Source organism: Lactuca serriola, chromosome 9 (genome assembly GCF_051521515.1).
Source record: "Lactuca serriola cultivar US96UC23 chromosome 9, Lser_US96UC23_V15, whole genome shotgun sequence".
In the NCBI taxonomy this organism is placed as follows: Eukaryota; Viridiplantae; Streptophyta; class Magnoliopsida; order Asterales; family Asteraceae; genus Lactuca; species Lactuca serriola.
The window spans coordinates 94,189,617-94,261,705 of NC_136416.1; the positions used below are offsets into that span (position 1 = coordinate 94,189,617).

At 33.9% G+C, this 72,089-nt stretch overlaps 4 protein-coding genes and 2 pseudogenes across 5 annotated transcripts; 4 read left to right on the forward strand and 2 right to left on the reverse strand.

The window, feature by feature from the left end:
* Positions 1-15,059: 15,059 nt before the first annotated feature.
* On the forward strand, positions 15,060-18,857 carry LOC145072886 (uncharacterized). Its single transcript, XM_079019384.1, has 2 exons — positions 15,060-15,222; positions 15,332-18,857. Exon 2 carries the CDS (start codon positions 15,566-15,568, stop codon positions 17,486-17,488), a length of 1,923 nt encoding a protein of 640 aa, XP_078875510.1. The 5' UTR covers positions 15,060-15,222; positions 15,332-15,565; the 3' UTR covers positions 17,489-18,857.
* A 6,679-nt stretch (positions 18,858-25,536) lies between these two features.
* On the forward strand, positions 25,537-26,481 carry LOC145075940 (protein FAR1-RELATED SEQUENCE 5-like). Its single transcript, XM_079021999.1, has one exon. It carries the CDS (start codon positions 25,537-25,539, stop codon positions 26,479-26,481), a length of 945 nt encoding a protein of 314 aa, XP_078878125.1.
* Positions 26,482-29,169: 2,688 nt separating this feature from the next.
* Positions 29,170-31,335, reverse strand: LOC145073359 (formin-like protein 1; annotated as a pseudogene). The gene is made up of 4 exons (XR_013691328.1): positions 30,798-31,335; positions 30,508-30,716; positions 30,181-30,425; positions 29,170-30,080 (listed from the first exon to the last, which is right to left on the reverse strand). The product of XR_013691328.1 is annotated as a formin-like protein 1 (transcript).
* Positions 31,336-32,262: 927 nt separating this feature from the next.
* LOC145075941 (protein FAR1-RELATED SEQUENCE 5-like) lies at positions 32,263-34,940 on the forward strand (annotated as a pseudogene).
* A 10,079-nt stretch (positions 34,941-45,019) lies between these two features.
* On the forward strand, positions 45,020-48,520 carry FZR3 (FIZZY-related 3). The gene is made up of 7 exons (XM_079019910.1): positions 45,020-45,778; positions 45,963-46,085; positions 46,176-46,280; positions 46,390-46,569; positions 47,118-47,477; positions 48,029-48,160; positions 48,241-48,520. The coding sequence occupies exons 1-7, from the start codon at positions 45,221-45,223 to the stop codon at positions 48,292-48,294; spliced, it is 1,512 nt and encodes a 503-aa protein (XP_078876036.1). The 5' UTR covers positions 45,020-45,220; the 3' UTR covers positions 48,295-48,520.
* Positions 48,521-53,408: 4,888 nt separating this feature from the next.
* Positions 53,409-54,145, reverse strand: LOC145074851 (agamous-like MADS-box protein AP3). Its single transcript, XM_079021176.1, has one exon. The coding sequence runs from the start codon at positions 54,143-54,145 to the stop codon at positions 53,516-53,518; it is 630 nt and encodes a 209-aa protein (XP_078877302.1). The 3' UTR covers positions 53,409-53,515.
* Positions 54,146-72,089: the final 17,944 nt, after the last annotated feature.

Below are 72,089 nucleotides of genomic sequence, written 5' to 3' on the forward strand. Positions count from 1 at the left end.
CACATATTGAACTCAAATCCATCGATTTCTTCTTTCAATTCCATGAATCAACCCATAGAAAACATGGTTGACTTTTTCTGTGATTGACTTTTCAAAATCAACTATAAGCAAACATGAAATTGAGGTTTCTAATGCCAAATTTCAGATCAAATAACGTTTCTTCAACTTGTTCTTCATAAAATTCAAGTGTTCTTGATCAACAATTTCATCAATATCAAAGTACCAATTTCCGATCTCAAAGATATAAAAAAAATCGATTTCATCATATATGAATCATATGAAATCGTAAATTGTTTTCTAATCATTGATCGACATCGACATCGACAGAAAGAGATTTATCGAGAATTTGAGAAGAACCTTCAAACACAGTCGATTAAGAGAAAGAAAAAATATGCGTATGAGTTCTAAGGTACAACTAGTTGAAGCGGATGGCTGTATCAATTGGATCCATACATATGTGAATGGGCTTGAAGGTGGATGAACAGTATCGAATATTACAATTGGGCTCAATGAAATGGATTGATGAACAGTAACACACTCGAGTAATAGATTGGAAAAAATTTGGGCTTGAAAACCAATTCGCATGAACAGTAACACGAATTTAAGATTTTTATTTTAGATTGAATTTGATCTTAAAAAATATTGGATCAACAATGGGGTTTAAACGGATTAGATCCAATGAGGCAAATCGATCAAAAATGAAAAACGCAAAGTACGAATCGAAATCATGGATGTTTTGGAATCCATTTGAGAATTTGAGATACCTTTTTGACGAATCGAGTTCCGTTTTCAACGAACGAATCAAATTTGGAAGATCTTGGTTCTTTTGTCGGAATGAGAAAATCTCCAAATCGAACATTGTACCACCCACCATGCGAGATGTACAACTCGTTCTTCGTGTTCTTCGTGTTCTTCAACAATCCAAGAACATATTCAAAAGAACCACCAACACTTTTGGGTTTTGACTTCAAATTCAATGCAACCTTTGGAGATTGTTGCTTTGGAACCCAAATTTGCTTCACGGATTTTGGCTTCACAACATATGACGATTTTTGTGAGTAAACCCGCTTGTTCTTCCGATTCATCTTCTTCTTCTTTTTCTTTCTCATCTTTTTGCATCTTGAAGAATTGACTTCATGAACAAACCCACTTTCAACAACATGAACATTTTGAGTTTGAATCAAATCTTTTGGAGTTTGATACTTGTGATTTTCTTGGATCACCGGCTTCCGATAAGGAATCATTCCTTCAAACGAATCACAAGAACACAAAACATCATCGGTTTGAACTCCAATTGAGCAAAAAACTTTTTCATCATGAAAATCAACTTGAACTCCTTTTTCTTGAACATCAAGAACATGATGATCATCAAGAACATCTTCAACAAACATAAGAGCATGAAGATCACTTGGGTTTTCAACAAGAGAAATGAAATACTCATCAAACAATTCTTTTTCCTTTCTTTCCTTTTTATCTCTCTCATTCTTCAGGTTATGGCAAACTTTAGTCAAGCATTCAATCTTTGAAAGTGGTTGAAAAATCAATCCTCCATGATCATCCTTCAAACCTCCATAAGAAATCAAAGTATCCCATGAAATCATTAAGCCTTTCAATATTAATCCAATGAATTGTTCTAAACCGATTTTGTATTTGACATCTTTAATGATCACAATCCAAGAAGCATGCTCCAAGTAAACCGTCATTTTTGATCACTAGAACTTGAAGATTTCTAGAGAGAGAAAGTGATTATGAATGGGTTTTCTAGAAAGAGAAAGTGATACAAACAAGTATTCTAGAGAGAGAAAGTCGAATTATGGATCAAATCAAGGAAAAATTCGACTTCTAGAACACAAAAACACACTAATCACGAAGATCAATGAACAAAAAGAATCACCAAATCAAAATTGCCATCAAGGATCAATTCTTGATGAAAATCAAGAACACCCGCTCTGATACCAATTGTAGTGGTGTTGATTATGATGGCATGTGCGGAATTAGAAAAGATCTAGTGATTCATCATACAAATTCAAGAACACAAGGAGTAAATAAATCTTTGTAAGCTCTTATTAGATCTAGAAAGATTATACAAATGGGTCTTGTATACAATTTCTCTCTCTAGTCTAACACTCCATATGGACTCTTACATAATGGGAGTCACTCACTTCCTATTTATAGGAAAAGACTCAACCCATTTACACATACAAAGAGGAAAGCCTAAAACAATACATCCAAGAATGACTTTGCACCCTAACATCTTGTTTATAAGTTCATAATAATGATAATGAACTTAAACATAAGTTATACTTAAAGTAGGGTAAGCATAACTCACTACTTACAAGGGGGTTTAGCAAGGAACCGGGCTCTACGTAGGCAGAACTGCTAAGCCGAAAGCTCTTCTTCTCGGGGCCTTCTGGCGCTTCGGGACACACCTTTAACACTTAGGAAGTGCTAGGTAATAGAAGAGAGGGTTTGTGGGTATTGGGAGAGAGTGGGATAAGAATGGTGTGAAGAAATGAGGAAGAAATGGGTTCTATTTATAGGTTGGCAGAGGGTCGAATATGGGGCGTATATGATTGGTATGTTGGGCGTATTGCAGTACGCTGGGCATACTATGTGTTATGTTGGGCATACACAGACACGTGTTAGCATCGTATGCGAAGCCTTGGGGAAGAAGGTGGGGCTGAGATCTCGCCACATGTCAGCTTCGGAACTTAACCCATAAATTGATTATCTTCTAAATTGTGTAACTTTTGCATAAAAGCTCAGTTTTTGACACACTTTATATCCACTTGTAGGTAGTGACGTGATTTACAACTTTCGTTTAGACTATGTTGGCTAATTTTGACTTTATTTTAAAATGTATACTTTAACAGGCTTAGACAGTTAAAGTCCATTAAAAATTCATAACTTTACCATCCGACGTACAATTTCGACTGTCTTTATATCGTTTAGCCCCGATTAACGAGATCTTCAATTCTCATATAGGTTGTGTCAGCTAAAAATCGATCAATCTAAAATTCAATTTCCGGGTTGCATATTGCTATGTCAAATCTTAGAAAAATCACAACTTCTTCTAACAAAGTTAGATTTGGACGTTCTCTAGATGCACGCTCTTGGTTTGACGTATACTATGAATTTCGTTTACATCGCTAAGACTAAAAAGTATTTTATCACAAACTCACTTTTTATGATACACCGTGTCGTGCCGGTTTTGGTCGCAAAACTTCGACGGGTCATAACTTCTTCGTTATAAATCGGATTTCAGCATTTTTTATATCTCCGGAATCTTTGTCACGACCACTTCAACTTTTTCACAGATATTTGGTCTATCTCTTATTTTATTTTTGACGCGTATTTTTATTATTATTTTATTACATCGTTATAAGCACATATGTAGCACATAAATCACAAATTACTCAAAAAAAAATCTTCTTCATTACTTCATAATAGGTTACAATTGTCGAACCTAACTATTACGTCATAATATTAATGCTCTGCCAGAAATGCTGGCGATACAACTCTTTCCTCCTTAGGATGATTCCGTCCTGGAATCATGCATCAACAAACAGATGTGAATAGCGACTCATCATGTCACTCTCTATTTCCCAGGTGAGGTTCGGCCCATTCGTATGTTTCCATCGGACAAGCACTAATTCGACCATCTTACGTCGCAACTTCTTTGTCTTACGGTCAACAATTACTTCAGGCTCTTCGATTAACCTTTTATTTCATCCATCCTTAACTCCGAAAGTGGAATTATATTGGGAAATTCTCTCGTGAACTTCCTCAAATAACACACATAGAAAGTATTATAAATACCATCTAGTTCTTCTGGCAATTCCAGCTTGTAAGATCCCAATCCTCTGAAGAACCTTGAATGGCCCAATAAATCTTGGACTCAGCTTTCCTCTCTTTCCAAATCATATAAGTCCCTTCCACGGTGAGACTTTGAGCAATACCGAATCTCCAACTTTGAATGTCATTGTTCGTCGCTTTTTGTCGACATAGCTCTTTTGGTGATCCTGAGCTGCTAACATCCTTTCTCTAATCAATTTTAGCTTTTCAGCAGTTTGATGGACTATTTCGGGGCCCATAAACTGCTTTTCTCCGACCTCAAGCCAACAAGACGATGTATGACACTTCTATCCGTACAATGCTTAATAAGGTGTCATCTTAATGCTTGAATGGTAATTATTGTTGTAGGAAAACTCTACCATGGGTAAATGCTCATCCCAGTTACCTTGAAATTCTAGGGTACATGCTCTTAAGATATCTTCCAGTGTTTGAATTGTTCCTTCGCTATGACCATCAGTTTGCGGATGGTAGGTTGTACTTAAACACAACTTTGTACCCATTTCCTCTTGTATACTTTTCCAAAATCTTGATGTGAAAAGACTATCACGATCTGATACAATCGTTAATGGGACACCGTGAAGTCTTACTATCTCCTTCACGTAAGCATTTGCAAGCTTATCCATAGACCACCTCTCATTGGCTGCTATGAAGTGTGCACTCCTTGTGAAACGATCCACGACTATCCAAATCATGTTATGACCATTCTTCGTCTTGGGTAGTTTAGTCTCAAAATCAATGGTGATGTCTTCCTATTTACCCATGGGTACAAGTAAAGGTTCTAAACTCCCATACTGTTTCTGATGTTGTGCTTTAAATCTCGCACATGTTACACACTCTGCCACATACTTTGCAACATCAAGCTTCATCTTCGGCTACCAGTAGTAAGGTTTCAGATCCCTATACATCTTAGTGCTGTCGGGAATCCTATCTTGGAATACCTTCAATCTTTGAGTAATTATACTGAATACCAACATTTTGCCTAAACATTCTTCTTTTCGGTCATTTTTCTCCAAAGCTTCTTCCTAAGCTTTTTTAATGCTTTCCACATTTGTTGAGATAACTTCTATTCTTAACGCTCTTGGCCTTTTTCTTTCTAGGTATACTTTTCGACTTAGAGCATCATCTATGAAATTTTCTTTACCGGGGTGGTAAAATATCTTGCAGTTGTAATCCTTGAGTAACTCTAGCCAGCGCCGTTGTCTAATATTCAATTCCTTTTGATCCAAGAGATACTGGAGACTTTTATGATTAATGAAGAGTTTGCACTTTGTTTCTCGTAATCTTCGACTCCTTCACGTAAAGAAAGACTCGGTGCTTCACACAACTTCTTCTTTAGTTTCTCGAATGCTTCTTCATGTTTCTCACTCCATGTATATGTAGCTCCCTTATGGCTCAAAGCTGTCAATGGAGCAACTATCGAAGAAAAGCCTTGGATAAACCTTCGGTAATATCCAGCTAATCCCAAAAAGCTTTGAATCTCAATGGGACTTTTTGTTCGTTCCCATTTCATCACAACTTGAATCTTTGTTGGGTCAACCATTATTCATTCATGGTTAACCACATGACCCAATAATTGGACTTCTCAAATAAAAAAAATCACATTTGGAGAACTTTGCATACAACTTCTCATTCTTCAAAATTTCTAATATTTCTCGTAGGTGCTTGCCATGCTCCTGGTGGCTCTTTGAGTAAATCAGAATGTCGTCTATGAACACTATTACTGATTTATCGAGGAATGGTTTACAAACCATGTTCATCAAATCCATAAATGACTCTTTTCCAGGTGGGTTTACTCTCACCGTCTTCTTCCTGTATAGTATTCCGGTATCGTGTGCACTAAGCCAATCCATTCCTAGTACGATGTCAAAACCATTCAACTCAATGGGTAACAGCTCCTCGTGGAATTCATTTTTGTTTAATTTAATGATGACGTTTTTAATGCAATCTCTAATAGGTATGAATTTTCCACTGACAAATTCTACAACTAGAGCACTATCAAGTTTATTTACAGACAATGCTAGTTTTCCACCAAATTTATGCGATATAAAGGAGTAATTAGCTCCAGAATCAAACAATATATTGATGGGCAATCCATTTACAAGAAAGGTACCTGAAGCGACATATGATGCATCCTTTGCTGCTTCCAGGGTCATCTGGAATGCTCTTGCCTTTGGCCTCGGTGAAACATTAGGCCTTGCAACATCATTCTTCTTCAGGCAGTCCTTAGAAATGTGCCCTTCTTCGTTACATTCATAACACACCCTCTTGCTGGATGTATACTCATTGGCGTAATGCCTAATTTTTCCACACTTGAAACAAGTCACCTCCTCGCCACATTTCCCAAAGTGCTTCTTTTTGCACTTCTCACACCATTTTGCTTCTCCTCCTCCTCAAAACTTCTTAGAACCAGACTTCGAGAATTTGCTTTTCTTGTTGGACCTTGAAGACCCTTCAAATTTCTCCTTCTCGCCAACTTCAACCTTGTTGGCGGCTCTACCCTTGATCATCTCTTCGACAGACTTAGCAGCCTGGATGGTCGCCTCAAGAGTAGGTGCTTGGCGTACTGGCATAGTGTACTTCCAGGGTAGTCCCTTCGCATACTTATCGATTTTTGTTAGCTCGTCAGGGACGATGCACAAAGCAAACTACATCCGTTCCTTTCAATCTCTTCATCCTGGTTAATTTTTCTAGCCACTCAGGGTTCAATTCGACTTACAGTACGACTGTAATTTCCCTCCTCTGACTGCTCAATATTCAGTTCAGGCTGCTCAACAGGCATAGAAGGTTCATCCCTATTAAGTTGAAATAGATGCCTTGTTTCTTCCATCTGACAATCCAACATCATTTGGATCATTGCTTGTACCCCTGCCATCGTGATTGGCTCGGGTGCAGCTGCTACTTCCGGTGCACGCTCAATCACTTGTGGCTAAGGCTACAGATTTCCATTATCATTTCCATTAGAATTTCCAGATCTGTTTCGGGTTCTTGCCATGTTGATCTATACACCAAAGTAGGCGAATTTAGATCTTTATTTTCGATAGACGTTTAAATCCTCCTTGTTACTCACATACGTTACATGCCAGTTCTAATATCATAGTCGAACGTTTAGAAATCTGAACACATATAGTTTCCAGACCCGGTCGGCAACAGACCATAGATCTGATCAAGTAAATACACATAATGCATAACATAAATCATTTAGCACATAAAAGCAATTTAGGCATTGTTCCTAAAATAAGCTAGTGCTCGTGTCTATATATTTTTTAAATATAACAGACACTCATCTCACAATCATCTCTTAGCATTCTAAGTTTAAGTCTGGAAATCCTACAAATTCCTAGTTCGCTTAAACTAATGCTTTGATACCAACTGTGACATCCCCAATTTCACGGTCAGAAAAGACTGCTTTGTTTATGCTTTATTTAAAATCAGAGTATTCTTTTAAAGAATAATATTGCGGAATTTGTTTCCAAAATATGATAAAAGTATTATCAAAGCATTTCTGAAGAAATGTGTTTTAATTTTATTAAAAACATTGGGATGTCATTGTCAATACAATACATAAGCATAAAAAAAATAGTACGGGCCTTACGACATCTATCATTCTAATGGCCTATAATCCATTGATCTCTCATCATATCATCACTCTTATACTTTATTGCCACTACCTGTAATACAAGAAATTGAGTGGGTCGGACTTGGAACCCTGGTGAGCACATAGGGTTTTTAACCCACAATAAATAAGTTCATTAATTTCATCAAATCATTCAACCCGATTACCCGTTCCCGTTATCCTCGCTTTCTATCCCTAAATCATATAATTTAAGGTACCTAACCTAAGTATTATTATTAGGATGGACAACACTGCTTAGGGGTTTCCTCAGCAATGTATGTCAATCAGGCAACCATGAGGGGGATGGAGTACACCTAATGAACATGTAGTTCAAAAACACCTACATGTTGTGAGTCTGCTAGCATTCCACTAGACCGTCTAGAATAGTCTGTGGTCGTCATCTATACTCTGCTAGATGAATATATTAGCTTAAACATCGAGACCTCTCATCATTTATTTCATCATCTATATCATCTACCCCTCTTTACCCATCATAATTATAGGTATAAAATACATATACAATTTAAATCAAATAAAACATGTATATTTTGTTCATCCAACATAGATATAAAGAACATAGATAATATGCACACATAACACGTAATTAAATTAAATACTTCATATCATATGTGTAAGATGAAATTAACTATGCACTCACTTGTTAAAGTGATGACTCGAAATTCGGGCAGCGCTTCGCTTCCAACAATTTTCTTTTACTCCGACGAAACCTAGTATTATCATTACTAGATTTTAGTCTAATACTTATTGAAACTAATTATTAGTCTAGATTTATCATTAACTCAAAGTCTACTTACATGATCTATCAAGTAAGGAACAACCAAGTAGGATCATATCAGAGGTAGGGTCTGTTTGGTATACGTAGTATAATGTTTGGAAAGTCCACTTTAAACACCTCACTAAATCACAACTTAGACATCATCCCCGTAAGTAGATCAATCAATATAATGGCTTTTAATCACTGATAAATCTTATTTATAGGTTCATAATAACGATAATGAAATTAACCATAAGTTATACTTAAATTAGGGTAAGCATAACTCACTTACAAGGGGGTTTAACGAGGAACCGGGCTCTGCGTGGGCAGAACTGCTGAGCCGAAAGCTCTTCTTCTCGGGGCCTTTTGGCCCTTTGGGACTCGCCTCTAACATTTAGGAATTGCTAGGGAATGGAAGATAGGGTTTAGGGGTATTGGGAGAGAGTGGGATAAGAATGGTGTGAAGAAATGAGGAAGAAATGGGTTCTATTTATAGGTTGGCGGAGGGTCGAACGCCGGGCATGGAGGATTGGTACGTTGGCGTACTGTGTGTTACGTTGTGCGTACATGGACATGTGTCAACATCGTATGTGAATCCGTGGGGAAGAAGATGGGGCTGAGATCTCGCCACGTGTCTGCTTCGGAACTTAACCCATAAATTAACTATTAACTTCCGCATACAAGCTCCATTTTTGATGTTCTTTATATCCACACGTAGGTAGCGACGTGATCTAAAACTATTTTTAGACTCCGTCAGCTAATTTTGACTTTATTTTTAAAGTTATATTTTAAAAGACTTAGATAGTTAAAGTCCGTTAAAAATTCATAACTTTGTCATCCGTCGTTCGATTTTGAATGTCTCTATATCATTGAGCCCCTATTAACGAGATCTTCAATTCCCGTTTAGGTTGTGTCGGCTAAAAATCGATTGATCTAAAATTTGATTTTCGGGCTGCATACTGCTATGCTAAATCTGTTGGGTCAAAAATATGGTTTATACTTTACTTTTCTAGGAAATTGGGTTTTCAGTTATGTAATATGTATTTGCGGTTGTGTTTATGGCCCAGGTGAGTGTTTAGGGCCGTGAATAGGTTCATGGCCATGAACCTGTTCACGGACCATTTTAATATAAATATAGTGTGAGTGGTGAGGAGTGTAAGAGAGGACGTGCGGATATAGTGGTACACGGCTAGAGGAGCTTAAGTGTGTGAAACTCAAGGTGTGTTCTAGAGAGAGAAAGTGAATCTTGTGTAAGGAACTTCATTCTAATCAAATCATTCAAGATTCATCTTATTCTTCTTCTCCTTCTCCTCTATTTTGATCTTGCATCATCCAAATGATTGGGATTCCGCACCATCAATTGGATCTGATTGATACGTATTAGAAAAATCATAACTTCTTCTAATGAAGTTAGATTTAGACGTTCTCTATATGCATGCTATCGGTTTGACGTATACTGTGACTTTCATTTTGATCACTAAGGCTAAAAAGTATTTTATCGCAAACTCACTTATTATGATACATCGCATCGTGTCGGTTTTGGTTCCAAAACTTCGACGGGTCATAACTTTTTCGTTATAAGTCGGATTTCAGCGTTCTTTATATCTCCGGAATTGTTGCCACGACCACTTCAACTTTCTTCATAGATGTTGTGGTTCCTCCTAACCATTGGTCGTTCAGTTTGATATATAGTCCTAATATAGCTTCCCTCTTTGGACTGACCTTCATTCAATACCGGTTCAACAATCAGTGCAATGACTTCTCTCCTATTCCCTTGGATCAGTTGTATAGTCTCCTCCATCTGCTCAGCTAGCATTGCCCGAATCATGGCTTCAACTCCTGCCATCATGATCGGTTTAGCTATTAGCACGAATTCTGGTGCATGCTCAATTGCATTTCGAGGTCCAGGCTGCTGGTTTCCATTACCATTTCCTAGTCTGCTACATGTTCTCACCATGTTGTTCTGTACACTAAATCAGGCACTTAGTGTATCGTGACACGATTATATTATGATAGGGAAGGTCTTAGTTATGTTTAGAAGCATAATCCACCTTATCACTCCGAAAAGTTATATGTCAATTCTAATACATTAATTATACATTTTGAATCTTGAACACATAAAGTTTCCAAATCAAGGTTGACAATAAACCTTAGGTCTAGTCAAGTAATAGCAATATAGGTAGGCAAACTAAGGCATGCTATAATATAAATCATTTAACACATAACAACAAATTAGGCATCTTATCCTAAAGTAAGCTAGTATTTGTGTCAATTCAGGTATACTACTTAAAATATAATAGACACACATCTCACAATTAAGTCTAGAAATCCTCAAAATTCCTAGTTCACTTAAACTAATGCTTTGATACCAACTGTGACATCCCCATTTTTCGACCCGAAAAGACCTTTTCTTTATGCTTATTTTAACAGAGTATTCTTTACAAATACGAAATTTGTCCCATAATAAATATATGAGATAAAAGCATTTCCGAAGAAACATTTTTCATTAATTATTAAAAGCTTGGGATGTCATAAATGATACAAGAAACATAAGAATAAACATAGTCATTACATGCCATACAACATCTTTTTATACTAATGGCATATATTTACTTGAATCTCTCATCAGATCCTAACATCACTATCCATGTACCTTTATACCGCTACCAATGATACAAAGAAACTGATTGGGTCAGGTTGGAAAGTCTGATGAGTACTTAGGGTTTTCAACCCACAATAATATAATTAGTTTGTTTAATTATATATATTTCACATCAAACAATTAACTCGATTATCCATCCCTATTTTCTTTATATATATATATATATATATATATATATATATATATATTATTCATCCTAAGGATCATCACAAACGTCTAGTAGACAGTAATGCTTCGGGGATTCCTCCGCGATACATGTCAGTAAGGAATAGAGTACATCGCATGAACATGTAGCTCATCACCTACATGTTGCGAACCTTCCCACTAGACTGTCTTGAATAGTTCGTGGTTGTCATCTATACTCTATTAGATGAATACATCACACATCGGTAGTAAAGTCATGGCCTTTCCTCATTATTTTTCATCTCTCATCATCCATCGCTACCTAATATAGTATCCATATGAAAATACATATACTGTTATATAAAAATCATCTAATATTAAATCATCACAAAATATATTAATGACAAATAGTAAGCACATATAAAATTTAATTATCTAAATACTTCAGATCTATGTGTAATATGAAAATAACCATGTACTCACTTGTTAAAGTGGATGACTTGTGATTTGGGCAGCGCTTCGCCTAATACCTTAGCTTTTCCTTTTAAAAGACAGAGGTGTGTGTCTATATATATATATATATATATATATATATATATATATATATATATATATATCACTAAACCTTAGTATTTGTTTCATAATTATTATGACTATAATGAAGATAATCTAGATTCCACAATAATCCCAATTAATATTGATCCGTAGTTGATAAGGAGCAACCATGTAAGATCATATCGGAGGTAGGGTCCGTTTGGTATACAGAGTATACTGTTTGGAAATCCCACTTTAAATACCTCAATAAATCTAGCCTAGACATGCCACGTGTTACATTCTGCCTTGTCCATGCCGCCCCTTCTAGAAGCGTGCACCACGCCTACCTATCATACATGATGCTGTCTTCGAAAAACTTCTAAAAATCGTATATTGCTTGTTCGAGCTCCGTTTTTGATGTTTTTTATATCCACGTGTATCTATCGACTATTACTACAACTTTCATTTTGACTCTGTAGGCTAATTCTCACTTTATTTTTAATTTTTTATTTTAAAAGGCTTAGACTGCTAAAACTTGTATAAAAATCATAATGTATAAAAATCATAACTCTTTTATGTGAACTCCATTCTTGACTGTCATTATATCGATGGAATTGTATTTACGAGATATTAAACTCTTGTTTAGATTGTTTTGCCTAACAATCAACTCATTTTAATTTCGGTTTATGTGTTGACGTAGCTACGCTGAAACTTCAAAAAATCATAACTTCCTCATATGAAGTCAGATTTGGGCGTTATCTATATGCATGGTCTCATTTTTACGATTACTGCGACTTCCATTTAGATTACGTAGGCTAATAAGCAACCTATATCCAATTCACTTTTTATGGCACGCATAGTAGTGTCGATTTGATCACGAAACTTCGAAGAAGCATAATTTCTTAATACGAAGTTGAATTTAAGTGCTCCTTATATCCACGAGATTGTCATTATGACTACTACATCTTTATCTAAGATTATCTAATATATCTTAAATGTCTAGCCCAAATCTGCGGGTTTTACAACAATCATATTTAATAGATCGTTTCTTATGTTTTTTTTGTTTTAGTTTATCGATTATAGTGTAATAACATAATGTTTTCACTATATTAGATGTAGCCTAAGGATTTGGTTTGATTTAATTGTACAAATATTGTTTTTGTTTAATATATTATGATTGTTTTATAAAAAATCCCTATATGTTGAAGTTTTGGTTTTTATTACTTATTGCTAAAGTTAGTAGAACTTTAGACTATCAATCGAGTTTGATTATCTTGTTTCATAGTCGTTTTATGACCATTAAATTATTATGAATAGTGTTTGACGTTACCTATGTTTAGATGATAAAATCATAAACTTTAATGTGTAAGCGAAGCGCTTTGGTTACTAACTTATGCTTATTATTAACTTTAATAACTATTGAAGTTGATTCCTGGATCAAATCTCTGATAATATGAATTTAATTATAATTGTTTAGATATTTGTCTTAATTGTATAATTTATTTTTCTGACCAAGATAACTAATACTTTAGAAATCGGGAAATAACTAAATATTCATTTCACTAAATTTGAATCCACCATACTTAAAAGAGAAAATTGAAATCTATGTGAAAACATTTTTATCTCTTTTGTCTTTAAATCCATTCTTTATTTTTGTTAGTTTAGTTGAATTGAATCAAACCCTCCTTTTTCTTTTATTGTTTATAGTTTAATTAACATTTGAATATATCTAAACTAAATTCTCATTATCACTGTGCTCGACACCCGAGCTTACCAAAATTATATTGTTACTGTGTAACACGATCATGTCGACTGCCTGTAACGTGTATTAGTTTAGCCACAATAAATTAGATTTATAAATTTAAATATATATATATATATATATATATATATATATATATATATATACACACACACATCAAGTTTTGGGAGTCGTTTTCAGAGAATTGTTTTAAAGTATTTAAAGTTTATAAACTAAATTAAACACATCAATGTACTATTTTTTGATGGGCTAAGGGAAATCAAGTTATTAATCAAATAAGTGTTTCACAAAAACTTATTTACCTAATATGTATACTTTTAAATGTATTTACCAAAATAAATTATTTAGCAATTTAATAGAAAGTTAAGGAAAAAAATGTCTACTCATTTCCTATTCTTTTCTCCACAGGTCTATTAACTTTTTTTTTTCCTTTTAGATTCATTATAGGTACTATTTATTTTTATTTTTTAAATTTAATTATTTTGATTTTTTTTGAATTTTTGCTATAATCTCTATCAAAAGTTTTTACAAACACCGTTATAATTAATAAGCTTTTGAATCTAAACCAATAAAGGCTTCTTACAAAAACCAACAAACAATTTTTTGAATCTAAACCAACAAATACCATCTTAAATTAAAAAAAAAATCATAGGTTCAATATTTTAAATACAAAACCAACAATCGTTTCTTTCAAAATACAAAAGAAAATAAGAACATTTGGAATAACTAGATTCCATTACCAATATCTCCAAAAAATGATAAAAAAAATAAGATATAAAATCATAACAATGAACCCAAAAAAATATATTGAATATTTCCTTATTTACCTTGGCTTTATATATATATATATATATATATATATATATATATATATATATATATATATATATATATATATATATATACTAGCCGTTTACCCGCGCAAAGCGGCGGGCGATAAATAATTTGTTTCGATAATTAATTTATTTTCGATGAAGAATGATTATTTTCAATTCAATCATTAGTTTGTTTTAGGAAACATGTCATATTAAATTTTAATATTAATTTATTAGTGATTAATTGTATAATTAGCTTAATGATTTGGACGTCTTAAAATAATATTATTATTTTATTCAATCTATTTTTAGAAATAATGAGATTTGTTTTATAAAATAGTATATATATATATATATATATATATATATATATATATATATATATATATATATATATATATATATATATTCTGATTATGATCATTTTGCTTACAAATTTAAAAAATGTTCACTTTTCTTCCTTCTTTAATATCCATTCCATTCCATTGAAGATATATTATTCTTTTGAGTTCATTTGCATGATTTTATATCTTATTAATTTATTTATTTTGCAGATAGTGGTTATCGAATATTTTGAATGTTTTTTATTTTCTTTTGTATTTTTTTAAAAACGATTATCGGTTTTGTACTTAAAATGCTAACATAAAATTAAAATGCTAACATAAAGACGGTGTCCCAAATTCCCGCTCCTAGCTGCTTAGAACCGATTTTTAAAACAAAACATTATGGTTTTGTATACTACTAAAAATTGAGATAATAAATATTTTAATATAATGATCCCTTATTGGCTTATTCTTTGATATTTGGATCTATTGGGCCCAATTACTAAAAAAAACCGGTCTCACAGTGGCTAAAAAAACTCACCAAACCGCCCGGTCCACTGTTATTTTCTTTGTGAAAGATGACCAGGTGATGTTCAGTTTGGACTTTGGTCGCTTGAAAGTTCCAGTGTAGAAGTTAGGGCACGCTTTCTCCCTCTGCATTGTCGGTCTAAGTTGTTTTTTTTGATCAAAATCATATTACAATTTCATAGCTGCCCCATCATCATCATCTCGACAATGGCACATCTTATTTCAGAATTGGGTAAATTTGAAATATTCTGATAAAAGTTTAATATTGTTCTTGAAGCTATTTTGAACCATCAGTTGTACTGTATATGCCTTATGTTCGTGTGATTGTTGTGGATGGGCAGAGAGAGTGCGCCTCGGATAATCTTTCACAACATTGTTCATAGGCCTCGCCACAGTATAATCGGTATACTAACTCCTAATTTACAAGTTTGTCTGTCTGAGGAAGACAAATGCTGTTCTTTTCCTGTTGAACTTATGTGGACTTTTTGGAAATATTAGATCATTTTTACTTTTCCCCAACTCTCTCAAGCAATTCAATAACCCTAGTTCAAAATTTAATCTGCTACTTCCAAACAATGACTGCAGCTTCTAATCATGTTTATTTTGAAGAAGAGTCTTCAATGCCGACCCTTACTTCTCAATCAAGCAATTGTCAAGCCATTTTGAATCCATCCAAGTATCCTGAACCTCTTCAGATTTTGGTGGAATGTATGAAATGTTCTTTTTTAAGTAGAGCTTTGTCAACAGCTAAAGAGGTTCCAATGAGAATCGTTACTCTAGCATTCACTACAGCAATTGTCAACAAAGTGAACGATACAGTTTCTTTTGTAATTCATGGTGGAAAGCGAACAACCATTTCTAAGACAAATTTTGCAAAACTTTTATGTCTTCCAACTCAAGGGCCGTATGTTACTCCAACAAGTGAAGAGCTCATTGATATGTTCAATTCTATGGGTCATGAACCTTATATGAAGAAGGTGTCTGATTTCAAAAAGAGCAAACTTCCTGCTGTTTGGAGTCTGCTATTTGGATTCATTCTTCGTGGCTTAACAAGTCGTGCTTGTGGATTGGATGCTGCACGCAGAGAGGTATTGTCTCTTATGTATGGGTTGTATAAAGGTGTGAATGTTGATTTTGCTACAGTGCTTTGGGGTGACTTTGTTGATAGCATCAAACATTCAAAAAGGGCAACTGAACTTTCTGCACATAGATTTTGGGGTTTAATAGTTTCTCAAGCTTATGAATTTCACAAAATTTCAATTGAAGAGTCTGAAATTCCGAAGATGGTGATTCATCAAATTAGTGTTCCGACCAAAGTTGATCAGTCTCATTTCTCTTTTGTTGGTCAGATTCCTGAAGAAATGTTGAGTTTGATTAAAACTCCAAGTAAGATTTTGGATCAATACAGGGCTACTCTTATCATTCCTTATCCTGTTCGACCAAAACCTCAAGAAGAAGATGTTCAGATTGCAAGAGGTACAAGAATGACTGTGCAGAAAAGAAAAACTCCATTTGTTAAAGTTGAAGCTATAAGAAAGTCAAAGCGAGTGAAGAAACCAAAGATTGTAGAAGAATCTGTTGACGAAGAAGAGGATGAGCAACAACATCATAGTGATTCGAATTTTGAAGAAGATATTCCTATAACCACAACCCAGACAATTGTCAAAACTTCTTTAGTGGAGACAATTCCGATATCCGCTTCTACAATTCCAGTCGAAACTACATTGGTTGAGACAGTTCCCATTTCAGAACCTGTTTTTGAAACACATATTTCCAAATCAATGTCTATCTCTGAACCTCTAACCATTTCTGAAGAAGAAGAAGAGGTTGATGGATTTGTGTTTAAGGCTGGGGAAGATCCTTCTTTTGATGATGCTGTCAATGATTTTGAAATGGCTGCTCTTGGTGAAGGTTTAGCTGATTCTGATGAAGAGGATGACGAAGATGATAATCAGTTGATGTCTAAAAGAGATTTTAAGAAGTTAAATCGTAAGCTTAATGTTGTATTACAATCTCTTGATTCCAATACTCAACCTGCCCAGCATTTGAATCAAGAAAAAATGCTTGCTGATTGGTCAGTCATGCTTTCTGATCAAAACAAAAAGATTGATTCATTAACGATTGGTTTTGATCTTTTCAAAGCTCACATAAATATTGAAACCAAGTCCTATATGACGAAGGTACAAGAAGTTATGTTTAATGAGCGTAAAAAGCTTCTTGATGAAATCATGAAGATGAACGAAGAGAATGAGAAGTCTTTAAATAAGGCATTTAGTGATCTCAAAAGTGAACATGAAAATTCTCTCAAAAGTCTAAATGAATCTCTTACGGAAGCGAAACAGAAAGAAATTACTTTACAAAGTGAGTTGACGAAAGCGTTAGCCCATATTGAGTTTCTTCGTTCTTACACGAATGTTGTTAATCCAAAGGTATCTTTGTCACCTTCGAAACAAGGGAGAGAAGGAGAAAGTCAGGAATTCAATCTCAAGATTCCATAGATCATTCTTATATCATCGGGAGGTACTTCTTGTGTTCAACCTTCAACATCTGTTCCTCTTCCATATTCTGAATATACCTTACCATCTACCATACCAAACACTGTTGTATCTCCTATTTCTACCCAATTCATAAAGAGTATTCCTTTCCTATTATCAAAACCTCTTTTAATTGGTTCAACTGCTGTTACTACGATGCCTTTATCAAGTTCTGAACCTAGTTCTTCAAAAGGAAAACAAAAAGATGGAAGTGCTAGCTGAGGAAAGAAGTAGTTCTCAAGTGAATTTTGATGCACAGAGTACATGAAGAAATTTGCTGAAGAAGAAAAAGGGGAAGCTGAGAATAGGGTAAAGCTGATAAGAAGTCCGGGATTTTCTAAAAATATTGTGTTTCATCTTGTTCCCAAAGAAAGCTGCTTAATTATCAATTCTTTGGAAAAGCAAATTGATTTTCCTGTATCTCCTAGGGCATATAGCTATCCTATAATGGGTCCAAAGATTAATGAAAATTGATGATTTTACTTGCTGGGAAACCTTCAAAATGTTTTTGGAGTCCAAAGATGATCAGAAGCGTTGAGTCTGTCATGAAGACGGATAGTTTTGAAAATGTGTTTCAGAATTTCAAGTTTGTTGTTCGGAGAGACATTATGGATGATATTACTTTCAAGATTGCTGATTTCCCAAATCTGAATCCACATGATTTAGTTGTTTTGCTGAAGCTTTCAAAAGAATGGGGTTTGAAGCCAAATTCTGTTGTGATGCAGTCTATCAAGGCTTTTCTCTGTTACTATTACAGAGATATAGCTCGAACTGATATAGTCTTGGCTTGAGCTATAAATCAGAAAGTAAAGTTATCAAATAAAGAGGCTGAAGGAATTGATAATATTGGTGGTGGAGAAATTGTTACAAAACTAACATGGGGTTCGACTTTTTTGGTCAGGGGACAGGGAATCAAATGATAGATCAAGGAAAGTATTCTTCAGGATGAATGAGAAAGAGGGATTCCCTTAATAATGTGTTGTAGGGAATGATTCAAAGGATTTTGTTGAATTCTAAGAATTCCGAATCTGTGAGAAAGAAAGCTGTGGATATACTAAGGTGGTGGTTGAAGATCGGAGAAGTTTTTTTTGGAATTGATTCCTGTTTTATTCCCTGATTTGATGAAAGATTAATATTCTAAGCTACTGTCCACAAAGGGCTCCAATTGTCATCGACAATGGCGCATCTTGTTTGGGTAAAAGTGAAAATTTCTGATAAAAGTTTGATATTGTTCTTAAAGCTACTTGAACCATCTGTTGTACTGTATATGCTTTGACTTTGAAAATTCAAATGTGTTTCTTTGCCTGTTGAATTTATGTGGAATTTTTGGAAATATTACGCACTCACACATTGAAAAAAGAGAATGTGTATTAAATTAGATTTCATAAGCGGTTTGTTAAGCGGTTCTGTGATGTTCATTAAGGTTGACAAAGTCTTTACTACTAAGTGTTAACTGCCTTCAAATTTGGATCTAGAGCTCTTCTCTTTGTTTTTCTTTTTCTAGGTTTGAAGAGGATACATGATTGATAGTACATTTAATTCATAGTAGGTTAAAATACTTCAAATGATAGCAATTCTTATTAAGATATCAACGAAAAAGTGTAAAGTGACAGTTGCCAAATCTTTACCCATAGCATTAACCAAAATGTAGTTGACCGTTTTACCCTTAATGGCTGGCATAGAAGCCTAGAGCCCAGCTAACATATGCAAATTGACTGTCATACCCTTATTAGATGAAAAGCCAAATCTTTTTCTTTTTAATAAAAGTAACATTACTCAATTCCGTCCTCATAACCGGTGGGAGTTGTGTTTACCCTGGAATGAGTGAACGTCTAGAAGCTGGAATTAGAATGATGAGGCCATGTGGGACCCCCATAAGAATCTTTAAAGCATATAAGATGTACTTGACACGTGGCGTGGTAAGCATCCACCATGCATTTCTCACAATAAGTTTTTAATAAAATGAATTTCTACGAGAAAGGTGAAGACTGGCTTCGTCAAGGTTATATTAATTTGTGTAATAATCAAACTTTCTTTAACTATTTCTCCAATTTGCTATCGTACCAGTTTCTTTTTTTTTCCCATTAAGTTATGTGTGGGTAAAATGGATAAATAGGTAATGATGTTTGTTTGGATATAATGCAGTGTATATAAAAGGTCTATATAGATCTATTTTTTTCATAACTTTTTATAGACCGAATATACTAAGGGAATAGGGATGAAAGTGGGTCCAAACCCGGTTCAGTTTACCCGGACCCAGAAAACCCGGAAACCGAGATTGACGATTAATATATATAACTGATCTGTTTAAGTATGTATTTTATTAGATTACACTTGTACATATGAATTAGGATATTTGAACTTGTGATTTCAATTGTTTTATTCTAGATTCTTAGATCAAACTAAAAGCTTTGTATAATAAATTGATTTATATATTATTGATAATATATATCTGATCTATTTAAATGGCCAGAAGAAGAAACTAAGCTATGATGTTGTCATAAGTGACTCCATGTGTATTTCTTTATTGTTTTCTTGTAAATTTTAGAAAAATTTGATGTAAAAGAATTAGAGTAATTGGAAAAAAATGAATCAAAGAATCGGAATTTGGTGAGAATCCCACATAAATCAAGGCCCACTAAACAGGTTCCGATACATTAAATTTTAAACCTGGTTTTGGTTTTTTTAATAAATCTGATTCTAAAACCTGAAATACCCGGACCCATTTGACTTGGACCCGGAATACCCGGAACCCGGATAAAGCTAATTTATAGACCCAATACCCGGACCGTTTAAACATTTTTCAGTTATACCAGTTCCGGTTTTCGATTTTATAACTCATCCCTAGAATATACTATTTGAACGAGACTAAATTAGGATCTTATCTTACATTCCAAAGAAAAAAATCACAATATTTATCAAGGTTGTAAAAACCGTTCGACGTTAGCTAGTCGGTGGACTGGGGTTAAGAGATTAATCGGCTAGGCGGAGATTAATCGGGGACCATTAATTGCTAATTTGTTAGATTTTAAAAAATTTAATATGACTAATATCATATAAAAGTTCCTAAATACCACTAGTATCATAACAAAATAGGTTAATATGATATATACAACACTAATCATACCTCAAATAGTTTTTATTGAAGTATAACTTTTTCAAAGTGTTAAAATTTCATTGGTCTCTACTATTTCAGTCATTATGTATGCAAAGATTAATCGCTAAGCCCTCTCTAATGGGTCGAGTAGCGTCTAGGGATTAATCGGAGATTAATCAAGACCTAATCGGGTTTTTTTACAACACTGATATTTATTAATTTCATCAAGATGGGTTGAAAAAGGAAAACCAAATAGATAAAGGGTTAGTGCGTTAATATAGAGTCTTTTTTTTTTACTTCATATTTTTAACTATTAATATTCAAATTACGTTTATATTTTTAACCATTAATATTTAAAGTAATCTGAAACAACCATGTCTGTCTAGTTTAACAAGCCTATTAGCGGTAAACCAAACAGCCCACTATATGTATACACATAATTTTTGTAAACGAAACAAGCCAATTATATGTATGCACATACAAAATACTATAGAAAGTATCATTGCATATATATATATATATATATATATATATATATATATATATATATATATAGGGGTAGGTTATTTTGTTTTTTATATTTATTGTGTGCTAAAATGCACCAATAGAAATTTAGTAAATTAAATAATTATAGATATTAAATGATTTCCATAATTATATGTATATTAAATGATATCCATAATTATAATTCTCTTTTTATGGAAACTAATTAAATCCGTCGTTAATACCAGCAATAACATTCTTTCAGAATGAATTTGCATCTACGTTTTTATATATGAGTTCGTACTTTGTTTCAAGACTCAATCACTTAAAATACAATAAAGTTGTATGGAATATGAAGAACGAGAGTGTATTCTACTATAATACACTCTCATTCTGCTGCAATACACTCTCATTCTTCTAGATATGAATTTATTCTGAAAAAATATTATTGTTGACATTAATGACTGATTTAATTAGTTTCCATAAAAATGAGTTATAAGTATAGATAACATTTAATATACATATAATTAATACTAAATTCCTATTGGTGCATTCTAGCACACAATAGATGTGAAAAACCTTTGAACCTACCTATATATATATATATATATATATATATATATATATATATATATATATATATAAATGCTATTTATACTTATAAAAGAATAGTTTTATTCTCTTTTAGTATCCCTATTCTAATAAATGAATAGTTTTATTCTCCTTTTGACATGTGTCATCCTATTAGGCCTCCTAATTAATGCATATTTTATTCTCCTTTTGCCATGTGTCACCTTATTATGTCTCCTAATTAATGTATGATACTTGTCAACTCCATTTCAAAATTCAAAATTTAAAATTTCCACTTTAATTACATTAAATTAATAACATTAGAATAAAAATAAAAATAAAAATAATAAAAATGATATAAGTTCACATATTTATTTAAATCAATGATTAAAATTTATATAACTAAAAAAACTCTTAATTAATAATTTATTTAAAATAATTAATTAATAATTTTGAGTTTTTACTATAAAAATTTAATTAATTTTGTAACCGTGGTTCCCATGGGTTATAAACTAGTATATATATATATATATATATATATATATATATATATATATATATATATATATATAGAGAGAGAGAGAGAGAGAGCTAGGTTCAAATGTTTCTAACAACTATTGTGTGCATCTATGGACCAATGAGAATTGAGGAAATAATTAAATTAATAATAATTAATAGAGGGTATAAGAGTAATCTACACTACAATTAATTATGGCAAAGAAAACAAAATCAATTAATATCCCATTAATTTAGGTTATCAGTTTCTCAACATAACACCACCACCACCGATTCTCCTCATTTCTCTAAAAATCATCGTGTAGAACCATCATCATCTTGTACATATAAATATAAAAAACGATTTTTATGCATTTTGAAGGTATACATCAAATATCTTAGTGCAGTTGTTGACCCCCTTCAGCCATCCATACTTAGGTAAGTTTTATATTACAGATTGTTTGCACTCGATTTCTTAATTCAAGTTCAATATAGTTGCATTTTATTTTTAAATGGGCATACAACTTAGATGATAAAAAATCTATAGGAAATGTTTGGATGTGCATCTTACAGGTAATTTGGAAAACCAACTTAGATGATCAATAATCCACAAGGGGTGTTCGTTGTTAACTGGTCATATTAAGATGTGAATAATGAACTAGGAAATTATAATGTGAAGACTTCATATTTTTTTATTATGTTGTTGTTCCCGTAGTTTTGATTATTAGGGCCTAATTAGGAAAGCTTACCATGTGGCTGGAAATCTGTTTGAATTTATCTGATCAAGTCAGATATGGGTTGAAGAAGTTCCTGCAAAACAGGGTACATATGTACCTTACAACATTCTGCTAGAATGGAATATTGAATTCTAATTTTGTGAAAATGAAAAAAAAAACACGGAGAACAATAATGCATTCTAGCATAATGTATTTTGTCAGAATTTATAAATTATTTCTTAACAATACTATTTTTTCAGAATGGATTAGTGTTTTTGTTATATTTTGATGTTTTTTTTTTCTTTTTTTTTTTTACCATTTTTAGTTTTAATCTTTAAGAATAAATGTAATCCTTAAACCATTATTTGTCATGATTTTTTTAGAATGCATGTAATAATTGTTTATAGTCTTATTCTTTACGGATGAATGTAAATAGTGATTCTTAGAGAATAAAATCAGTATTCCTTAGAAAATTTTATTCTTGATAACATGTTGTATAATTCTTTAAGCATGTTTAATAGAAAGTATCTTGAATGAAACCATATTCTACAAGAATAAAACCACAAATATATTTACTAGTTTATTGTTGACTTTTTGTCATTAATGACAGAATAAAATCAGTTATTATTAAAAATAAGATTAAAATTTAATTAGAATTAATTTAAAAAATTCAAAATTTGAAAAATAAGGGAATTAATGACCCCTTAAAATCCGAAAATTTCCTTTTTTAAAATAGGTTAATTGACCAAAATATCATTTTGCTAAAATTTATGTGATTATATGATATATGCTATCCTATTGTAATATTATAGACCCTCAGATCATGACTGTTGATTATATTCATCCGATTGTCCAGATTTGTGCATTCTAGCACACAATAGTTAGTAAAAACAAAATAACCTAAACTTATATATATATATATATATATATATATATATATATATATAGGTGGGAAAAGTGAATATACCCTTAAGGGTATATAAGCTTAGGTACCCAAACTCACCATAATATGTCATTTTGTATCATATATGCATTATAATCTTCTTAAACTTCAACTCCTAACTTCATTTACATTCAAGATTTTCATAATTTCACTTTTATCTTCCTCTTACATCACATCTTTCTACCGAATACTTACTAGGCTATATATATTATAGTTGAAAATGAAAATATGTAAGAGGAAGATAATGGTGAAATTTAGACAAATCTTTGAAGTAAATCATGTTAAGAGTTGAATATTAAGAACTTAGGGCGATTACAATGCATATATGATACAAAACGACGTAGTATAGTGAGTTTGGGTGCCTAAACTTATATACCTTTAAGGGTATATTCACTTTATATATATGAGAAAAGTGAATATACCCTTAAGGGTACCTAAGGTTGTGTACCCTGATTATTAAAACTACGTAGTTTTGATTATTGGGTTAATTTTCTAAATAAAACAAATCCTTAAAAAAAGTACGTAGGTTTCCTTACGTGATTACATTCCTGATTTGTTCCATATTCAAGAAATCGGATTCAACTAAAATCGAATGATACAATCTGGAATCGCAATTCAGGGAGTTGAAAACAAATTACAACGAATTGAAATAAAAAAAAGCAATTGACAAGGAATCGACTACGTGATCACGTTCCTGATTCGTTCCATATTCAAGACATCGGATTTAAAGTATGTGACTTTCCTTGATTCTAATCGTTTGTTTTTTATATCAACTAATTATGATGTTTCAAGGTTTGTATTTTTTTTATTAATTGGAATCGTTTGCAATTCATACACATATATTAAGATTACAAATAGTCCTTAATTTCAATTTTTTGGTCCTGTGTGCGAGCGGTCAGCAATGTTGCGTTTTTTTTTTTTTGATAAACACAGTTTCATTGTTTATAGCTAGTTTAGGCAATTCATTATTCTAAAGAGCTAACTTCATGGTGCCATCTAAAGTCTATATTTTGGGGTTACTTGGATGAACTTGATCCAACTTATTGCAAACAATGAAATATTGATAATAAAAAGCAATAAATGAATTGAATATGAAGTCATCGGTTGTAATGTATTTTAACGAATAATTTTTTATGTTCCGAGTTGTAATGTATTTTAATGAATGGTTTTTTTCTACTCCGATTCCATGGAAGCCAATTAAGGTAAATCATACAAATTGTAGTTCACATGAATTCATACAAATTGAAATTGACAAGAATTCATACAAATTGCGATTGTTTGTTATTTTGTTTTTTATGTATAATGTTTCCATTATATTCAATATAAAACAATTTGGTGTTAATCTTTTATTTGGAAATATGCATTGTTGTCTATTGCATACCACAATGAGTGAAGCCGAAGCAACTAATCAAGCTATAGAACCATATATATAACCGAAGATAGTGACACAAATGATTACTTGGAAGCAACATATGAATGTGAAAAAACAAATAGTATCGGTGAGAACATTGAATTTGACGAAGATGAAGTTAACAAAGAAAATATACTTGGAAAGGTTTTTTATACAACCGATGATGCATATACATTTTATAATGATTATTCATTTTTACATGGCTTTGGTATACGTAGAGATGACACAATTAAAAATCCTAAAACAAATGAGCCTTTTCGGAAGATATATGTATGCAACAAAGAAGGTTTCAAAAGGATGGACAAAAATGCTTCAAGTGAAAATGAGAAAAACCGTCGTAGAGATGTTAGAACTGGATGTCAAGCAAAGCTTCGAATAACAAGACAGGAGGATGAGAAATGGTTGGTGGACTCGTTTAATGACACACACAATCACGACTTGACCATGACACCTACAAAGGTGATGAAGCATCGATCTCATTGCAGTTTCCACCGTTCAGTAGAAGGTAAATCTCTTATGGTGCAATTTGGTCAAGCAGGGTTGAAACCTTCTCAGATTAAAAAGGCTGTTAATATAATGAAAACCTCAAATATAGCTGATGTTACTTCAAAGCAATGTGCTGATGTCTTATCTGAGCAACGAAAACAACATAAAGGAAAGGAGTTCTATGGACTTATAAAACATTTTCAAGATAAAACATTAGTTGATAGTGACCAGTATTTTGTCGTGGACTTGTCTAATGATGGGTATCCTAGAAATATCTTTTGGGCTGATGGTAGATCAAGAGATGCTTATACAAAATTCAGAGATGTTGTTGTGTTTGATGTCACTTATATGACTAACAAGTTCAAGATGCCTTTTGCTCCCTTTACTGGGGTGAATCATCATGGGCAGTCTATACTTTTTGGTGGATCATTGCTTGAAAATGAAAAGGAAGAGACATTTGAATGGTTATTTAAACATTTTCTCAAATGTATGTTTAACAAGTATCCGAAGGCAATTATAACAGATCAAGACAAAGCAATGGGAAATGCAATAAAAAAAGTGTTTCCGAAGACCCGACATCGTTTCTGTTCATGGCATATCATGAAGCATGAAACCGAGCACCTTCGATCGTATGTTTCCCGTTACAGTGACTTTCAAGAAACGCACAAACAATGGATAAATAGCGACACCATTGAACAATTTGAAGCAACATGGGAGGTTATGCGTAGTAAGTATGAACTGGAAAACAATTGTTAGATTAGTGACATGTATAACCAACGTATACATTGGGCTAAACCCTTCTTGAAAGATACTTTCTTTGCTAGTATGACAACAACCGGACGAAGTGAGAGCATCAATTCATTTTTTGATGGATTTGTTAATCCGAGGACCATGTTAAATGAATTTGTTGTACAATACGACAAAGCAGTTGAGTCTCGAGGGGCCGCCGAAGAAGATGAAGACTTCAAGACTATGAACTCAAGGCCGGTCCTTTCTTCAGTGCATCCAATCGAAGCAAAAGCAGGTTAATGTTATACTAGAAAGATGTTTGATACTTTCAAAAAAGAATGGACCGAAGCTATTACCAATTTGAATCATAAGACTATAGGAAAAACTACCGAAGAAAGTACATACCGAGTTGGGCAACTGGATGTTGATAAAAAATATTGGTGCATTGTTACCTTTCGTACTTTGGATCAAGTCAGCGTCACATGTTCCTGTGCTAAGTATGAGACAAATGGAATTTTATGTAAACATGACCTATATGTGATGAAGAAGAAGCATGTTAAAGAACTCCCGAGTCACTATATTTTACCACGATGGACCCTTAATGCTAGGTACAAACTGGGTAGTGATAGTATCGGAATCGGATAAATGAATAACGAAAATGGAGTAAGTGCCTACACACTATGGTGTGTTCGTTCAAATTTTACAAAATTAATTAAACAAGCTAGAGACTCCCCTTCAGAGATACAAAAAGTCAATACGCTATTGATAAGTCTTTTAGATGATCAAACAAATCGAAAGAAATCTATGTCTTTGGAGAATGCATCTCAAGGTTCTTGTATGGGAGCTTCGCAAATAGATATGATGCCACAGTTATCTGTCCGTGATCCTCTTGGTCCAACTACTACAAAAGGGCGTCCTAAAATTGCTAGTAGAATCAAGTCTTCTTTAGAAGCCCCCAAAAAACGAACATGCACTTACTGTCAAGGATTGGGCCATTACGCTACTAGTTGTTTAAAAAGAAAGGTTCATAATATATTAATTTAATATTCATGATTTACAACTCTAACAATTATTTATTTTTTTCATGGATCAGGCGGATGAATCCTTGCAAGATACATAATGATGAGACATGTTGTTACTGTAAGCAAAAGAAAAAATAGATGCTTCATGACATTCTTTTTTTGGTTAACTACACCTTTTCCATGTTTTACACACAATTGATATGTGAATATTATAGAAGTTATTGATGTTTCTTAACAATTTTAATGTTTTTGAATGAAATTTCTTGATTGTTTATGTTTAGTGTGTTTATAACTGAAATTTGGCTGCCACTATTTGTTTATATTGAAAGTATGAGGGTATTTTGTGAAAAAATGAAAGTATGATGGTATTTGGTGAAAAAACAGAAGTATAAGGGTATTTTGTGAAAAAACAAAAATATGATGTTATATGGTGAAAAAAAACAAAAGGATGAGGGTATTTTGTGAAAAAAAACAAAAGTATTAGGGTATTTTGTGAAAAAAAAAATATGAGTATTTTGTGAAAAAACAAAAATTTTAGGGTATTTTGTGTAAAAAAACATAGTATGAGGGTATTTTGTGAAAAAACGAAAATTTTAGGGTATTTTGTGAAAAAAAACATAGTACAAGGGTATTTTGTGAAAAAACAAAAGTATTAGGGTATTTTGTGCAAAAAACAAAAATATGAGAGTATTTTGTGAAAAAACGTAAATTTTAGGGTATTTTGTGAAAAAAAAAACATAGTACAAGGGTATTTTGTGAAAAAACAAAAGTATTAGGGTATTTTGTGAAAAAAGTAAAGTATGTTGTCATTTTGGGCTAAATATGTAAATTTGCTGCAATTACGGGTTAAAAACAAAAGTATGCTGTCATTTTGGGCTACAAATGTAAATTTGCTGCAATTACGGGTTAAAAACGGAAGTATGCTGTCATTTTGGGTTAAAATTGTAAATTTGCTGCAAATACGGGTTAAAAACAAAAGTATGTTGTCATTTTGGGCTACAAATTTAAATTTCATGCAATTACGGGTTAAAAATGAAAGTATGTTGTCATTTTGGGTTAAAAATGTAAATTTGTTGCAATTACGGGTTAAACACGAAAGTATGTTGTCATTTTGGGTTAAAAATGTAACTTTGTTGGTATTTCAGCTCAATCCACAAAATACATGGTTTATATACTTTTTGTCAAAATATCCGTAAATCTGTTATTTCCATCCATAACACTTGTTAAGCATGCAAAATACCATCTATTATGATCAATAATCAAATACCATTCATGGATGTTTGGTTCATAAAAATTTGCATATATAAATACACAATGAGTAAAGTGACTTGAAATGACAAACAATTATTCTAAAAAATTGCTAACAAACCATTATTCTAAAAAATCATCATCTTTTTTCTCTTCAAGGTTCTCTCTTTGAAAATAGCTTATTTCACTTTACTTGAGACACCCCCCATGACATCTTCTATCTTTGCAAGAATAAAACACTCAACTTCTTTGCATTTGGTCTAATTGTTATTTTATGCCCAATATACTTCCTGTAAACAAACAAACAAATGAATACACAAGCAAATGGGAATCAATCGAGGCTTAATCCAGCTGATATCTTCTGGCTTTAAGTTTATCACAAAACCAAACGTGATGTTATGATATTTGTAGAATAAAATGGTGATCCATGTGCATAGTAAAGATAAATCAACAAAAATTTCCAAAAATACCACTAATGTTGGATAGCAAAAACAGATAAAAATTAAAAATTAAAAAAAAAAAAAGTAGAAGAAATTTGTTCAACCTGAGATAGAAAAACAAAAAAAAAAACAAAATTTTTTCATTAAAAAACTAGAAAAGACAAATTGCAAGAAATAGCAATGTAATTACTCTTTTAACCAATAAAAGCAATGTACATTACGTATATTGGTAATTAGAGTAAAGTACTGTCGCTTTCCATGAAATCCATCAAAAACTGGACCTCGGTTTACCAATACTGGCATTTTCTGAGTGGATTCCATGTTTATGGAACCAACTTCCTTGCAGACCCTATCAAGAACAGTCAAGAAATCCCTCACCACCATAAAGATTCTAAAAGGCTGAGCTTCAAATTTCACTGAGTTTCCATGGAAATACTCAGTGATTTCTTTGACTACAGAAAGTGACACCTCTTCCTCCTCTTCCTGGGCATGAATCTTGATGACCTCCTCTTGTGCTATCTTCAAGAATTTCTTTGCAATCCCGTTTGTTAGTCTCACCACATCCCCATTCAGAACCTCTGAATCCATTCCAGCAGCTTTCTTGACATTTGAAAGACCCGAACTCAAACTAGAAACAATTTGAAGACCAAGTTTCTGGCATTGATTGCCATCATGGTTAGCAGTTGTGTTTGAAAATTGGGCACCTTCAGTTCGAACTATCTCTTGAACAACAAAGTGCAAGAGGGTGGTTTTTCCATCAGCACCCTTTAACATCAATGAGTTTTAAGAGGGTATTGAGTTTGAATGCCTGAGCATCTCCACGGTTTGTGCCAATATTCATACGGTTTCCAGTTTTGAGCACAGCTTCTGGCAGTTTTAGGAACATCCTGCTGTTTTTAAGTTTTTCACAAGCAGCCTGATTTAGATTGAAACATTTGGGAGCTATTATAACACGAAATCATGAATATTGTCATTTACAATTGATGTTAAATAGAGCTATGGTGTTTAAAATTTACCTCTAGAGTTTGAAATGATTGTTTGAGGTATTCCACTTCTGAATCAAAATTGGAAACAAAGAGCATTGCACCAACTCTTCTAAATTCAAAAGGCACATCAAGAACAGCCTTGAGAAATTTCTCAGCTGGACCAAGTTTGAGAGGTGAATCGTCTTGATGTTCTTGAAGTTTACGTTCTTCATCTTTTGTTGGAGCCATCTTCATTAAACTTTCAAGGAGCTCGGTGCCCAGTGTATCTGCATTGCCTGTATAATCGCTGCATAATGTGATTGATACAGTGTCGTCTATAAATTATGGTGTGGTGTAAATGGAAATGAAGAAGCTCACCTTCTAAAAGTGCATCACAAACTTCCTCAGTTGTCATGCTAAGTGCCCTCAATGAGATTGCGATGTTCTGAGACTTCTTTGGATCAAGAACTTGGTTTTCATGGCTGATTGTTGAGGAAAGAATCTGGCGTTTCATTGTTGATTTTTCGTTTGAATTTGCATTAGGTGCTTTTATGATGAATAATGTCTCTATCATCTCTTCATTTAATCTGTTATCAATGGCCGCAAATCATAACATGAGAAGAACAGACAAAAACATATAAGGAGGAGAATATCGACAAGTTTCTTACTTAAAGGAGCTGGATTTGAGGTGATCCCACACCATTTCATGATCAGAGCTTGCTCTCACTTTATCCCAATGAAGAGGTTTTAATTTTGGTTTTGGGGTTTTCTCTTTTGTTTCAAGATTTTCTTGATTTATCGGCAACATTTCTGTAGCAGAAATCGTTGGTTGATGGCTAGATATAGGCACATGTCTTGCAGGTTTGATCAAAACCGGTGGATTCAGCCGAGTTGCTGGTGGTGGAGTTGTGGGAATTAGGGTTTCTCTGTGCTTCATCGGTGGCTGCGGTGGTAAATCAAAATTGAAGCGAAACCAGGTCTAAATATTAGCTAGGGGAGCTTAGATTCCACTTTCATTCGTGATCGTGGCGGATGCGAACGTCGGTGGGTAAAGGAAGGGAAGAAATTTTTGTTCTTGATGCATCAGTGTGTGATGAATGAATCGACGGTGACTGTTCTTTTGTAGGTGTAGCGAATGAATGGAGGAGGTGTAATACACGTTTCCGCTGAAGAGAGATAAGGGAGGAGGAAAAGGGGATAGGCGGTGGTGGGTAAAGTCAAACAAATATATATTATATATATATATATATATATATATATATATATATATATATATATATATATATATATATATATATATATATATATACCCTCAAAGATATATAATGTTCGGTACCCTTAACCACAAAACTACGTAGTTTTGAATAGATTTAATTTTCTGAAAAAAAAAACAATTTCCTTAAAAAGTTGTACGTAGTTTCCTCTGTATGATTCCTTGAACCGTAATTTCTTCCAAGATCAATCGCATAGGGCTAAATCAAAATCGACCTCATACAAATCGGTATTAGAAATCAGAATTAACCTAGCTATAATCAACGATCGCATAAGGCTACAGCAAAATCGTTTTTTGTCATTAGGAAATCAATTTTATTGAATCAGTTTTCTGTTGCGATTGCACTTACGTGTCCAAGCAGGTGCGTTAATTTTGAATTGAATATAACAAGAAATACACCTTCTTCAAATACTACAAATCATCTAATACGGCTACAATAAAATCGTTTTTTGTGATTCAGAATTCAATTTTATTGAATCGATTACCTGTTGCTGTTGAACTTACGTGTCCAAGCATGTGAATTAATTCTAAATTGAATACAACAGGAAATTGACATTCTTCAATGGTTCTATGCATGTATTTAATGTATACGTCCAACAAACCCTTATATAATACGTAGCAATTATCACTTGCAAGCAATCTAATTGTTCCAGCAACTCCAAATATACTATCCATGAACACTGAGATGATTTTTCAGGTTTTTTTGATTTTTTTTTTGGAGATTACTGTTATATAGTTTTTCCATTGTTGACTGTTATTGTGTTTTTTTTCCGTATAATGTTTCAATTTTATTGAATATAAAACAATTTGATGTTAATTTTTTGTTTGGAAACATGCATTGATGTCTTGTGTAGGCCATAATGAGTGAAACCGAAGCAACTAATCAAACTATAGAACCATATAGAACCGAAGATGTTGACACAAATGATTTTATGGAAGCAACATATGAATCTGAAGAACTTAACGATTTTGATGTGAACATTGAATTTGACAAAGACGAATATAATGTTGAAAAGATACTGGGAAAGGTTTTCGATACGCCTGACGAAGCATATACGTTTTATAACGATTATTCATTTTTACATGGTTTTGGTATACGTAAAGATGACACGGTTAAAAGCACAAAAACAAATGAGCCTTATCGGAAGTATTATGTATGCTGCAAAGAAGGTTTCAAACGGGTAGAAAAAAATGATTCAAGTGGAAATGAGAAAAAACGTCGGAGAGATGTAAGAACCGGATGTCAAGCAAAGCTTCGAATTACAAGGAAGGAGGATGGAAAATGGTTGGTGGACTTATTTAATGACACACATAATCACGAATTGACCATGACACCAACGAAGGTGATCAAGCATCGATCTCATAGCAATTTCCACCGTTAAATAGAAGGTAAATCTCTTATGGTGCAATTTGGTCAAGCAGGGTTGAAACCTTCTCAGATTAAAAAAGCTGTTAATACAATGAAATCCTCAAATGTAGCTGATGTTACTTCAAAACAATGTGCTGATGTCTTATCTGAGCATCGAAAACAATATAGAGGAAAGGAGTTCTATGGACTTATAAAACATTTTCAAGACAAATCATTAGTTGATAGTGACCAGTATTTTATAGTGGATTTGTCTGATGATGGATATCCTAGAAATATCTTTTGGGCTGATGGTAGATCAAGCATCGATCTCATAGCAATTTCCACCGTTAAATAGAAGGTAAATCTCTTATGGTGCAATTTGGTCAAGCAGGGTTGAAACCTTCTCAGATTAAAAAAGTTGTTAATACAATGAAATCCTCAAATGTAGTTGATGTTACTTCAAAACAATGTGCTGATGTCTTATCTGAGCATCGAAAACAATATAGAGGAAAGGAGTTCTATGGACTTATAAAACATTTTCAAGACAAATCATTAGTTGATAGTGACCAGTATTTTGTAGTGGATTTGTCTGATGATGGATATCCTAGAAATATCTTTGGGGCTGATGGTAGATCAAGAGATGCATATACAAAATTCAGAGATGTCGTAGTGTTTGATGTTACTTATATGACTAACAAATTCAAGATGCCTTTTTCTCCCTTTACTGGGGTGAATCATCATGGTCAGTCTATACTTTTTGGTGGGGCATTGCTTGAAAACGAAAAAGAAGAGACATTTGAATGGTTATTTGAACATTTCCTCAAATGTATGTTTGGAAAGTATCCGAAGGCAATTATTACCGATCAAGACAAAGCTATGGGCAATGCAATAAAAAAAGTTTTTCCAAAGACTCAACATCGCTTTTGTTCATGGCATATCATGAAGCACGAAACTGAACACCTTCGATCGTATATATTCCCGTTATAGTGATTTTCAAGAAACATACAGACAATGGGTAAATAGTGACACCATTGAACAATTTGAAGCAACATGGGAAGATATGTGTAGTAAGTATGAACTAGAAAGCAATTGTTGGATTAGTGACATGTATAACCAACGTATACATTGGGCTAAACCCTTCTTGAAGGATATTTTCTTTGCTGGTATGACCACAACTAGACGAAGTGAGAGTATTAATTCATTTTTGATGGATTTGTTAACTCGAGGACCATGTTGAATGAATTCGTTGTACAATATGACAAAGCATTTGAGTCACGAAGAGCCGCCAATGAAGATGAAGACTTCAAGACTATGAACTCGCGACCGGTTCTTTCTTCAGTGCATCCAATCGAAGCAAAAGCAGGTCAATGTTATACTAGAAAGATGTTTGATACTTTCAAAAAAGAATGGACCAAAACTATTACCAATTTGACTCACGAGACTCTAAGAAAAACTACTGAAGAAAGCACATATAGAGTTGGGCAACTGGACGTTAATAAAAAATATTGGCGCATAGTTACCTTTCGTTCTTTGGATCAAGTCAGCGTCACATGTTTGTGTGCTATGTATGAGACAAATGGCATTTTATGCAAGCATAGCCTATATATGATGAAGAAGAAGCACGTTCAAGAACTCCCGAGTCACTATATTTTACCGCGATGGACCCTTGATGCTAGGTACAAACTGGGTAGTGTTAGTATCGGACTTGGAGAAATGAATAATGAAAATGGAGTTAGTGACTACACACTATGGTGTGTCCGTTCAAATTTTAGTAAACTAATTGAACAAGCAAGAGACTCCCCTTCGGAGATACAAAAACTCAATACGTTATTGATAAGTCTTTTAGATGATCAAGCAAATCGAAAAAAATCTATGTCTTTGGAGAATGCATCTCAAAGTTCTTGTATGAGAGTTTCACAAGTAGATATGATTCCACAATTATCTGTTTGTGATCCTCTTGGTCCAACTACTACAAAAGGGCGTCCTAAAATTGCTAATAGAATCAAGTCTTCTTCAGAAGCCCCCAAAAAACGAACATGTTCTTACTGTCAAGGATTGGGTCATTACGTTACTAGTTGTTCAAAAAAAAGGTTCTTATTATATTAATTTAATTTTCATGATTTACAACTCTAATAATTATATTAACAATTTTTTTTTTCATGGATCAGGCAGATGAATCGTTGCAAGTGAAAAAAATGATGAGACGTGTTGTTTATGTGAGCAAAAGAATAATCTAGATGGTTGTTGACACGAATAATGTATGAATAATCTTGCAGTTATTGATGTTTCTTAACAATTTTTAATGTTTTTGAATGAAAATTGTTGATTGTTTTATGATTTGTGTTTAAAATTGAAATTGCGCCACCGTTATGTGTTTCAAACTAAAGTACGATGATATTTTGTGAAAAAAAAAAACAAAAGTGTTATGCTATTTTGTGAAAAAAGAAAGTATGAGGCTATTTTTTGAAAAAAAAAAGGAAATTTGAGGCTAATTTTTTGAAAAGAAGAAAATATAAGGCTATTTTGTGAAAAAAAAATAAAGTATGAGGCTACTTTGTGAAAAAAAAACAAAAATTTGAGGATATTTTGTATAAAGAGGAAATATGAGGGTATTTTGTGAAAAAAACAAAAAACTTGAGGCTATTTTGTGAAAAAACAGAAATTTGAGGATATTTTGTATAAAGAGGAAATATGAGGGTATTTTGTGAAAAAAAACAAAAACTTGAGGCTATTTTGTGAAAAAACAGAAATTTGAGGCTATTTTGTGAAAAAAGAAAGTATTAGGCTAGTTTGTGAAAAAAAACTAAAATTTGTGACTATTTTGTGAAAAAGGGAAGTACGAGGCCATTATGTGAAAAAACGAAAATTTGAGGCCATTATGTGAAAAAAATGAAATTTGAGGGTATTTTGTGAAAAAAAAAAGTATGAGGCCATTATGTGAAAAAACTGAAATTTGAGACAATTTTGTGAAAAAAGAAAGTATGAGGCCAGTATGTGAAAAAAACGAAAATTTGAGGCCATTATGTGAAAAAACTGAAATTTGAGACTATTATGTGAAAAAAAGAAAGTATGAGGCTAGTTGATGTTCAAAATGAAGTTTTCTACAATTTCGAGTTAAAAATGAAAGTATGCTAACATTTTTGGGTTCAAAACAAAACTTTTTTACAATTTTGGGTTAAAAATGAAAGTATGGTGCCATTTTTGATTCAAAACGAAAATTTTCTGCAATTTTGGGTTAAAAATGAAAACAAGTTGTCATTTTGGTTAGTGTTGTGTTAATCTACACATAAGTATGATGATTTTTAACATTGTTGGACAATTTTGCCCCTGTCCCAAAGACGGTAATCCTCAAGAACTTAAGGATACGAAATTTCAAGTCACATTAAACAATAAGACCAAAAATGAGTTGCTATTTCGACTTACACCAAAAAAATAATACTTTTGTTCTATACATTTTCTATCAACATATACATGGTCTATTCACTATACAAGAACCCAAAATTTTTATAGAGTTCTTAAAATTCTTCCAATTCTTCAAGTATTCCTACCAATTCTCCAGCAAAGTATCTCAATAACACCTGGATGAGCTATCCGACATCAAAAAGTACACCCTGTTCCTCTATTATTTTACCCAACTTCAATGCTGTAACCATAGTTTGACCATAATACCCTTACACTTTAAAATAAAAATTATTGACAAATGTTCCAAGTCTTTCATCTTTCAAATGTTCCAACTTCAATGTTGTAACCATAGTTTAACAAATGTTCCAACTTCAATGTTGTAACCATAGTTTTACCCAAGAAGGAAGTTTTTCCAAAGATACCCCTCTTTCTTGGTAGGTACTCGCGTTGCAAAAGAATTCACACAATGTTTGTAAAACATAAGCATATATGCATACAAATTGTTGAAAAAGGTTTGTATAACTCAAGACATTAACACTTCCAGCTGGTGCACCAAGTCCTTTCGACAAGCATACTGAAACATAATCAACAACTTTTACTAGCATTTGAACAGGGACACTAAGAGCCTGAAAAAAAAATCTTGAAAATTAATGGATGGAAAATGAAGAAGAAGGTTGAAAAGGGTTTTTTTTTTTAACTCACAACAGATGTATCAAAGATATGAGCCCCATTTATATGAAGCTTTAAGTTATTCTTTTTTGCAAGCTATCCAACCTGGCCTATGGTTTCATGAGAAAAACAGTGTGTATCATTGAGTAATCTCTTTTAGGCATTTTGTCACACACCTATAGTGCATTAGAAAAACGAAAGGGTAATTCATACTTAGCATTGGAATAACCTTATTCCAATAAACACATCCAAATCACATCATAAATATTTGCTTGAACTAGAAAAGGAATAACCTGAAACTGAGAGGAAGTAAACTATGTCATCGCTTAGCAGCCTTGCTGCGACGGACTGCGGACTGCGACGGGGGGCTGCCTGCCTCGTGTTGCTGGGCAAGTCTGAATCTCGGCGTAATATGACTATAATACGACTGGCATAGTAGAAGGCGAACATGGAAAGACTTTGTGTGTAAACCACCAGGGGTGCACTACACAGTATGTGAATGTCTACCGGAAGAGACAAAGGTATCTTTGGGTTCGACAAACGATTTTATCAGTGAAATAAATTATTTTGTTTTTTAAGTAAACAAATATCAAAACTACGTAGTTTTGTGGCTAAGGTACCTAACCTTATATACCCTTGAGGGTATATTCACTTTTCCCATATATATATATATATATATATATATATATATATATATATATATATATATATATATGTCTCATGTCATATGAAATATAATTTAAAACATTCAATGATTTGGCGATGATTATAATGTTCTTAGACGATGAAGTATCTCAAAGTACATATAGGTATCACAATACCTCTTTTACTTCGTTGTATGATTTATAAAAAAAAAAAAAAAAAAAAAAAAAAAAACCTTGACATAATTAGAAATGGAAAAATTATGGGAGAATTTTATATATGTTCTTAAGCATCAAAATAGCATATTTACCCAACTTAATTTCTAATATCATATTTACCCTTCATAAAATTTCTAAATATCATATTTACCATTCTCAAAATTTCAAAATATCATATATGTCATTTTTAAACATCAAAATATCATATATGTCCTTAAATATCAAAATATCGCATATACACTTTTTAAATATCAAAATATCAATGGTAATATCTAAAATATTCTTCATCTACAACATAATCAACAAAAAAATAATCAATCAAAATATACATTCCATAGAGAAGGTTGAAGATGAATATTTTAATTTATCAAGAGGACAACATTCCAACAATTTAAAAGTTCACATTCCATTATTATAGACGTAAGGATAATATCGTTAAATTTTTTTAATTATTATAATAATTATAAGGTATAAAAAATGATTATAAAATATTAAAAACATTATAAAAAAGGATTTGTGCAAATATGATATTTTGAAGGTTTATGATGGGTAAATCTGATATTAAGAAATTAAGTTGGGCAAATATGATATTTTGAGGTTTAAAATGAACATATATGAAATTCTTACAATTATGAATTGTGTTTTTTAGGTATAACCGTATAGGTACTCTTTTACTTCCTTACATTATTAAAAGAAAAGAAAAATAACTCAAAGTGGCTTTCATGAAATTGATACAATTTAATACTTTATTCATGGTTATTTAGATGATTTTTTTTAACAACTAAAAGATTTTATAAACAACTAGCAAGAACTAGCAAGAAGTTAGAAAAACAAATTACAATTTAACTGGATAGTTTACAATTTAGTTTTAAAAAGGCAAGACATTATATATATATATATATATATATATATATATATATATATATATATATATATATATATATATATATATATAATATTAGTCAACTCTAGAAAATTTTGTTTTGTAAATTAAAATTTGTGAACTATTAATTATTAAGAAAAAAATATAGGCAAAATTGCAAAAATGGTTCACGTAGGTTGTCATTTTATATGGCTAGTGCCTCGGATTTATGGATTTTACGGATTCACAAGCCCTAGGCCCTACTTAGTAGACTGACAATGACAAAGGCTTGCGAAACTAAGTAGGACCTTCTGAATTGAATCTTAAGTAGTCTATCAGTGGTGCAAAGTTAATTGTCCATTTTCAGTGGGGTGGGTAAGGTTATACTTTAGAAAGTCAGCGAACAACGGTTCTTCTATGTAGGTATATCGTTCCCCTTGACTCTCCTAACGTTGAGTTAAGTGATTTCGTAACCTTTTCGTAGCATAGTACAATGAAGGCTACGCACCGACACTCTCTTTTCTATTAGCCTAAGTGTCTTCGCATCAAAATCGCAAATTGTCATTTTCAATAGGTTTTTTTGTGGTTTTGGTCTATTTTCCAATTGAAAAAACTAAATTGCACTCCTCATTTATTTTTAGATTTTTTTATTTAGTTTAATGTTTTATTAAATATAAATATATGACCACACCTAACCTGATACCCAGACGATCGGATTAAATGACCAAATACAACCAACAAGACCCAAAAAAAAAAAAAAAAAAAAAAAAAACTCCAAAATTGAATTCTTAATTAATAATCGAAAAAACGGCCACATAAACAATGAAAACAAAACTTTCCATTTGATTAGTATAACATCCTCAATAACCCTTTTGCCACTAGTGATGATCATTAACCCTTTTGTCACTAGTGATGATCATTAGGTCCGTTAAGACCATTACACAATTAAGACTGTGTATTTAAAATACATATAAAGACACCTACATATCTTTTATATATATATATATATATATATATATATATATATATATATATATATATGTGTGTGTGTGTGTGTGTGTTTAGGTTCTATGAAATATAAAAAACCCTAAAAATCATAAAAATGCATAAAAAATACTTAGAGATCACAAAACTTTTTTTGATTTTTTTTTTAAAAATTCGTACCTTTTATTACAAATTTGCTGAATATTTTTTTGAAAAAAAAACAATTTAAAAAAAAATTCGATTTTTTATTTTTTTTCAGCGATGTTATAAGAAATCTGCGATTTTTTCATATATAAACTCAAAAAAAAGTTTTGTGATCTCTAAGTATTTTTTTATGTATTTTTAAGGTTTTTTTTTTTCTATATAACCTTCCCTATATATATATATATATATATATATATATATATATACACACACACACACACATAGTGTTAGGTTCATGTGAGACCACTATATTTTCTGAGATGGAAAGACGTAATCTTAGTCACTCGTTTTGTAAAACAAAAAAATTAAAATAAAAAATAATTGAAATTTTTTTGATTTTTTTTAAATATTATTTTCCTCATTTATATTTTCCAAAAAAATAATGTTCTTTTGAAATATCTGTGAAATATTCTAGAAGAATATTAGAATATTCTAACATTCTAACAATCTAGTGAATAATAAAATATTTCACGTATTTAAAAAACGGTAATTTTTATTTTTATTTTTAGTTTTTTTAGGTAAATAAAATGACAAAAATAATAATTAAAAAAAGAATTTTCGGATTTTTCATTTTATTTTTCATTTTAAAATTATTTTTAGATTGCGTCTCACGGTCTCACAAAATTAAAATGATCTCAAATTAACCAAACACACACACACACACACACACACACATATATATATATATATATATATATATATATATATATATATATATATATATAGGTGTTATGAACAATATTTTTTTTAATTACCATTTTAAGTTTTCATAACAAATATATTTTTTTAAAAATACCAATTTAATTGTAAGTGATATAAATGAACTATTTTTTTTATATCAACTATTAAAATTCCCAATATGTTAATTGTCATCGTACAATGAGTGAGATGACAAATGAGCAACAAGCTGTGCCGTTAAGCCTTTTTGAATGGTAAAACTTATTTTTTTAAAGACTGTATCCGAAGATGTAGGGGATATAACATTACTATGCATGATTCATTGTACTCTTTTAAGGAGCTCTATCGCATCCGGTGCGAGGAAACCAAACGTATCAAATGCAAATGGTATGAACTATTATATATAAAAAGAAATAAATTAGTCAATAATATATGATGATGTTTTTTGGTCATTTTATATGAATTAGCCAAATTTTCAAATACTAAAAAACAATTTATCAACTTATTGCGTTTTGATACATCATAAACTAATCCAAACATTTAAATTTGCAAAAATAGGAAAAAAAATATTAATTACTTTGTAAAAAATAGCAAAAATTAGCAAATTACACAAAATAACCATCGAAATCGCAGGTAATTAGCCTCGTTGGCTATTTCCTCGTCTGCTATTTCCTCATCTCATTTGCAAACATACAACCCGTTAATGCATGTCTTCTGCATCAACAACTTGTACATCTTTAGTTGATAGCCTCATCTACTATTTCTTACAAGCCATCTATGATTTCTTTCATTGGATTATAAATATACTTTTTTTTTTAAAACTCTCATTTTTCTAGTTTCAAAGATGGAAAAACTCTCTATTGTATTAGTGTTTTGTTTCTCTGTCATTGAAATTTAGAATGTGTGTTGAATAAGTTAATTTAGTGTTCCAAATTTGTATCTCTTATTTCTTTTTATTTTTTATTATTAGAGTTTAATTTCACATTTGATGTAAAGATGCGTGATTTTCTCAAGTTATTTTTACAATAAGAAGTAACTAATTTTTAGAATAACTATCAACTTATATTGATAATAATAGCCAAGAACAAGACCCAACTACAAACTAATGGTAACTTCAACTTTCTATTTTCGGTTTCAAATTGTTAACTCGAATTAGCCGAGTTAGATATTATCAAAGAAAAATGAGAGATTCAAAGAGTTTCCCCAACTTTGAAACTAGAAAAATGAGAGTTAAAAAAAGGTATTTATAGTCCAAGGAAAGAAATCGCAGATGGCTTAGAAGAAATAGTAGATGACGCTATCAACCGAGAATGTACAAGTTGTTGATGCAAAAGACGTGCACTGGTGGGTTGTACGTTCGTAGAAGAGATGAGGAAATAGCAGATGAGGCTAATCACCTGTGATTTCGATGGTTATTTTGTGTAATTTTCTATTTTTGTTTTTTTTTTTACAAAGAATTAGTATTTTTGGCTAATTTTGCAAATTTCTCTTTATTAATTCCGTTTTGGCACCAAATAAGTTAATAAATACTTTTTAAAATAAACATAAGTTGTTTTAAATAAGCAATACCAAATACATATTCTCCCTTTGACCTCATTTCCGCCCAATATGGATTTTTTTTGTAGTTCATATTACATAATTAAAAGCTTCGAGAGAAGTTGCTAGTACAAAACTAGCTTCAGGTGAAGTGTTTGGCGAAGTTGTTAAATAGTGATTCTAGGCGAAGCTACGGACTACATACGAAGCCAGAAGCGCAACCGGGAAGTAGATCATCGGGCGAAGTTATGAAGAGTCATTGGAAACTTGGTACAAAAGCCAAGCATAAAAGCATACCTAAATTCTAAACTTCATTTTGGCCTAGTAACTTGTGGACCAAGTCTTCCATCATAGGTCAACTTATGTCATTGATGTCATAGATCTACAAGCCCCGGTTTAGAAGTAAGTAATTAGGTCAAATGTTGAATATAAATTAATCTCCTAATATGGTTGTAATCTTAATGCCAAAAAGTATGTGTATCATTGATTATTAAAAAAATCTCTTTCTAGTTTACATGTGGACATCGCTTGATTACTTTGTCAAGTGAACCACGTTAAACCCTTGTGTTCTTATTGTTCACCACATATTTGTTCTTGTGTTTATAACTGTTTATCGGAGTTCTTAATCATAACAATAATGACTGATCTATTGGTGGCTATCATTTTCGATGTTTTTTTTTTCTACTGCATGTCATTCCCAAACCTTGTAATAATGACTCTTGAAGAGTCATATTTTTATACACAGAACATTTTGGCCTATTTGTGTAGATTGTACTAGGAAGGAACAATGTCAAATCGATGAGAGTGAAAAATATTTCAAGTTTCTTAAGGATGAAGTTGAAGAGTGATAACTCTTCAATGGGTCGGAGAAAGATGATGAGAAAAGTCTAGTCATGTGCTAAGGTGCATTTTTAAGCATATTGAAAAATATCTTATATTTAACCCGAACATAATCTTTTATAACATTATCAAACAACTCTAACATCGCCTTCAATAATTCATCAAGATATTGTCACATGTTTGTTGGATTAGTGTCTAAGTCCATAACTATTTTGGTATGTACTTGACCCGATTATGAGCATGGTCCTTTTGGGTTATCTTCACCATAGCATTATGTAGGATGAATTAAGGAGAGAAAGGTTTAAATATGATTTATTAATATATTATGAGAATAATATATTAAAAGAGAAATCATATTGTTTAATTAATATTAGTCAATAATTAATTGATAATTAATTTTGTGGCTAAAAGAGATTAATTAAACTTAGGGGACTGAAGTTGTAATTATAAGATAATTATAATTGGGCTATAGATCACCTAATAATATATAGGTTGGAAGAATTCTATGGGAAGCCCATTAGAAATCGTCCAAGGGATATGTTAAAGGAGTCCATGGGCTGCTTAGGGCTTAAGCAGCCAGATTAGGGTTTCTTAGTTGAAAACCCTAATAGCCTACATGTATATAAAGGGCCCTTATGCCCCAAAAACGTGGCTAAGAGTTCCTTTAGCAAGGAATTGATTGTTATTGCAATATAACAATTAAAGGTAATTACTAAACCCTTATTTAAGTTCTTATTTGATAGATCTAGGGTTTATAGCTTTAGATATTCAATTGCATGTTCATTAGACAAACTAGATCCAAAAGCTATTAGGGTTTGGATGTACACCATAATATTGATGTTTTGCTTAAAACCCATCAATGTTTTCATAAATTCTTAATCAATAGTTTTTAGTTTCTCATATTTGATGTATTTAATATGACAATATTCACTTTTTCCTTTTTGTTGTCTTGACCAAATCCTACCAATCTTTTTCCTTATATTGGCTCGTAATTAGTTTTGTGGAAAGTTCTTATGATGGTCTTTTCTCGGTTGTTAAGTATTTTCTGTTTTGTTTCAAAAAATAACATTCTAAAAACATAATGAATTCAATGATGTAAGTAATTTGTGAAACCTTGCTTTTTAAATTTCATGATGGATCGTCATTAGGTAGCCAAGAGAGACGTGCATGATTCCTTCACGACCTTATAACACAAGACATTCCCTAAATAGCGAACTACATATTCAAATTTCAAAATGCTATTCTTTTTGTCGCTCTCAACTTTTTATGCTTACGATTTACATTGGTTAACAAACAAAAAGTAAGGTATACATTTTGTAACATATTTTTCCCCTATAAATAGACTTCTTCGACATTTGTTTTGTTTGAAAAATAGCCTTTCTAAAACATGATGAATAACAGACATGCAAGATTCATTTTTGACCTTGTAAGACATTCCTTACATACCAAACAACTACGAATTCATATTTCAAAATGGTAATCTTTTTATAGCTCTTGACTTTTGATGGTTATGATTTACATCGGTCGACAATGGAAAAGTAGGGTAATAACTAATTCATCGGGCCAACTCGTATTCCAACTCATTTATCTTGCATGAAACAAGTAATTTTCCTGTATTTTCCTAAAAAGCAATAATCAACATTTGCTATATCGGAGACAAGATATTATAGTGATAACCTAAAGCTTTCTCTAGGCGATCCAAAACCAGAGGAGTTTTACAACCGTTATTTTCATTCTCTTTCCATATTTCACCAAAGTGCAGAGACAATCTATTTTCTTTTCATTACGTCTAATATTTTTAGTTTTTTTTATAACCAAACAAGATCACAAGATGCTTGCTACTTTGTTGCTTGTCATCACACATTTTATAGCAACCCTTATAGTCCATATGCAAACAAACATATGCTACATCAAGATATTCTTCTATCTATATAAATAAAACTTACTTTTCATTTAATAACCAACTCAATTAAAAATCTCAATTTCATGAAACCCTATTGATTAAATGTGATTGTGGTTTGAAGGTCTCTTAATGACCCTTATATAAATCATGATTATAATTTGTTTAACATAACTTATAAAAGTTATAAGTTCAAAGTTGAAAGCTCATTTTCCACCCATACATAATTCCTTTGTTCCTTCTCACGTGCGATTCACATGAGCAACACCAACTACATATTTCCAACGGCTACTTTAGAACTTGCCAGGCTCCCATTTCCAGCTTCTCTTGGACAATTGACCGTTGTAATATTTTACTAACTATTCCATATATAACCCCTAATGAGACCGTTATCATTTTATTTTTTCACCCCCGAAAGAGAAGCCGGAATTTTGCTTGTTCTTCGATCAAATCCATCGGCAATCTCAATCAGTAGCATAAGATCTCTTTTAGGATCTCGAATCCGAAAACCCATAAGTTATTTTTTACTAAAAAGATGGATTCGAATCAGAGAAGAAAGAGCGGGATCAATCTCCCGGCTGGGATGTCGGAGACATCTCTACGCCTCAACACCGGCGCCGGATCTCCATCTCCTCTCATCAGAGCCCTATCGTCTCCGTCGCCTCGAATAATGTCGCCACGAACCATATCCAATTTGACGTCGTCGCCGTCGTCCAAATCCGCCGGAGCCTGCAGTGATCGGTTCATACCGTGTCGATCTTCTTCCAGGCTTCACACATTCGGGTTACTGGATAAACCATCGCCGGTGAAAGAAGGCGGAGGAGCGAACAATGAGGCGTATACAAGGTTATTAAGATGTGAATTATTTGGCCCTGATTTTGGTTTTTCTTCTCCTGCAGGTGGGACTAAAGGTTCGGGTTCGTATTCGTCGCCGGCGAGCAGTCCCAGCAAGAACATGTTGCGGTTCAAGACGGATACTTCTGGCCAAAATTCGCCGTATTCGGGTTCAATACTGGGTCAAGACAACGGGTCGAGTTCGGAGTCTGCAACTCCACCCAAACCCCCACGCAAGGTGCCAAAAACACCACACAAGGTAACAAACACTACAATCATTAAAGCCCTAATTTTGACTTTTTCTGTATTCGGTTAAACAACAATCAATGTTACTCCATTTCTATAACCCCTTTTGGGTTTTTTTCTTAAATGATGCAATTGTGCCTTCATACGTTCCAAATCTTATGAAATTAACCAATTTTGTACTTTTCTTTAACGATTAGGTTTTGGATGCACCATCGCTTCAAGATGACTTCTACTTGAACCTTGTGGATTGGTCTTCACAGAATGTGCTTGCAGTTGGACTCGGAAGCTGTGTTTATTTATGGACTGCTACAACCAGCAAAGTGGGTTTCGTTTTTTGTCATATCAATTTGGTTTCTAACTAAAAATATGTTCAATTTACTTATTTTGACATTGTTTCTTGATGTTTTCAGGTGACAAAGCTGTGTGATTTGGGGCCTAACGATGGTGTATGCTCTGTTCAATGGACTAGAGAGGGGTCTTATATATCTGTTGGCACTAGTCTTGGAAAAGTTCAGGTACCCATTTGTTTAAATTTACCAATTTTGCTTTTTTTTTTTTTTTTAAATTGTGAAATAAGTATCATATTGAAGTTTTGACTTTTGAACCTTGTTTTGACTTTGATAGGTTTGGGATGGGACCCAGTGCAAAAAGGTTCGAACCATGGGTGGGCATCAAACAAGAACAGGTGTGTTAGCATGGAGCTCACGAATATTGTCTTCAGGAAGTAGAGATCGTAATATACTTCAACATGATCTTCGTGTCCCAAGTGACTACATTAGCAAGCTTGTTGGCCATAAATCAGAGGTAAACAAATTAGATTCCCTTCATTTATACCACTTTCCAAATATCTGAAAAAAGGGTTTGACGCAAAAAAGTAGAAACCCACCTTCATATATTTGTTTATAACATTGTAATTAATAACTCACTAAAATTATGACCATTCAATTTAATTTTATTTGATATATTCCTAATATAACATTTGTAGGCATAAAACATAGGAAACAATTTAATTTCTCAATTTTAAAAGAGTTTTTTCCATACAATTTAATTTCTCAATTTTAAAAGAGTTTTTTCCATACGCTTTAAAATGTTGTATTATACAATTTTATAAAGCATAAATTGTTATGTATGGAGATCACTTCCCATTTGAAAACCTACCTTCATATAAATATGTCACATCATGAAAAATCTAAATTTCATTGATATAATTGCATAGATGTTTCAGAAATATATATTCTAACCAGGAAAAAAGTACAATGTCTTAATAGAAAAAAAAATGGAACATATATTTTGATTCCTATAATTTGTTTAGAAAATAAATTGAAAATACAATAATTTGTTGTCGTATTCAGGTATGTGGGCTTAAATGGTCTCATGATGATAGAGAACTAGCATCGGGTGGAAATGATAACCAACTTTTGGTGTGGAATCAGCACTCCACACAGCCACTCCTTAAACTGACCGAACACACGGCGGCGGTCAAGGCAATCGCGTGGTCGCCTCACCAGAGCAACCTCCTGGTCTCCGGTGGCGGCACCGCCGACCGGTGCATCCGTTTCTGGAACACCGCCAATGGCAGCCAACTCAACCATGTTGATACTGGTAGCCAAGTGTGTAATTTAGCATGGAGCAAGAATGTGAATGAACTTGTTAGCACTCATGGGTACTCCCAAAATCAGATTATGGTGTGGAAATATCCCACATTGGCTAAGGTATTGCATAATTTTTTTAAGTAATTTTGGTTCTCGAGTATAGCTGGTTTTTGCAAATTTGGGACTCCTTTGCTGTTCTTGTTACGTTTTTTGGACCAAAATTGCAAAAATTAGCTACACTTGTGGACCAAAAATAGTCATTTTACTTTGAACAAGAAAAAAAAGACCTTACAAAAACTCAAGTAAGGACCAAAATTGCAAAAAGTTTACTTACTCAGGGATCAAATACGTAATTTACTCTAACTTTTTTAGGACTAGTTATATTTTTGGTCCAAAAAAGTTTTCCTTTATCATCATTTGAGGTTTTTTGTCCCATAATTTAAAGAAGGGAAGTAGTATAATTGGTTTTTGCAATTTTGATCCAAGAAGACAAAAAAAAAAAAAAAAGGTTACAAAAACCTCAAACTTTAAAAATTGCAAAAGAAAACTTGTTGGGAGAAAAAAATGCAAAAACCGGCTATATTCAGGGACTAAAATGTATCTTCAAGGAGGAATCTGGTGTTATTTTATAGAATATAAATTTATTTGAACAATTTTGGTGAATTTTATAGGTTGCGACTCTGACGGGACATAGTATGAGAGTATTGTATCTAGCAATGTCACCTGATGGTCAGACAATTGTGACGGGTGCAGGGGACGAGACTTTGAGATTTTGGAATGTCTTCCCATCTGTTAAATCTCAGGTACCTATTTCTAAAATTATATTGTTATTGGTAAAAGTATTTAGATTGTAAATATTGTTTTTTTTTTTTTTTTGTTGCAGGCACCTGTGAGGGACTCTGGACTGTGGTCATTGGGGAGAACTCAAATCAGATGATGATGATACAGCAGAAGATGAGGGATTGTAAATTATGGTTTTATCAAAATAGTAGAAAAATATACATGCATATAATACATGCACATACTAAGTTTTCATTTGATGATAGGGTTTTTTTGGGTCTATACTGGCGATAACAATAACTTTTTAGTGCCTTTGAGATAAATATCATTAAATATTTCAGTTTTGTCCTATCAATAAGAAAAACCCCTTCATTATTTATTTATTTATTTATATTTTTTGAGTTTTTACGGCTTGACCATTTTTCCATGTTTTACAAAAAAAGTATTACAAAAGTGGTAAATTAATACACGGGGTTTTTAATATTCAACTCCTTAAATTTAGGGGTTTAATATCAAGTGAATTTAAAAGTGTTGTTACAAAAGTATTAACAAAATCAGACGTTTTATTTCTCCTACGTTTTCTTTCTCCTTATTTTTCTAGTCACATGAAATGTGACTATTTAGATAAAATTAATGATATTTTAGGACACATACATGAAAAAAAAAATGACATTCAACTTTAAACTATTTAAAAATTGTCAATAAAAAATATTTCTCTTTTCATTAAGTAAAACTTGCAAGAAAGATCTTAAGAGTTTTTATAGTTTTACCCTATAATTTACCTTATTTTACCAAGGATCCGTGATTAATGCAAATCTTCTTTATTTACAAAAATGTATAATTAACGTTACTTTAATTACATGTCTGTAACTAGGGCAATACTCTTACTTTAGCTTATTTTAATTATATTTTTTTTCTACTCATCTTCCTACCGATATCAAATACATGTGTCATATTTAATGAAATTAATGAGATTTTAATCCATCTGTCAACATTTAATATGTGTAAGAGGATAGATAGGAAAAAAATGTAAAATAATATTTAATCTCTTTATAATATATTTTTCAATCTTCTATTGCAAATTTATAAATCAGATTCTTGAAATAATAAACTATAAAAAAATCACCACATTGAACAAACAAACAACCTAAGGATTCCCAATACATAATAATAATAATAATAATAATATCAAATACATGTGTCACAATTAATGAAATTAATGAGATTTTAATCCGTTTGTCAACATTTAATATGGGTAAGAGGATAGATAGGAAAAAAAATATAAAATAATATTTAATCTCTCTATAATATATTTTTCAATCTTCTACTGCAAATTTATAAATCAAATTCTTGAAATAATAAACTATAAAAAAATCACCACATTGAACAAACAAACAACCTAAGGATTCCCAAAACATAATAATAATAATAATAATAATAATAATAATAATTCTTGAAATAATAAACTATAAAAAAATCACCACATTGAACAAACAAACAACCTAAGGATTCCCAATAATAATAATAATAATAATAATAATAATAATAATAATAACTAGCAAAGAACTCGCGGCTACGCCGCTTTTAGGTAATATGGGAAAAATCGGCAAACTTCTTTTAGGTAATATGGGAAAAATCGGCAAACTTTAAAAAATATGCGCTGAAAGTGTAAATCACCACAAATAGGAGAGAAAGTCGACAACCTCTAAAATTAGATGTCAAAAGTGTAAAACAACCAAAAAAAGGGATACTGGTGGAGAAAATCCAAAAATGTTATGGCAATAATGTGAAAGTTGCAAAAGTTGGGAACATATGGTAGCAAAATTCTAAAGGACGTTTTTTGTGTTTTTTATGTCAAAATGTAAAAGTTTTGACTACAAGGACGAAAAGTATCAAATTCATTAAAGATTTGTGGAAAAAACACAAAAATATAAAAGTTTTCCCTACAAGGATGAAAAATTTCAAAGTTACTAAAGATTTGTGGCAAAACCCTAAAAACACAAAAACTTAATCGAAACACAAAAATATAAAATTTTTTACTTTAAGGACTAAAAGTGTCAAATTTAATAAACATTCGTGGCAAAAACCTAAAAACATAAAAGTTACTATTACTAACTTCCTTTAAATTTAATATATATATATATATATATATATATATATATATATATATATATATATATATATATATATATATATATGGGAAAAGGGAATATACATTACAGCCCCACCTAAGCTTAGGTACTAAACCTCTTGAAAATACTTTGTTTTACTATATAAAGATTACGGTTAATGGATTCACGATTAATACTTCAAGATGTAAATTCAAGATCGACACAGTAGGGTTTAGGGTTTAGAGTTTAGGGTTTAGGGTTTAGGTTTATGTTTAGGGTTTAGGGTTTAGGGTTAAGGTTTAGGGTTTAGGGTTTAGGGTTAGGGTTTAGGGTTAGGGTTTAGGGTTTAGGGTTTAGGATTTAGTGTTTAGATTTAGGGTTTAGGGTTTAGCTTTAGTGTTTAGTGTTTAAATTTAGGGTTTAGGTTTAGGTTTAGGGTTTAGTAATGTTCACTTGGATGAAGTAATAAACGATAATTAAGGAAAGAAAACGGAGATGATAAAACGATAATGAAATAAAGAAATGTTATGGAGAATGATATATTTACCTAGTGAAACCAAACCGGGTCTATTTAGCATGTTAAAAGGACATATTTTAGAGGTTTAATACCTAAGTTTAGGTGGGGCTGTAATATATATTCCCTATCCCCTATATATATATATATATATATATATATATATATATATATATATATATATATATATATATATAATAACAACTGCACTTCCAACGTCTTAGTAACAACAAAGTATTTGTCCTTAAAAGAGGTTTGATGGTATTTTTTTTACAAAATTGCAAAAATAGTCCCTGTAGTATGTATTTTTTTGGGGTTTTAGTCATAACTACGACTTTTTTGGATTGATGGTCCTTTTAAGATAGTTTCGTTGGGTTTTTAGTCCCTCAATAAACTGAAATGACCAAATTGCCCTTATTATATTTATTTTCCATTTTACTTTTTTTTTCTATAAATATTTATATATAAAAAATAGGGGCCTCTCTCTCTCTCTCTCTCTCTCTCTCTCTCTCTCTCTTAAGAAAACCTGTTGAATTCTTTTCTTCCTGTCCACTGTCCACTGTGGTTTACACAAAAAGGTGAAGCATGTCTTTGTCTCTTTCTTTTGAACCCATCCACCACAACTCCACCTTATATCACCGCCATTAAAATCCGTCAAGCAAGCCTCAAAACACCACCATCTACTGCCTTCCTCCGGTTTAGGGAGCTTGCCACCAAAAACCATCAAGAATCATCGCTGCCTCCATCAATAACCACCACCGGTGGCTTTGATCACCGTGAATCGCCACTAAACACCATTAAACCTCATCCCATCTCCTACTACCTCCCTCTCGACGACCTACTGCCCAGAAAACGAAGAAGATAGCGAGACAGCCAAGGCCTGCCACCTACGACCATCCACCGCTGCCATTACTGTAGAGTTCCGGCTGCCACCGCCAGAAGCCATTGCCCTTGCTGCTTTTCATTCACGGACTCAACTGTTTTCCGGTCACCACCAGCCGCTTCTTTCTTTCCCTCGTCTTTCCCGGTGAGCCTAAACAAGGACGAAGCAACAGAAGGTTGCTGGAGCAGCCTCTGCCGTCAGAGCTCTTTCCTCCACCAACAAATGTCGTCGTCACCGCTACTTCTTCCCTCCGTCGTACCCATCTTCGTTCGCCTCCATCCTCATCGAGCTCTTCGGAACAGGAAGTGGAAGCAGCGAAGCTGCCATCACCGCCCATTGTCACTGCTACTGTAGAGCTCCGGCACCGCCATATCCTGTTACGATCTAGGTGGGTAAACTGGGAATATGTCCGGTTCTTCTTCTTGTTTGTATTCTTCTAGGTTGTCCTCCGATTCATCAATCGGAAGGGCCCTCTTCCCATGTCTCCGGTGATCCACCTTGATCGGTCTTTAGAGAGCTTAAGAAAGAGAGGGAGAGTGAGATCGATAACGAGAGCCTAGAGTGAGAGAGAGGCCTATTTTATTATTAATAAAACATTAAATTAAATAGAAAAAAAATATAAAAAACATATCAAGAGGACAGTTTAGTCATTTTAATTTTTGAAGTGACCATTTTCACATATAAACTAGTCTAAAAGGACCAATAATCCAAAAAAGTCAGAGTTTGGACTAAAATCCTAGAAAAATGCATATTTGTCCTTTTTTTTTTTTTATTTTTTTATTATTATTATTATGATTCTTAAAGGAGGTCTATTGCATATATGTCTTTTTCAAGCAGACAAGCATCGAAAATATGAAATCTTTGAAACCAAAGATCAAATCTTTCTCAAGTTACAACCATATAGACTCAAGTCTCTTTGAAAACATCACAATCAAATGGTATCCGCAAGATTTTAGGGACCTTCAAAGTGTGTTGCAAGTAAGGTAGAATGCTAATGGAAAGAAAGGAATTATCATTAAATGGAAGGATTTACCCTTATTCGAGACTATGTGGGAAGACTTTCAAGCCTTCAAGGAGTCGTTTACTGCCTTTAACCTTGAGAACAAGGTGAAGGTCTTTGGGGGGGGGGGGGGGGGGGGGGGTTTAATTGATGCTAGGTCACCTGTCTTGTCTATACTTAGGCTAGAAGGAATAACGGAGGGGTAGCTTAGTCTTTTTGCTGCTTTAGTCGGTTAAGATGTCCAAAGTTTGTTAGAAAGGTGAGGAGAACTATAAAAAACAGAAGTGAAGTGTTGGTGGTTCATTCTGGAAATTAGTATACAGAGAATTGGAGAGACTTTCCCCTATCAAATGGAGAAAATCATGCAATAACACTTAATTCAGTTTTTTGTACACAATTTCTCTATTTTCATTTTACAAATTTCTATTCTAGTCTATCAGTGTTCACTTCCTTCTCCTCTCTGTTATCTATGTATTTTATAACATAGTCTATTTGATTGTTGTTACCTATTTCATTACATTGTGAAATTCATAATTTCCATTTTCCAAGTTTCCAGGAAGCGTTATAGGTATCAAGCATCTGGTTGAAGCCATGGTTGGTTTGTTAAGTCATCATAAAGGAAACAATTTCAATTAATTATTGATATAAAGAAAAGTTGAATTTTATTTCTTTTTTCCTTTTCACATAAAGCAACAATGTACAATGCTCTCCTCAATTAGTACATTTCCTTAACTTTTATCAAGGATATCTCCAAGTCTCTATTCAATCTATTATAACAAATCCAATTGTAATTACATTTTTTCTTTTCGCTATCAAACCATTCGTTGACAAAACAAAAAAATGGAGTAAAATCACTGCGTAAAACTGAACTTAAAGCCAATGATAGAAAACCTCTGGTTTCTTGCTTGTTTGCTGGTTAAATGTGTCTGTGTCGTCGTCATCCCTCTCCATCACTGTCATGATTGGGGAATTGTTTACAGATGGTGACGCCATTGATCTCTGACCCTCATCAAAAACAGTATTAGGCTGAATCCCGGAGTTTTTCTTCATAGATTCAATCTTGTTTTTAACAAAACTGATTTTAGCCTCCATGGATGATGCTAATTCACGTAATTCGATTTCGGAGAGATTGTCCAGAAAATCAAACCAAGTTGGAAATTTTTCTTCAATGTTGTTCTTCTTGGCGTTAAGGAGTTCTTTCTCCATCTTGATCTTTGTGTCATTGAAGTAATCTGACAAACCATAACAGCGATTTTTCTCAGGTGCAATACTGCGATTTTGAACATAACGATTGACCAAACTGTTGAATGTATCAGCATCGGGAGAGAAGATCTCTGGTTTTTGATGATCATTAGCGCAAATGATCATGGCGATATCGACATCACAGAGTGTTGCGAGTTCGTTAGCTTTCTTTATGATGCCCTGTTTTCTTGTTTCGAAAGTGAGATTGCGTTTCTTCACATCGTTGATGAATTCCATGGGAACCTTCGGTGGAGCCATTGCTTTGAATCTTTTGATAACAACACGATGCATACATCAATTTAAACAGAAGGATGTAGCAATAATCCAGTTAATAACTGTTTAAAACAGAGAGAGAGAGAGAGAGAGAGAGAGAGAGAGAGAGAGAGAGAGAGAGAGAGAGAGAGAGAGAGAGTACCAGTAAGTTCGACCTCGATGAAGAAGAAAACTAGAGAGATTAGCACGAAGGAATGCAGTTAATTCAAATATTGATTATTCAAAATGAAAACGGTTGGTTTATACAGTTGGGAGAATAGTAATTAAAATTGAACGAGATGAACTATTTTTTTTTTTTTTAAGAGTAACTCCTATTTTTATGCCGACAAATATTCATATTCAATAAAATTCTACAAATATTCATACTCAATAAAATTATCATAAATATCATCATTTCCTATTTTTTTTAACTAACTCATTAATGATATATTAGGAATATATCAAATAAAATTAAATTAAATGATAGATTTTTTATAATTTTATTGGGTAGAAATAATTATAGACATAAAAGATATGAGGTAATTTAATTTCTTATTTTCTTAATATAAAATATTTTCTGGATCAATATTTAAAATTAACTGATCATATAAAGAGTGCTATTTTCTTTTGATTAAAGATAGTGTTTTATGTAGAAAAATTTCATTATTTTGAGATTTTTTTTATAAAGTTATAAATTATTTTTTTAATAGAAAAGTCTCGATTATTTGATATTTTTTTTTCCAAGTTAACAAAAAAAAAATTCTTTTTATTTTATCAGTAAATAACAGATTATCGTGTAAAATTAAATATTTGAGATTTTCTGTTAAAGAAAACAGTCAAGACTTTATCGGAATTTTTTTCCTAAAATAGAGAGAATTTCTGCATAAAACCCTTAAAAATACTTGTAAATTTTTTTGTGTCTATGACTTGCCGTGGGTTATTTTCATAACAAAAAAGTTATTCTAATTGACATCCACAATCCACCACATCATCCACTAAATACCTATACAACATCACCTACAGCCGATTAAACAACTATTCAATCCTAATCACCATTTTATTCCTTCTATTGAATCATTCAATGATCATTCAACTCTACTTCATGTCATCACTCACACTCCATTCAACTCTTATTTAATCTTAATCATCATCATATCCACCTCTTATAGTACTTGCATTGTGGATGCTCTAAGAATGAATCTTAGGCTGGTGCGAGCGGAGCGGAAAACGGATGCGAGGAAGGCAACCGCACACAACCACACAATATTGGGTATGCGGTTCACCGGGTGTGGGATCGGAGTGAGGGGAGGCTACCCAGCCCCCTTTCACTTCTTCTGATTCTTCAATTTTTTTCCTTATGGAAAAAGGCCTCCCAACGACTATATCTAATATATATATATATATATATATATATATATATATATATATTACTTCTAACGGTTAGAATTTGAATATATACATTCATACACACACACACATACATATAACCCTATAAATACCACATTTCTTTCACCATCAAAATCACTCATTCTTCTATCATTTCTTCTCCATTTCTTAAAAAAAATGAGCCCTAAAAATCCAACTCCAAAATCTGATAGAAGAAAAACCAATGTTTCAAGCTCAACTACCCAACTCGAAACATTTCCGCCTTTGATCCATCCCAAGTGGTTTATCGTCCCCCACTTGACACCCACATTCAATCCCCTGCACAATTTCAATACCAAAATGTTAAACAATATTATCCCATGCAAATACCAGATGTTAGTCCTAATATGTTCAACAACTTTGTCCTTTTCCTAATCAACTTTCACCAAATCAACCCTAAAGCCAAACTCACTCTAATAATCTCAAACCCAAAGCCAAATTTTACCCTTTGATTCTCAACCACAAAACCAAAGCCCTGATGAGTCGAAAAACAAAATTGTACGGGAAACTCAACACCCCTCACGCGAAAAGGAAACCAATAAACGCAAGAGAAGACAAAGCAGAAGTTTCAAGTATGGACTCCCCAAGAAGAGCTAGTGTTGACACAATATTGGGCAAACATTTAAAAGGATTAAGTGCATGGAAATGCACAAGCGCATGAAAATTTCTTGCTAGGCATTCTTAAATGATTTCACAAGGAGTTGGATAAAGATGATGAGTACCGTACCAAACCAACTTAATTCAAGCTTTCAAGAAATAGCAGAGGTGTTTCGAAGATGAACGAGTTGTACAACAACCTAAAAATCCAAAGGAGAAGCAGTCAAGGAGATAATAAATTCTTCAAGAGGCTTTGTATTTGTTTTATGAGAAAACGGGAAAGATATTCAAGTTTAACGAGAATTGGAAATTGTTAGCTCTTAGTCCAAGGATGAAAAAATATGAAGCTAACTTCATACAAGGAGGAGCACAATCAAAAAGAGCAAAAACAAGCTCTAATGGATACACAAATTCTTCTGATGCTCGTGTCAGGCTAGGTTTAAACGAGGCCGGAAAACTCAAGATAGAAGAAATTGTGCGACCAATGGGTAGGGACAAAGCAAAAAGGAAAGGAGTGAGTCTTCTTCTAATGCATCTAATTTCAGCATGGATGCAGACAAAATGCAGAAAATGATGGTGTTGAGAGAAGAACTTATGATTAAGAGATTATGGTGCAAAATTTAAGTTAATCTCATGGATCTTAGTATAGATCAACAATAATACATTTGTGGAATTATAAAGGAACATAACTGCAATATACATTAATAAACATAAGCAAGCTTAAAGATACTTGTTAAATCGTAACATGGTTTGCAATCAAACACAAGTTTGATTGCAAAAAAGTACATGATAACGAAGACAAGGAAGATAAGGAGACTTGTATTTCAAAATGAGAAAGTTACAACGAAAGTAAGATCAAATACACTCCTATCGATCAACAAGATCATCTATTTATAGGAAAAAATAGTACATGTCTACAACTGGATAATATAAAAGTAATACTGATATAGACAACCATGCTTCCCACTCATGGAACTAGCAAAACCAACCTAACACTCTTTTTCAGAAAAGGTTACCATTACTATGATACTTCGGTATCACAAAAGACAAACTCTATTTAACTCTTTGCTAAGTTTCCTTTATTATTTTCGGCCTTCACAAACTCTTCGATACATCAAAAAAAGCAACTCTTCGGCATGTCAATACTAAATGTCTACTTGCTTCATCAAGCAACCAAGTCTTTGCTTTCACACTAATCACCTTAGTTGGCAAGGGTCTCTTTCATATGTCAAAAATTTCCCCTAAGTGGCCTTGCAACTAATCTGCTTCACTTGTCAAGTTTGAAAAACTTGATAAGCAATCACCATAACTTCCTCACAACGAACACCCTTTTGATTCTTCTTGTGATTTCAAACTTCACTTCATTAGTAGTGAATTTTGATTTTTCAGTGAGCTTGAGGATGTCTTCTAGCTGTTTCTTGTTGTATCTATGAAATGATTTTGTAGGGAGGAAGTTCTTTTTGGTATCCTTGGCAGTTCTGAAGATGACACCGAGATCAAGGTAGTTGGTGGCCCCACAATTCATTTATTGATTTCCTTTAATGATCATTGTTGGATACTCTAATGAAGGGAGATCATCTTGATTTGCAAGTACTGAATGAATCTCAACATCAATTATTGCAAAGTCACATACAAGAGACTTAACAAAATTGTAGGCTCTCTCTTATGTTGGCTTCATATTTTGATGCTTTTCAATTTTGAAGTTGAACACCCTCGCAATCACAAAGATTTCTTTAGGATTAATCGATAGAAAGTCTGCCTATGTTCTATAGTATTGTTTTCCAAAACGCATGAGAGTGTACTAGTAGAAGGTTGCATTCTTGAATGGCTGGGGTTTGTAGGTTTTGACTTCTTCGGGAGCATCATTTGACCATATGTATTCTATCTTCTTTCCATGTTTATTGTGGAATTGATTAAGTCTCTCAAATTCCATTAGCAATCTACATGACTCTGGAATTCTTTGATTGAATTCCTCGAAGACTTGACAGAAGCATGTGTTGGGAGATAGAGGAATATCCCATAACATATCGATTTAAGTTGCAACATTGGTCAAATGAGGGACATAATCTTCGTCCACTAGGTTTTGGAAGGGATTTATCCATGTCTGAATCATAGATTCATATATTTAGATGTTAAATCCTTACGCTTTTTAGACTTCTTCTGCTAACTTAGCAGCTCTCTAATCAACTTTTGTTTGACTTATAGTAGGAGAGTCATTTGATTTATCTATAAAAACAGAGAGATCAAACTTGTTTCTTTATGAGGCAAAGTTTTTCAGAGATTATAGTGGATTAGGATTCTGAGTCGTTGGAGGAGGTGTTTGTGATTTGCGAGGAGGAGGAGTTGGAGTTTTTCGAGGAGGAGGAGTTGGAGTTCTTTGAGGAGAGGGTGACTTGGAGATTTTATCTGAGGAGCTGACTTCAACAAGGGCCTTTCCCCATTTCAAAGAAGAAGGCTTAGACTTCTCCTCAAACCATTCCTTTAATTCCTCAAATTTCTTGAAGGTTTTAGAGAGGTTGATCAACATCTTTCCACTTACATCATTGGTCGCCATCATGCTAGGACTCTTAATTTAGTCATAGATGTCCTTCGAGACCATAATAAGGATGTCATATAATGTTTCCCTTGTTGATATTGATCACCTTAAGCTTCCGATCATTTGTTAAAGTTCAACATACCTAGCTTCATAACTTTATGGGTCCCGTCAAACAAGTATTTCTTCTTCTGTTTTTTCTCTCCAGTCACCTTCATGAGATTTTCTTTCAACTCCTTAATCTCTTCTAGAAATTCCTCTTCTTTCTTAATGAACTGATGATGGTCTTGTTGTCTGGGGACATCCAAGTTTCTGATGGCCATTTCAATGTGTAGAAGGACACGCTCAATAGTAAATTTTTCTATGGCTTCAATATCCTAAATCCTTTGTTCCAAAGTTTGTAGTGTTGCATTATAGGGGATGTATGATGGCTAAACAGTAGATATTGAGATCAGGATCTGATCAATCTTCCCTTTTAGATCAAGGAATTCCTTCCATGAAATGGTTGACTTCTTCTTTTAATTTGGCTTTGGCTTTGAAGTGGAGTGTTGAAATCCACTTGATTCATCTTCATCAATGAACATTTGATAATCTTCATTATTGTCATGTTTTCATACTTCATCATTATCTTCGTCAAGATCAAATCCACAAGCAGGTTCTTCGCAAAGTTGAACCTTAGTGCCATCATCATTTGAATCCTCATCTTTGATTGGTTTATTCACTACTTTTGTTCCTCCGGCTAGGTTTCTCGTCCCATCATAAGCTCTTCACATTGTTTGTTCCAGCATTTCAACCCAGTTGTTGTTCATTTCCAAGTCATATATAGTTTTGGCATTGTTTAAGAAGTTGGCCTAATAAACAACAACATGGCGATTTTATTCTTATTTTTGCTGTTGTGATTGAGTTTGTCTAGATTTTCTTGCTCATACTGCTCGTTTAAATGCTTCCAACTTCTTTTGACCTTCTTATGTGCTTGGGTGATACCTGGACCAACTATCATCTAAAACATAACCATTGAAACAAATTACCACTAGGGTATCCCCCGGGTTCAAGGATCCTTGCACATTGGTGCTCCTCGTACCGATTCCTCTTGTGGGTAATGTTGGCGGTATAGGTTTTTCGGAACTTCCTCAGTCTCCGTGGTCTTGAACCAAGTTTGGCCTTGGTTCTGTTATGGCTAGGGCCTTTAAAAAAAGGACCTTTGTGACAACCCAAAAATTTCCGTTAGTTTTAACGTCGAAATTAATTACGTCAAAAATTAGCCAAATTTATCCCGAAAATATTTTTGACCGAATTTAAACCCATTGGAATATTTTAAATAATATTCGTCAAGCGAAAATAAAAAAACACATAAATTATCTTTCCATTTATTTGGAAAAAGTTTATTTTTATTTATTTACGACCATTTAACCGGGTAAAATTTTTAAACCTCGTAAAACATAAGTATCGGGTAGTCGTATACCAGGTACAACACCCAAACCCTTATACCAAGCCCTATATAAGGGTGGGTGGACACTCCTTAGAAGCCTTTTACCACCTAGACCCACTTTTTCTCTCTACTCTCTCTCCTTAAATCCGATTTCTCCTCAAAATCGCAAGTTTCTGCCTTCAAAATGTAAGTTCCCTTACCCTAGCTTGTTCTAAACATCATTTGTAACGCCCACGTTTCCAGGCTAGGCATTATCATTGATGTAATAGTCTAGGTTAACCCTTGTAACTCTTTTTGAAGTATTAATGATGAAATATTTAAGTATTATGTGTTATATGCTTAATTGTGTGACTTAATTTAATTAAGAATAAAAATAAGCGTCAAAATGAAATGTTAGATAAAGCCGATGTCTATGGATAACGTTGTAGTGGTTGAAACGAGGTTTCCGAATATATAAAGAATGCCGAAATCCGAGTTATAACGAAGAAGTTATGACCTGTCGAAGTTTCGCGACAGAACCGGCACGACCCAACGCGACCCAGCGTGACGTAAGTAGTGAATTTAAGGTAGATAGATATCTATCCTTAGTGATCTAAATGAGAGTTGAAGATCTCATCGATAGTAGTGCAATGACGGAAACACGGACGAAAACGGAGTTCAGATGAAGGAGTTATGAATTTCGAACGGAGTTTTCCTGTCCCGGCCTACTAAAAATAATAAATAAGTAATATAATTATAATATATTAAAAATAAAGTCAAAATTAGCCAATGGATTCTAAACGAGAGTTGTAGAGCATAATCTCACCTTCGCGTCGATATAAAGAACGTCGAAAACGGAGTTCGTATGCGAAAGTTATGAATTTCAGAAGTTCGGGGCGCGAAACCCCAAAACTGTCAGAGACTACGACGTGGCAAGCAGTGCCACGACGTGGCAAGTCTCCTGACACCTCTGGGAGTCCCCCAGATGCAACTTGCAATGACGACCAAGCCCACGACGTGGAAAAAGGATCCCACGATGTGGCAAGGGCCAAATTTGCCCTATAAATAGATTTGAAGGGCCAGTCGACTATGGTTGCTCCATCCCTTCTCTCCCACTCCCGATACACCCTCTAAGCCCTATTTTAACCCCCCGAAGCCCCGGTATCAACCCCGAGCCGAAGCTCTGCCCGCGAGAAGTTCGATTTTTGTGAAGATCTTCCAGATCTGCTGAGGATTACTACTACTGTAAGCCTTAGTGCTGTCCGATCATCTTCTGATCAAGTGAGTGTGTGGTTACTTTCTTCTAACGCATAATTATAAAGTATTTTATACGAAATACGTGTTATGTGTATATTTTGTGTTATATGTGTGAATGTATATTCACTCTCTTCTATCTCATGGATCTGATTTGTTTTCTATGAAATACGTGTTATGTGTGTGTGCCTCATCTGTTATGTGGAATATGTATTGATTAAAGCATGCTATACAGGTTTTTAAACTATGTATAAAAATGTATATTTTTATCTACTAATATGTTGGGTAGAACATGGGTAGATAATTGGTGTGTAATAAACAGATGAGAGGCCTCGTTGTTGTTTTGATTCAGTCATCTAGTGGAGTTTAGATGACGACCACAGACTTTTCTAGATAGTCCTGTGGAACGCTAGCAGGCTCGCCACCTGTAGGTGTTAATGAACTTGGGTGTTCATTCGCTGTACTCCATCCCCCTCATGGTTGCCTTATTTGACTTATATTGCTGAGGAACCTCCGAAGCATGTGTTGTCGCCCCGATGAAATATTCTTAGACTAGGTCCCTTATGTTAGTTGTCTTAGGGATATAAAGTGAGAATAACGGGAATGGGTAATTGGGTTATTGTTGGTTGGTGGAATTAAATATATTTATTTATTGTGGGTTGAAAACCCTATATGTTCACCAGGCTCCCAAGCCTGACCCACTCAGTTTTATTTGTATTACAGGAAGTGGCACAAGGGCATAAGATGGATGAACCATCATGTTGTTTTGTTTACAAGTCTGTATATGTATATATTTGTTGAATGACTTGTAATGTTATCGTTTATGCTTTATGGTCTGTATCGGAACATGACATCCCGAGTTTTGATTATATAACGAAAATACATTTCTTTTATGAAACGATTTGGTAAACATTGTTTTATCATGTTTTGTTTTTGGGAACAAATTCCGCAACTCTTTCAAATCAAAAGGATTTATTCTGAAATTATTTTAAAAGCATAAATGAAAATCGGTCTTTTCTGGCTATGATTTTGGGGATGTCACAGTTGGCATCAGAGCATTAGTTTAAGCGAACTAGGAATTTGTAGGATTTCTAGACTTAAACTTAGAATGGTAAGTGGAATTTTGAGATGTGTGTCTGTTATATTTTAGACACGAGCACTAGTTTATTTTAGGAAAGTTGCCTAAAATGCTTTTATGTGCTAAATGTTATATGTTGCCATATATGATATTATTTGTTCGGATCTATGGTCTGTTGCCGACCGGATCTGGAAACCTTATGTGTGTATGATTCTAAGCGTACGTCTACGATATTAGAACTAGCATGTAAACGTTTCGGAGTGATAAGGATGATTTGAATATCTATCGTGAATGAGGATCTAATTTCACCTTATTCGGTGTATAGATCAAAAATGGTGAGAACAAGAAGTGGAGTTGGAAATGCTGATGAAAACAGGAATCAACCACCAGTAATTGAGCAAATACCTGTCGTAGCAACAACACCTGAGCCAATAACCATGGCTGGTGTGAAAATGATGATTCAAACAATGTTGGATCATCAAATGGAGGAGACTAGGCGGTTGCTTCAACAGAATCGTGAAGAACTGTCAATTCGTGTGGAAGAGCCTGAATTAAATGAAGGACACTCGGAAGGTGGAAACTTCAGTGGGTCTGTTGGTCAAGCCAACCCACCGATAGTTAGGCAAAACAACCATGATGGAAGGAATGATGGAATTGGATGCAAGTACAAGGACTTTCTAACTTGCAAACCATCGACCTTCAATGGAAAGGAGGATCTGATTGGAGTTATGGATTGGATCTCCGAAATGGAGTTAGCCTTCATGAGTTGTGGCTGCAGAGGCTAGTTGCAGACTATCTATGCAGTACGTCAGTTCTGAGGTGGAGCCGTTCGTTAGTGGAACACTCTAGGGAAGACTTTAAGCCCTAATGAGCCACTGCAATTGTCATGGGCAGAGTTCTTGGCGCAGTTCAAACGCAAGTTCTGCTCAACTCAAAATCTGTTGGAGTTGGAGAATAAGTTTTTGGCATTGACTAAAGGCAGCATGTCAGTTGATGAATACACAAACGCTTTCACCGATAAGATGGAGTTTGCTTTGCACATCGTGCCAGATGAGCTGACAAAGGTTGAACGATACGCAAAAGGACTCCCATGGGAGTACGAGGTGCCAGTACGTCAGGCACATACTCTAGAGGCAGCTATCTGGGCTGCCAAGTCTGTTGAGAACATGATTAAGGGGAGAACCACCGAAAAGGTTGTGGTTGGTGAGAAGAGAAAGTTTGAGGGAACATCTGGTTCCGGTAAGAAAAGCAAATTTTCTAAATCTGATTCGAAAAAGTTTGGTGGAGGAAAAGGAGGCAAAGCGAAATGGTGTGATAAGTGTAAGAAAAAGCACTTTGGGAAGTGTAGTGAGGATGTAACCTGCTACAAGTGTGGAAAAATTGGACATTTTGCCAATGAGTGTCCGAAAAACAAAAGGATGTGTTTTGGTTGTAATGAAGAGGGGCACATTTTGAGAGACTGTCCGAAGAAGAAGGAGGTAGCTAAGCCCAACATTCCACCAAAGTCGAAGGCGAGAGCCTTCCATATGACACTTGAGGCTGCGAAAGATGAAGCTGATGTCGCTTCAGGTACCTTTCTCGTAAACGAACTACCTGCTCAAATTTTGTTTGATTCTGGAGCCAACTACTCCTTTATTTCGCATGAGTTTGGTAGAAAACTAGCCTTGCCTATTGATAGACTAGATAATGCTTTATTAGTCGAAGTTGCTAGTGGCAAGTTTGTACCTGTTAGCCATCGTATGAAAAACATCTTAATCGACGTTAATGGGAATAAGTTTCACAAGGAATTATTACCTATCGAACTTAATGGTTTCGACGTCGTTCTGGAAATGGATTGGCTTAGCGCCAATGACGCCGAGATATTGTGAAAGAAGAAGATAGTTAAAGTAAACCTGCCTGGGAAAGATTCATTTATGGTGTATGGGGACAAACGCAGAGTAAATTCTGGAATCATTTCTCTAATGAAAGCCAGAAAGTGTTTGACCAAGGGATGTACATCATACTTAGCATTCGTGATTGATGCTAAGAAGGAAAAGAAGGTGATGCAGAGTATTCCAGTGGTGTGTGATTATCCGGAAGTATTTCCCGAAGATTTTCCTGGATTACCACCTGATAGACAAGTGGAGTTCAGAATAGACTTGTTACCAGGGACCATGCCAATAGCAAAAGCACCTTATCGATTAGCACCGACGGAGATGAAAGAGCTGATGATGCAACTTCAGGAGTTATTGGACAAAGGTTTCATTAGACCTAGTTCATCACCCTGGGGAGCTCCAGTGTTATTCGTGAAGAAGAAAGATGGAAGTATGAGAATGTGCATCGATTATAGAGAGCTGAACAAGGCAACAATAAAGAATAGATACCCGTTGCCAAGGATTGATGACCTATTTGATCAATTGCAAGGTTCGAGCTATTTCTCGAAGATCGATCTTAGGTCAGGATATCATCGGCTAAAAGTAAGAGAGCAAGATATCGAGAAGACTGCATTCAGAACTAGATATGGACACTACGAGTTCTTGGTTATGTCGTTTGGACTAACCACTGCTCCAGCAGCATTCATGGATTTAATGAATAGGGTTTGTAATCCTTTCCTTGATAAATCCGTGATAGTGTTCATAGATGACATTCTGGTTTACTCGAAAAGCCAAGAGGAGCATGGCAGACACTTGCGAGAAGTGTTAGAAGTTTTGAAGAAGGAGAAGCTGTATGCGAAGTTCTCCAAATGTGATTTTTAGATTCGTGAAGTCCAATTCTTGGGTCACGTGGTCAACCAAGAAGGGATAATGGTCGATCCAGCAAAGATTGAGGCTGTAATAAAGTGGGAACAACCAAAAAGTCCCACGGAGATCCGAAGCTTTCTAGGATTAGCCGGATATTACCGAAGGTTTATCCAAGGCTTTTCTTCGATCGCTAGTCCATTAACAGCTTTGACCCACAAAGGAGCTACTTATGCTTGGAGTGATAAGCATAAAGAAGCATTCGAGAAGCTAAAGAAGAAGCTATGCGAGGCACCGATTTTATCTCTACTCGATGAAGTTGAAGACTTCGTTGTTTATAGCGATGCGTCTGGAGTTGGATCGGGTTGTGTTTTGACCCAAAGAGAAAAGGTGATAGCATATGCGTCTCGACAGCTGAAGGAGCATGAAAAGAATTACCCGACTCATGATTTGGAGTTGGCAGCGGTAGTTTTGGCACTAAAAATATGGAGGCATTACCTCTATGGCACGAAGTGCAAACTTTTCACTGATCATAAGAGTCTCTAATATCTCTTTAATCAGAAAGAGTTAAATATGAGGCAACGACGCTGGCTAGAGTTACTCAAGGACTACGACTGTGAGATACTTTACCACCCCGGTAAAGCTAATGTTGTTGCTGATGCTCTCAGTTGGAAAGTCAATCTTGAAAGGAAGAGGCCAAGAGCGTTGAGAATAGAAGTTGTCTCAACAATTGTGGAGAGTATAAAGAAAGCTCAAGAAGAAGCTTTAGAGAAGAATGACCGAAAGGCGGAACGTTTGGGTAAAACGTTAGTGTTCGGTATAAACAGTCACGGAATGAAGGTGTTCCAAGATCGGATTTGGGTACCTAAGTCCGGAGGAATTAGAGATCTTCTGATGGAAGAAGCTCACAAGACCATGTACTCGATTCATCCGGGTAGCACTAAAATGTATAGGGACCTGAAACCCTACTACTGGTGGCCGACGATGAAGCTTGATGTTGCAAAGTATGTGGCCGAGTGTGTGACTTGTGCGAGAGTCAAGACACAACATCAGAAACCATTTGGGAGTTTGGAACCTTTACCTCTGCCTATGGGTAAATGGGAAGACATTGCGATGGATTTTGTCACTAAACTACCCAGAACAAAGAATGGTCACGGCATGATTTGGGTGGTCGTTGATCGATTCACTAAGAGTGCGCATTTCATAGCAGCCAATGAGAAATGGTCTATGGAAAAGCTCGTGAATTCTTATGTGAAGGAAATTGTGAGGCTTCACGGTGTTCCGTTAACGATTGTATCAGATCGTGATAGTCGTTTCACCTCAAGGTTTTGGAAAAGTCTACAAGAGGAAATGGGTACCAAGTTATGTTTAAGTACAGCTTACCATACACAGACTGATGGTCAGAGTGAAAGAACAATACAAACACTTGAAGATATGCTGAGAGCATGTACCCTGGAATTCCTAGGTAACTGGGATGAACACTTACCTTTAGTAGAATTTTCCTACAATAATAGTTTCCACTCGAGCATAAAGATGGCACCTTATCAAGCTTTGTACGGACAAAAGTGTTGTACGCCGTCTTGTTGGCTTGAGGCTGGGGAAAAGCAGTTTATGGGTCCCGAGATGGTCCATCAAACTGCTGAAATGTTGAAAATAATTAGAGAAAGAATGTTTGCAGCTCAGGATCATCAAAAGAGCTATGCTGACAAGAAGCGAAGACCGATGACTTTTGAGGTTGGAGATTCGGTTTTGCTTAAAGTCTCACTGTGGAAGGGACTTATAAGATTTGGTAAAAGGGGAAAGTTGATTCCAAGGTTTATTGGACCGTTTAAAGTTCTTCAGAGAATTGGGAACCAAGCTTACAAGCTCGAATTACCCGAAGAACTGAATGGAATTCATAACACTTTTCATGTGTGTTATTTGAGGAAGTTCATGGGAGAAGTTCCCGATATAATTCCAATTTCTGAATTGAGAATTGATGAAAACAAGAGCTTAATTGAAGAACCAGAGGCAATTGTTGACCGAAAGACTAAGAAGCTTCAACGCAAGATGGTCGAATTAGTGCTTGTCCGTTGGAAACATACGAATGGGTCAAATCTCACTTGGGAAACGGAGAGTGACATGTTGAGTCGCTATCCGCATTTGTTTGTTGATGTGTGATTCCAGGGACAAAATCATCCTAAGGGGGAGAGAATTGTAACGCCCGTGTTTCCAGGCTAGGCATTATCATTTATGTAATAGTCTAGGTTAACCCTTGTAACTCTTTTTGAAGTATTAATGATGAAATATTTAAGTATTATGTGTTATATGCTTAATTGTGTGACTTAATTTAATTAATAATAAAAATAAGCGTCAAAATGAAATGTTAGATAAAGCCGAAATCTATGGATAATGTTGTAGTGGTTGAAACGAGGTTTTCGAATATATAAAGAATGCCGAAATCCGAGTTATAACGAAGAAGTTATGACCTGTCGAAGTTTCTCGACAGAACCGGCACGACCCAACGCGACGTAAGTAGTGAATTTAAGGTAGATAGATATCTATCCTTAGTGATCTAAATAAGAATTGAAGATCTCATCGATAGTAGTGCAACGACGGAAAGACGGACGAAAACGGAGTTCAGATGAAGGAGTTATGAATTTCGAACGGAGTTTTCCTGTCCCGGCCTACTAAAAATAATATATAAGTAATATAATTATAATATATTAAAAATAAAGTCAAAATTAGCCAATGGAGTCTAAACAAGAGTTGTAGAGCATAATCTCACCTTCTCGTCGATATAAAGAACGTCGAAAACGGAGTTCGTATGCAAAAGTTATGAATTTCTGAAGTTCGGGGCGCGAAACCCCAAAACTGTTAGAGACCACGACGTGGCAAGCAGTGCCACGACGTGGCAAGTCTCCTGACACCTCTGGGAGTCCCCCAGATGCAACTTGCAATGATGTATGCAATGACGACCAAGCCCACGACGTGGAAAAAGGATCCCACGATGTGGCAAGGGCCAAATTTGCCCTATAAATAGATTTGAAGGGCCAACCGACTATGGTTGCTCCATCCCTTCTCTCCCACTCCCGATACACCCTCTAAGCCCTATTTTAACCCCCCGAAGCCCCGGTATCAACCCCGAGACCCGAAGCAAGTTCCGAAACCCGAAGATCCCGAGAAGAAAATAGTTTCCGAGCCGAAGCTCTGCTCGCGAGAAGTTCGATTTTTGTGAAGATCTTCCAGATCTGCTGAGGATTACTACTACTGTAAGCCGTAGTGCTGTCCGATCATCTTCTGATCAAGTGAGTGTGTGGTTACTTTCTTCTAACGCATAATTATAAAGTATTTTATACGAAATACGTGTTATGTATATATTTTGTGTTATATGTGTGAATGTATATTCATTCTCTTCTATCTCATGGATCTGATTTGTTTTCTATGAAATACGTGTTATGTGTGTGTGCCTCATCTGTTATGTGGAATATGTATTGATTAAAGCATGGTATACAGGTTTTTAAACTATGTATAAAAATATATATTTTTATCTACTAATATGTTGGGTAGAACATGGGTAGATAGTTGGTGTGTAATAAACAGATGAGAGGCCTCGTTGTTGTTTTGATTCAGTCATCTAGCGGAGTTTAGATGACGACCACGAACTTTTCTAGACAGTCTTGTGGAACGCTAGCAGGCTCGCCACCTGTAGGTGTTAATGAACTTGGGTGTTCATTCGCTGTACTCCATCCCCCTCATGGTTGCCTTATTTGACTTATATTGGTGAGGAACCCCCGAAGCATGTGTTGTCGCCCCGATGAAATATTCTTAGACTAGGTCCCTCATGTTAGTGGTCTTAGGGATGTAAAGTGAGAATAACGGGGATGGGTAATTGGGTTATTGTTGGTTGGTGGAATAAGATATAATTATTTATTGTGGGTTGAAAACCCTATATGCTCACCAGGCTCCTAAGCCTGATCCACTCAGTTTTATTTGTATTATAGGAAGTGGCGCAAGGGCATAAGATGGATGAACCATCATGTTGTTTTGTTTACAAGTCTGTATATGTATATATTTGTTGAATGACATGTAATGTTATCGTTTATGCTTTATGGTCTGTATCGGAACATGACATCCCGAGTTTTGATTATATAACGAAAATACATTTCTTTTATGAAATGATTTGGTAAACATTGTTTTATCACGTTTTGTTTTTGGGAACAAATTCCGCAACTCTTTCAAATCAAAAGGATTTACTCTGAAATTATTTTAAAAGCATAAATGAAAATCGGTCTTTTCTGGCCGTGATTTTGGGGATGTCACATCATTGCTTGTTGCTATAGTTCAAAAATCACCCAAGAAAGCCAACAAAAAGGAAGTTCACGGCCTAAGAACCTCCTTAGGCCGTAAACACCTAAAATGGTGCCAAAATGCCCAAAACTTCCTCCTTTAGGCTTAGAAACTAGTTTTGGGCTAAACCTAGAAGTGTTTGAGCCTTGAATCATCAAGTTTGGGGGCTTGAAAGAGGGTTTACAGTCCAAGCATATGCTTAGACCGTAAACACCCTCTAAGCATGCAAATCAAGCCCAAAACACTTCCAAACCTCCTTTAGGCTTAAGATATGACTTAGGGACTTATCATTTCGGACTTGGAACACCCAAACATCATTAATTGAAGGGAAAACTAGAGTTTACGGCCCAAGCATATGCTTAGACCGTAAACTCCCCAAAAACATGCCAAATGAAGTTTCAACCCCCTAAAAAGCCTTATACCCTCACTAGAACTTGTTAGGAATGAGCCAAGGACCTTGAAATCAAAGAATGGAGAGTGTCCAAGAGTTTACTACCGTAAACCATGGGGTTTACGGCCGTAAACTTCTCAAGGAGTGTCAATGGACCGTAAACTCCTCAAATGGTCCATTTTGAAGCCTTAAACCCTTCATAAGCCCTAGAATTGAACCTAGCCTAATTCCACAAGTGTTATAAGGCCTTAATGCATCAAAGAACACACCACTCATGAGTTTACGGCTGTAAACTCATGAGGATAAGGTCTTAGGGCCGTAAACTCTATAAAGAGTTTACTCTTGAAGAGTAAACTCCCTAGCTAGGCCATACACACCCTTAGATGTTACCCGGGACACTCCTAGCACTTGACCAAAGTGTTTTCCGCATTTTAGGATACGTATACGTGTTTAATTAGTATTATATTTACTAATTGTATGTAAACATATGTCATCATATGTTAATAGGTCACTAAGTGTGTTCAAGTCTCTACTTAACACCAAGCACCCAACCGACACTTTCGTTCGATCCGCTTACAACAGGTGAGTTCATACCCCTGAATTAAACTTTTAAATGTTTTTACATGCTTTTATGGGGGGGGGGGGAATACAATTTAAAAATGCCAGTTATCATATCAATCACATGTGATTGATAACCCGCATGCACAAGGATTTATTACACTGTCAGCTGTTTTACCAAGTATGATACTGTAAATGGTTTTCCAAAACGTCTTTACTCATTCAAATCTTTTCTCAAATTGTCTCTCGCACTGTATGTTTTACTTCAAATTCAGTTACAACAATATTTTAAACAAAGGTTTTCTTTACTTATATTGTTTTATCAAAGTTATAATCAAAACTTGTTTATGAAAGATTTTCAAGGGTTTCTAAAGGTTTTCAAACTTATTTTACAAAAGAATACCAAGTCATGATTTTCTTAAGTGTAAAGGTCTTCCAAAGTTTTCATCAAAGTTTTCTTCCATGTTTTTATACTCCTACTTCGTTAGATACTACTGCTTCGTTATGCTTCTACTTAGTTAATGCTCCTACTTAATTAAATGCTACTAGTTTATTAACGCTTCTACTTTGTTAACGCTCCTACTTTGTTAATGCTACTACTTCGTTAAACGCTTCTACTTAGTTAAATGCTTCTATGTCGTGAAATGCATGCTTGTACCTGTATAGTTATATAAATGATGTTTATAGGACTTAGGAAGGCTAGTTCGCCCTATTTCCTTTTCCTCGTTGGGATGTGGTCTGGTGTGCATCGGATATCCGTCCGAAGGTCGTTTAAACATTAATTATATATCATGTATACTTGTATAGACATGAAGGTTTACATCGATCTGTTCAGTTGTGAGTCTCTACCGTTAGTCCAGCGCCTCTAATAGAATTAAGATTACGAGATGCATCTTCAAGACACGGATCTCCCCGTCATCGAGTTGGTAACCAGAGTCTCCTGTAGGGAGAGCAGGCATTGTGTGTATAGATCTATACGGGACTGACACCCCTGCACCTTGACTGCTAGCTACAGTCCACAGCCTACCAAGCCAAGGGTGACAAATGTCATATTTACACCGACGCTTGCAGGGCATCAAGTACTCTAGTGTCAAACAATATGGTTACGAGTATCTCCATGTTTACCTTATAATTCATGGACTTAAGGTAACGATAATTAACATTGTATGCTGGAAACACACTCTTAGAATTTCTCTTTGTTTTAGACCTTGCTAGCTGTATCTTTCATTTGATACTGTCTGGGGTCTGTGTTTCTATGTTTTAGACCTTGCTAGCTGTATCTTTCATTTGATACTGTCTGGGGTCTGTGATTCTTTGTTTTAGACCTTGCTAGCTGTATCTTTCATTTGATACTGTCTGGGGTCTGTGTTTCTTTGTTTTAGACCTTGCTAGCCGTATCGTACATTTGATATCGTCTAGGGTCTGTGTCTCCTTTTGTTAGACTGAGCGAGGCGTGTCGTTCATTCGATACACTCCTGGAGTCTATGATTTCTTTTGCCTTAGTCAACAGTATTTTACTGCTGAGGCATATGTTATTTTCCCTATTGTTTATCCTCCTACTTACTTTAAAATCAAATACCGTATTTTGGTAATGATAGTATTTCAGGGAAAATTACTCTTTAAAACATAACTCTGTCGATTCTTAGTAGAAGACTTCTTT

What these genes read in the sequence shown, in the direction of transcription:
- LOC145072886 (XM_079019384.1), top strand. Translation starts at nt 15,566, where the DNA reads ATGACTGCAGCTTCTAATCATGTTTATTTTGAAGAAGAGTCTTCAATG.
- LOC145075940 (XM_079021999.1), top strand. Translation starts at nt 25,537, where the DNA reads ATGGACAAAAATGCTTCAAGTGAAAATGAGAAAAACCGTCGTAGAGAT.
- FZR3 (XM_079019910.1), top strand. Translation starts at nt 45,221, where the DNA reads ATGGATTCGAATCAGAGAAGAAAGAGCGGGATCAATCTCCCGGCTGGG. An exon ending in GGACTGCTACAACCAGCAAA is followed by an intron (nt 46,086 to 46,175) that starts GTGGGTTTCGTT and finishes TGATGTTTTCAG; the next exon opens with GTGACAAAGCTGTGTGATTT. An exon ending in CTAGTCTTGGAAAAGTTCAG is followed by an intron (nt 46,281 to 46,389) that starts GTACCCATTTGT and finishes TGACTTTGATAG; the next exon opens with GTTTGGGATGGGACCCAGTG.
- LOC145074851 (XM_079021176.1), bottom strand. Translation starts at nt 54,145, where the DNA reads ATGGCTCCACCGAAGGTTCCCATGGAATTCATCAACGATGTGAAGAAA.